This window comes from Chanos chanos, chromosome 8 (genome assembly GCF_902362185.1).
Source record: "Chanos chanos chromosome 8, fChaCha1.1, whole genome shotgun sequence".
In the NCBI taxonomy this organism is placed as follows: Eukaryota; Metazoa; Chordata; class Actinopteri; order Gonorynchiformes; family Chanidae; genus Chanos; species Chanos chanos.
Window position 1 is genome coordinate 31,044,948 of NC_044502.1, and position 64,078 is coordinate 31,109,025.

General features: G+C 38.9%; 11 protein-coding genes across 11 annotated transcripts; 4 read left to right on the forward strand and 7 right to left on the reverse strand.

Moving 5' to 3' along the window:
* Positions 1-847: 847 nt before the first annotated feature.
* nf2b (NF2, moesin-ezrin-radixin like (MERLIN) tumor suppressor b) lies at positions 848-9,815 on the reverse strand. The gene is made up of 17 exons (XM_030782425.1): positions 9,552-9,815; positions 7,438-7,546; positions 6,482-6,607; positions 5,955-6,077; positions 5,704-5,787; positions 5,483-5,551; positions 5,200-5,282; positions 4,699-4,774; positions 4,180-4,317; positions 3,711-3,785; positions 3,505-3,618; positions 3,121-3,243; positions 2,631-2,848; positions 2,200-2,302; positions 1,776-1,909; positions 1,267-1,417; positions 848-976 (listed from the first exon to the last, which is right to left on the reverse strand). The coding sequence occupies exons 2-17, from the start codon at positions 7,525-7,527 to the stop codon at positions 929-931; spliced, it is 1,755 nt and encodes a 584-aa protein (XP_030638285.1). The 5' UTR covers positions 7,528-7,546; positions 9,552-9,815; the 3' UTR covers positions 848-928.
* Positions 9,816-12,931: 3,116 nt separating this feature from the next.
* LOC115818018 (claudin-4-like) lies at positions 12,932-13,876 on the reverse strand. Its single transcript, XM_030781237.1, has one exon. It carries the CDS (start codon positions 13,874-13,876, stop codon positions 12,932-12,934), a length of 945 nt encoding a protein of 314 aa, XP_030637097.1.
* Positions 13,877-16,604: 2,728 nt separating this feature from the next.
* LOC115817868 (claudin-4-like) lies at positions 16,605-17,237 on the reverse strand. The gene has a single exon (XM_030781009.1). The coding sequence runs from the start codon at positions 17,235-17,237 to the stop codon at positions 16,605-16,607; it is 633 nt and encodes a 210-aa protein (XP_030636869.1).
* Positions 17,238-21,760: 4,523 nt separating this feature from the next.
* Positions 21,761-22,330, reverse strand: cldn28 (claudin 28). Its single transcript, XM_030781122.1, has one exon. The coding sequence runs from the start codon at positions 22,325-22,327 to the stop codon at positions 21,761-21,763; it is 567 nt and encodes a 188-aa protein (XP_030636982.1). The 5' UTR covers positions 22,328-22,330.
* A 1,532-nt stretch (positions 22,331-23,862) lies between these two features.
* Positions 23,863-24,495, reverse strand: LOC115817883 (claudin-like protein ZF-A89). The gene has a single exon (XM_030781032.1). It carries the CDS (start codon positions 24,493-24,495, stop codon positions 23,863-23,865), a length of 633 nt encoding a protein of 210 aa, XP_030636892.1.
* Positions 24,496-25,457: 962 nt separating this feature from the next.
* On the forward strand, positions 25,458-26,090 carry cldn29 (claudin 29). The gene has a single exon (XM_030781053.1). It carries the CDS (start codon positions 25,458-25,460, stop codon positions 26,088-26,090), a length of 633 nt encoding a protein of 210 aa, XP_030636913.1.
* Positions 26,091-27,095: 1,005 nt separating this feature from the next.
* On the reverse strand, positions 27,096-27,731 carry LOC115817891 (claudin-4-like). Its single transcript, XM_030781040.1, has one exon. The coding sequence runs from the start codon at positions 27,729-27,731 to the stop codon at positions 27,096-27,098; it is 636 nt and encodes a 211-aa protein (XP_030636900.1).
* A 2,863-nt stretch (positions 27,732-30,594) lies between these two features.
* Positions 30,595-31,242, reverse strand: LOC115817885 (claudin-4-like). Its single transcript, XM_030781034.1, has one exon. It carries the CDS (start codon positions 31,240-31,242, stop codon positions 30,595-30,597), a length of 648 nt encoding a protein of 215 aa, XP_030636894.1.
* A 10,403-nt stretch (positions 31,243-41,645) lies between these two features.
* On the forward strand, positions 41,646-42,305 carry LOC115817892 (claudin-4-like). The gene has a single exon (XM_030781041.1). The coding sequence runs from the start codon at positions 41,646-41,648 to the stop codon at positions 42,303-42,305; it is 660 nt and encodes a 219-aa protein (XP_030636901.1).
* Positions 42,306-46,057: 3,752 nt separating this feature from the next.
* LOC115817886 (claudin-4-like) lies at positions 46,058-46,705 on the forward strand. Its single transcript, XM_030781036.1, has one exon. The coding sequence runs from the start codon at positions 46,061-46,063 to the stop codon at positions 46,703-46,705; it is 645 nt and encodes a 214-aa protein (XP_030636896.1). The 5' UTR covers positions 46,058-46,060.
* An 11,054-nt stretch (positions 46,706-57,759) lies between these two features.
* abhd11 (abhydrolase domain containing 11) lies at positions 57,760-61,883 on the forward strand. Its single transcript, XM_030782199.1, has 6 exons — positions 57,760-57,933; positions 58,443-58,578; positions 58,929-59,102; positions 59,380-59,550; positions 59,963-60,144; positions 60,806-61,883. Exons 1-6 carry the CDS (start codon positions 57,791-57,793, stop codon positions 60,939-60,941), a joined length of 942 nt encoding a protein of 313 aa, XP_030638059.1. The 5' UTR covers positions 57,760-57,790; the 3' UTR covers positions 60,942-61,883.
* The last annotated feature ends 2,195 nt before the right edge of the window (positions 61,884-64,078 follow it).

The window sequence follows — 64,078 nt, forward strand, 5'->3', positions numbered from 1 at the left end:
TCCTTCTCTCAGCATAACCACAAGAAAAGCCAAAACTCTAACAATGTGTAACTGTCCCAGGAGTGTTTCTCATCCCTGCTACTAGGACCCAGGACTTCCCCATATTTCAGGTCTACCTGCTCTTAAATACTACAAAAACAGGCACTATACGAATGAACTGAAAGTGGCCTATGATGAGCTGTTCTGTTGGTGGTCAGGAGAATGGCTGAGAGATACTGGTCTAGGATATGTTAGGTCATGATTAATAAGCCACACATATCCTGAGTAAGTCACTGCTTTCAGGTGATGCTCTGGATATTAACATGGTGCTAAAGAGTGGTGTTACAGAGCGTCTCATGCATGATATAAAGAGATTCAGTATCATTTCCACTAGCGTAACCGCTATTTCTCTCCTTCTCTTTGTTCACTTCCCTGGATCACAACATTGTACTTCACCTTTTTTTTCTGCAGACTCATGTACTCTTTTCCTTTTGTTTCACATAACACGTGAGGTCCTATCCTAATTTGAAATAGGCTATATCCCTTTTGGCTAGCTTCTCTAACAAATCCATCTGCGCAGCGTAGCAGTGTTTTTGGTTTACAAATATAATGAACTGCCATGTACAACCATACAAGTATTCTGCACCCGATGGATATAGTCTCTTTTGTCTTATAGTGCGAAAAATATACATTTGACCTGTTAAATTTTTTTAGTGTGTGAATAAAAAAAGGCAAAAAAGAAAAGGAAAAAAAAAAAAAAAAAGCAAAACCTGATTTAATTTGTAAGCAGAGAACATATATGTCTCAGTGTGTTTGTTTTTGGGCTACATCCACTTCCAAGGTGTGTGTGTGTGTGTGTGTGGGTGGGTGAACACACACGTATGATCCATTTAGACTGTCTTGCTGTATAGATGTGTGCTCCTACTGTCACATCTCCCCAGTCATCCGCTCAGACTTCCTCAAAGAAGGCCATCTGAGTCATATATGCAGAGTTACGCTGGAAGACAAAAGAAAGAGACGTATCACTACAAGTCCAAGTCAGAACAAGTCTGACAACTGTTGCGTAATAGTTTCCGCTACCTTAACAGCAAAATCATCCAATCTGTTCTGATGAATAAGCATTACTAGATGTGAGAATTATGCTGACAAAAGAGAAGAGACAAGACTGACTGTAAAGCTTTGATGTATCTTAGTCTCTGAAAAGCAGCATGTCTCGTATGAGAGATGGAGAGGGCCAGAGATGGTGAGGGCCAGAGATGGAGAGGGCCAGAGATGGCTCCTTCTTACATTACTGTGTGAGACGTAGGGCGGTTCAGCGTAACCTCTTAGGCTGTACACTCCAGCCTGCTGCTGCTCCTCCAGCTTCAGTGACTCAATCTCAGATTTCAGCTCCTTCAGCTGGTCCTGCAGGTGCTTACTCTTCTCCATGTACTCCAGCCTGAAACAAACACAGCACAGTTAGACACACACACAGAGAAGTACAAAGAGGTAGGGGGAAAAACATCCAGACATGAAAATCATTGTATCATGACAAACATTTAAAAAAAAATTCAAAGTAATTAATTTCTGATGAAACAGAAACTATTACAAAATCAACACGAATATCGGTGCAGCAGCAACAGCCGAAGTCAGAAGAGGAATTTTAAACCTCCTCTCCTTGCAGTGAGTATGAGGTTGGCTAATTGGCTCATTAATGTTAGAGCAAATGAATCAATTCTGAGGGATCCACTGATATCACAGGCTGCTGTACAAGTCTTTGATACCTACAACAAACACAAACCACTGTTAATACGCACCGTTCTCTCTCGATCTCCATTGACAGTCTCTTCATGTCAGAGTCTTTGAAGTCCAGGCGGAAGGAGCCCCCAGTCTCCGGGGGCAACTCTCCACTGTCAGGTGGCAGAGGGGGACTGGAGTAAGCTGCAATGAGCTGGAAGCGCACACACACACACACACACACACACACACACACACACACAGACACACACACAGACCAACACACACGATTAATCCTCATTTATTTACTACGGAACAAATGCAAATTTTTGGAAGTATCTGAATTACAGTAATAAAAAAAATAAGAATTAGGATTAGAAAAGAAAAGGTAAGAAAAGAAGAATTTAGATTATGGCAGTGTTTTTTTTTTTTTTGTCATTACACTTTCACATTGCCAGGGTTTCCTGGCCAAAGACAGCTTTTTTTTTTTGGAGTTAGCCATACAGGGTATGTTGTTTTGGTGATCTCCAGCAGTTTCTGCTTGGCTCTTCTCTCTGCATCCTTAGCCTCATTCAGGTCCTGTTTCAGGTGATCTGCTTCCTTTGATCTGAAGTGCAAATCAATTGCGCATGTTCATCAGGAACAGCTTTGTGCGTTGCCCGACACTTTTGTGAAAGACAACACTTTATAGACTGCACATGATACCAAGTGACATGCAAAACCACAAGAGGTACAAAAGTCAGATAGGATATTAGGAGGGCATTTACTTTAGTTAGCTCATAACCAACAGGTGGTCATGAGGCTGACCTGAAAACCTAAAATGCAAACCCCCCACCCCAAAACCAGTCTTTTACTACATGCTGGGACAACTCCATATAGTGCTGTCTGTATGTGAGTGCTGTGAACTGTGGGACAAATAAGTGTCTATATTAGACCTTCTCTCTGACTGCTCAACCAATTTCACAGCCAGTTGCTCTGCCTCTCTCATCTTCTGCTCCATCAGTCTCTTCTCCTCTTTGGTCTTCATGGCCGTGGCCTCCAGGCGCTGCCTCTCCTGCTCCGCCTCGGCTGCTTTGTGAGCCAACAGCTTGGCCTCCTCCTCCGCGATCTGGGCCTTCTCCGCCAGCAAATCCGCAGTCTCCTCCGAACGCAGCTGGTGGATGGGTAAGAGCCAGAATGATACAAAGTAGGACAGGAACAACTTTGAAGATTATTAAGAACATCAAGACAGTTGATGTGTCTTTGTGACTGGGTAATTATCTACAGGTATATGATTGAAAAACTACTCATACCTTTTTGCCAGATGAGATAAATACATGTTGGATTACAAAATCGATTCAGGTTTTTCCACTAATACTGAAACTTATGAAGGGATTGCGCTCGTGTTGGTGGTGGTTACGTGAGATTTGACCGTGGCGCTCTCACCAGTGCTTCATTAGCCATGCGAGCTTCGTCCTGCAGTTGGAAAAGACGTCGCTCCATTTCCTCTTTAGCCCGCTCTGCATCTTCCCTCAACTGTTTCTCCCGTGCCAGAATCTGACGCTCCACCTGACAGACAGACAGACAGGCAAAGTAGCCAATCAGCTACTAGCATCAACCAGACAAACTAGAGAATAGAAGCAAGGATCCAAAAAGGTGTAAGTCAGTCAGCCAACAACGTGGAGTAAGCACAATATCCTGGAGCAGTTAGGAAAGAAAAATGTTACAGCAAAATAAACATAGATCTCGGTCATGTTTGCTTTTTACAGTCACTATGAGTTCAAATCAACATTTGTGCAGACTTTCAGAGAATGTTAAACATGATCATACCTTCTTTCTGGCTTTTTCCTCTTTGGCTTGAGCCTTCATCTGCTGTACCTCAATGGAGTCTACCTTCCTCCTCCTCATAAACAGATCATGGTTTCCAATGCACAGCTGGAGAATCTTAACACAGGCACAGAAAACTATACCTCAAAAAAAAAACAAATTAGAGATTTCTGTAATGTGATTTTTAACAAGATATGAAAACCACATACCAGTTTATTGACTCTGAGCTGTGAAGAGTAGAATTTGAAAACTTCCGTCTTCTTATCCAAAGGCTTAATTGTAAACTGAAATCAAAGAAAAGGAAAAGGAGCCCTCACTCAGAACAGACTGCAGCGTGATGACATAGATAAACTGTTTCTCTCCCATCCAACAGCAGTATGTTTGTCACAGGATTAGGATGATGGTATAGTATCAGTGCTCTCATGTTATATTACCCTTGAAACATACCAATTCATGTGATGGTGTTGAAAAAAAAAAAAGGAGCAAGAATACACTCGACTTATTAACTGTGAAGCGTTAGGAATTCCGGAACAGTTATAAAGCTAACCACGTGTCCTTGAATGGTCTCTGGTGATTTTTTTTTTTAACATTAACAGTTAGATTAAAAGTAAAACGAACAGTAACTTACGGTAAGTTTAATATTGACAAAGACCTCTGAACAGGTGTGGATTCCCGTACCTCTTTCTCGCTGTAGGAGATGTTGCGGATGCCACTCCAGGGAAAGGACTTGTTGGGGTTTAGTTTACTGTTGGGACTGTAGATGTGAAGGCCCTGTGCATCAACACCCAGCAGCAGCTCTGTGTCCCTCTTGTTTTGCTATCAAACATTCAACGAGTCATATATTTTTTTTTTTTTTCTATTTTACATGTGCCTCACGCACAAGAAGCACCGAGAACAGTGAGTGACGTCCGAGCCAGAAGGGGGCGGACTACTAAGCATATTCGTTATATTAATATGCATCACCTGTCAAATATCTGCATCTCCTCAGCTTGATCCTGCAAAGCTGCGCTCAATAATAATTAAGGTGGCAGGGAAATGGAAAGACTTTGACACAGTTAGCCTAGTCAGGCCTCAATCATAAGCCATATAGAGACTTAAGTGGGACGCTGAAAATGTAAATGAACGACATCAATTCAAGACATGGACGAGACTAATCGATGCAGACAAAATCCCAGCGAAAGCCCAGGAGGCACTTACTGTGATGGAAAAGTAGCTGACTCCATACATCTCAAGGTCCTGGGCTATTTTCAGATACTCCATCTCTGCTTCATCCCTATACACAAAAACATTAATGAAATTACACATAGATGGTAGTACCCATTATGTGAAAAAGTATACACTTAATGTGTCAGAGAATTAAAACACAAAGCTATTTATTTACATTCTGTCCCTTTAATAATTCATATAAAAGTGTGCATAATCCCATGTTTATATTCCATGAAGGTAAAAACAGACAGACAACCAAACTAAACATAAGTGTAGGTGCACTATAGAAATTGTTACATACGGTTGTAAACTGAAGCTGAGGGAGTCACAGGCAGATTAACGTACGACAGTTTAATCATTTATGCCGTCAGCAAGCACAAAAGACATATGCATCACTAACGTCTTCACTAGGCTCTTTGAGTTTGCTGGAAGTACCATGGGACAGATATGTTTGTTTTATGTAGAGACTTGGAGTCCGCGTGAACAGTTTACCTTGCGATGCCTCTGTGTTCAGCGTACCATGCCGTGATCTTTTCCTCCCACATGTCTGCTGTCATCTGGTACTGCATCAGGACCTGTGCATACCACACTCACATTTTAATCACACATCTTAATGTCAGATTGAATTAATACGGCAAAGTCCCTTTCAAAACTGCATACAGAGCAAAAGCTACAACGGTATAGTAATACGGACCTTGACGTCATTGTAAACCTGCATGCTTGGAGGACTGGTCAATGGAGATCACTTATCTACAGTATTCTGCATTAAACTTACTCTTTTGGGCAGAAGCTCATCTTGTGCTAAAAAGCCTGGTTTGTGAAAGTTTGGGTCATAGTCTCCATACTACAAGATAAAAAAAAGAAAGAAAACTTTGATAAGACATTGAACTATACACAAGATTATGGAGGTTTTCCAAAACACTCTCACGTCACAGACCACTTAAAGGAGAAATCTCTCTGAAGAACGATTTTTAATTTAATAACGAAAGGACTAACCTTGGCTTGTACTGCGTACGATGCCAAAAGCACAGAGGCTTCCGGAGAACAGAATATTTCCTCATCTAGAATCTGTTTCTTTACCTGAGTGAATGGAGAGCAATAAATTAGGGCATCATTCTGTTAGCTTGTATCTTACAGGGACAAATCACATGTGATAACAGATCAGCAGGACAGGTAAACTGTCTTGAACAAGTCATTTTTTTGTGTGTGATGCTGGTCACTTAACAAGTCACTCGATTCCCACTTACCTGTAAAAAGAAAAGGTGCTGTGTGATTTCCTGAACCAGCTCCTCCTCTACTTTCTCTGGGAAAAATTTGGCGAGGAAATGAAATGTTATTGGAGAGTCCTTTGGAACCTCCTGATCCAACACCTATGGGGAAGAGACAACAATTAACAACAATTGTCTTCTAACAGGAAAATTTAACATAAAGCACGTATCATTGATCAGCATGTGTTTTAAGACTGAAACTAAGTAGCGATAAGTTATTGGTTACTCACAGTTATATATCTGTGTTTAAAAGTACTGTTACATTGAGCAGACCATTGATATGGGACAACTGGCAAATCCAGTCCTCAAAGGCCTGCATTTTGACCTCACTACATAATCAGAGGCTGATTTTTACCTATGGAATGGGTATGCATAAACCTGCATCCATGCATGCACCTTAGTCAATAAGAGACAGGTAGCAGTTTGTACGAACAAAATAAAACAGGATTTATAGACTCCACAGCCTGAGGTGTGTCTCTGTCCCTCTGCTAGGAACCCACACTCACCCTTTTGTCTGGTTTAAGCCAAGCATACGTGTCCTTCACTGTGTATCGAAGACCAAAGAACCAGGTCTCCCTCAAACCGATTGTCCGACAGACTAGATCAAACAGGTCCTTGCCCTTCCATTTCACCTAGAAATGAAAAGGAGGTTTAACTGTTGGATCTGATCACACGGAACATTTTTAAATATCTTCACACTTAAACAATAAAACTTTAAATGCAGCTAGATGTAGCAGTAGTAGTAGTGATAGTAGTAGTGGTAGTAGTAGTAGTAGTAGCGATAGTAGTGATAGTAGTAGTAGTAGTAGTAGCAGCAGTAGTAGTGATAGCAGTAGTAGTAGCAGTAGTAGTAGTGATAGTAGTAGTGGTATTAGTAGTAGTAGTGGTAGTAGTAGTAGTAGTGATAGTAGTAGTGGTAGTAGTAGTAGTAGTAGCGATAGTAGTGATAGTAGTAGTAGTAGTAGTAGCAGCAGTAGTAGTGATAGTAGTAGTAGTGATAGTAGTAGTGGTATTAGTAGTAGTAGTAGTAGCAGCAGTAGTAGTGATAGTAGTAGTGGTAGCAGTAGTAGTAGTGATAGTAGTAGTGGTAGTAGTAGTAGTAGTAGTGATAGTAGTGATAGTAGTGGTAGTAGTAGTGGTAGTAGTAGTAGTAGTAGTGATAGTAGTGATAGTAGTGGTAGTAGTAGTGGTAGTAATAGTAGTAGTAGTAGTAGTAGTAGTGATAGTAGTGATAGTAGTAGTAGTAGTGGTACAGAACAGCACAAATGAGTGAAATCTGCTGTGATACTGTGTTGCTACACTGTGGCTACAAAAACACTCTTAAGCATAATCACATTCAAAACATAACACTATATTATTCCTGCATTGTACATTTGCAATTATTATCGCATGGGAAATTAATTTAAGCCTACCTCTATACAGCAAACCTTCACATGCAAATGAGCAAGAATAGTTTCCTTACCTCACAGCTAAATTCCATTTCGGCGTCCATGGTGATGACCTTGACTTTAAAAGTCTTAGGCTGTTTCTTCTTTAGTCCCAGGATCGACATGGTTTCAGCCTGTGATGGACTAAATATAAACAAAGAAAACAAGGATTTAGATTACATGAATTTGGCATTGAACCAGTCTACCACATGTCACAACACTCCTGTCCTTTACAATTCAGTCAGGGAGTGAAAAGAAAGCGAATGAAAAGCCAAACAACATGTGAAGGAGTCACCACATTTTGTCTTCAAAACACATCCAGTTCTTTCTGGTGTACTGGTATAATAGCTCTTTCTGGACCATTTTTAAGAAGGAGAACCTCCAGTTCTTTGAGGACTGGAAAGAATTCATTAACTCATTAAACAGCAACATGCAGTCTACTAAAAGGCAGCCCTACTACAAATAGCATCTTTGTGAACCCCATCGCATAAAGTTTTTGCTGAGCCACAAACTAATCTTAATTTTTGAGCCTGTTGCCTCTTCTATTTTCTTCTTCTGCTGTTTTTTTCTTTCTTTTTTTTTTTTTTTTAGTTTATCCTTGTTGGTGACCTTCAACTTGCTACAACGGTTCTTCTTCTCTGATGCAGTATTGCTTGTTTGGCATGTACTGCCACAATTAGTAACAAACCCTTTTGACAACTTAACCTGCAACAGTTAGCATCTGTGAAGGTACAGAGTTTATTTCCTTTTTTAAAGCTCAAATCTTTATTGTTTTTACTGACCTGCAGGTACATGTCAGCATATTGGATTTTTAAAATGAGCTTCTAATAGAAAATAGGTGTCAAAACATATTAAAACTGATTGGAACAGGATGAAATCTCGGTGAAAGTATGCATGCATGTTTTGCACAGCCTGACAAAACTAACGAGACTTAGGAGAGGTGAATACATCATCTCTGACACAGCTTTGTTAAGATAAAATAATCCTTTATTAGCCCCACTGACGGGGAAATCTGCAGTGTAACAGCAGCAAAGGGGGGGTAGCGCAAGTAAGCAGCATCAATAAGAAAGCAAGATATAATAAAAATAAATATCAAATAAAAATTAAAAAAATAATAAAAATGTTTCTGTAATGCTCTCCGATTCCTACAATAACCACAGAACAATGTCGTTACCTAATACGCACAGTTAATTGAATTTTGCCATTTCTGTGACTTACAGAGATTCGACTGTTTGACCTGATGTAAAATTTCTCACATCAAGTTTTACAGCAAAAACATTTTGACAAGAAGGCTAGCACTGACATTAATAATACGTGTGTAACACCTTATTTAGTTAGGTAATTTAGTCACTTCAACAGTTCTGATACATGCTACGTGTTTTACGTGTTCGAATTATCTCGACCTTCTGATCAGTAGAAATGCCATTCGTCCCTTACCACTGCTTTATGTTAATTTATAATATAGGCAATTATAATACCCCCATGCGTAAAATATCACTACTAAAGATACTGACTTAAAAGGGGATTGTAAAATAATCGAACAGATAACTATTCAACCGTGTAGGATTCTGCTGATGGAGAAAACATGCCTTAATTATGTTCGACACGTTGAATCACTAAGGCTTGTTCTTCACTGATCAACAAAATGAAACATTGAAAGGTCAACTGCCCTTTGCCAGTCTGTTGAATATTGGGGACTACTTTGATCACTCAACCATACAATTCAGATTAACTAACTTTTAACAAGGGAGCGACAAAACCAACTCGCTTAACCAAATTTCAGTCATGGTACCAACATTAAAACACAAAATAACATTGAAATGCACAACAAAATGTGTTGTAACCTGATTTTACACGTTTGTTAGTTAAACACTGTAAAGTAACTCAACAGCAATTGCTAGTTTAGCTATTTTGAAAACCAAAACAAATCCGAGTTAGCTCAAAAGATGAATTGTGTGTGTGTGCTAGTAGGCTAAACATAGCTAAATTGGCTAGGCGTCATACTAAGCTTGCTAGCGTAACGTTGAACTAACCCTCACAAACTTATTTGTAAAACCATGTCGCAACGAGGACTACAATATCTGTGCCCAAATGCATGAATTAACGTTTCAAAATGCGTCACATCACACAGAGCAATTCAGGTGGCTACCTCAGAAGAGTAAAGACTTGAAGGCCGAATCCACGAGGTAAACTTTGAAAGTTTTCTCCACTCCAAGAAAGCCAGAGGCGTCCCAAAGAGTGCTCGTCTGTTCCCAGATTTTAGGCTAACTTTTCAGCTAACCAGCCAGTTAAAGTGAACGTAACTTTGGGAAAAGAGAGAACTGTCTACTTTTACTCGGAATAAGCTGAATGAACGATATCGTCTAAAGCACGCATGGTTTTGATATGGTTTAACTAAAAATATGTGTAATTGTCGTGTGATTATGATGTTACATGCAGTGATGTAGGTCCAGCCATAGCTAGCGTGAATAAAACATCCTATTGGTGAATCTGTGAATTACAACCACAGAGGTCTAAAACATTCTGCGCTCCGGTGCCCTTATCTAATCAGTACAAAAATATACACAGTTACGAACGAATGTAACTGAAAACTGAAGTTCACATGTGTGCTGTACGGTTATGCGTAAATGTCCTATAATATCCAACGTCAGCACAACAAATTATTCAAACTTCCGTTCATCAGAGAAAAGTGACCGAACGTGATCTTTTTGATCAGACCTTTCAAGGTCTTTTCAGGTGAGCAACGTCATCCGCCTATCAACCCATTAATACAGGAGAGCAGTCGTTAAATTTTATTTCTGAGGCTCGGTAGTAATAAGATATGACTGAGTAATGGGCCCTGTTTCAATCAGCGAGATATTGTCTCTCTACAGTAATGAACACGGGGCCTCTGTCTGAAAATCATGTTGCACGTGCTGCCAGCTAGAAGTAGCAAGTACTTCTAGCTATTATCATTTGACCTGTTACACGGTCCAGGATCGACATGTCTTTTAAGGGCTCTTAGAATATCTTTTTACCGGACTACCCAAAACAGGGCACCACAGAAAGGTTATAGTAAATAAAGGGACATAGATTCACAGACTGTACACATACACACGCATGCACTCATTCATGTATGTGTATGCATATGTGTGTGCATAATACATATATGCAGTATCTGAGAAATATAGTGGTTGGTGTTGTTTGGAATTTTAAGGTGACTATAGGCAGAAATGCAATCTGACACAATACATACAAAGGAGTGAATGAGTCCTCTTTTCTCTTTACAGACTTCAGACTGGTGTTCTCTGTTTCTCTGCCTCAGGTGGAAAAACAGGGCGTTGCCCTCAGCGGCACTGTTTATTTCCCTTAGAACCTCTGATCTAGACGACGGATCCAGAGATTCACATCTAATCACTGAGAACAGGGCTGTGAAGGATATAACTGGTTGTTACTGACGTTCTTCAGAAAAATAGAACAGGGTAGATAACTTAAAGCTGCAGGACAAATTCTCACCACCAGAGGGGGTATTAGCATAACTTCACTAAATCGCCTCAGGGTGTCGGAGTTTTGTGAAGGGGGATTTTGACGTCCGGTTTTTGCTTATTGTTTTGTATCACTTCATAAATTATGCATTCTAAATTAAAATACATCAAAAATACACGCATTAACTTACATATACTGAATTCAGCTTTGTCATACAGTTAATTTCTTCAGCATTTTGTAATGTCTAAAGGTAAGAAAGCATGACCAGTTTTTATATTTGACATTAAATTTGTCCGAATACAACACTTTCTTCTATGTACACTAATGTAATGTCTTAATAAATGATTAAAGAAACAATGCTCATATATCCTGTCTCTCTTTTTTTTGTGATAAGGCTTATTTTAAAAGAAAGCGTTAAAGCAAGAGTATAACCTCTGACTTTGATTTGAATCTGCTCACACACACACGCACATACAGACATGCAGACACGCAAACAAACATAAACACACAGGTATGTGTGTGTGTGTGTTAGGGAGGGGGTGGGAGAGAGGCAAGTTTGGCTCTGATGACCTCCGACTTGTATGAGTTTGGAAGTTGCTCTGGATAAAAGTATCTGCTAAATGAATATAATGTAATGTGATGTAATGTGATGTAATGTGTAACATGACTTGAAACTCTATGAACATAAACACTGCCTCTGAGTCATCTTTTGAATACTTGTCATTGTTTTCCAAAAAAGAAACCAGTGACGTGTAGGGGCAGAAACAGACTACTTCTCAGGTAGACAAATTTGAAATGAGAGCATCCAAAGTTGAGTCCCAATTTCATTTTATTTGTTGTGTGTAAACATGTGACATACACATGATCTCTTTGTTCTATTTGTGTTGTAAGCGAACCATGAACACTCAGCTGAATGAAACCAGAGAGACACCTAAAAGCCCATGTCCAGAGGCCCCATTACACACTGAAACTCTATTTGAATCTTCAAACAAAAACATCCTCCCAGAATGCAAACCATCTTTATGAGATCATTTTCTGTCAAACCGGTTTGGTGTACAATTCTTTATCATTGTGAGGACCCAGGGCCTCATGAAAGGGTGAAACCAGTCAGAGGACAATGAAAGAAGTGTTTGTTTCACATGTCCATGCGATTTTGAGGCTTGGTCATTTTAACTTTGAAAAACAGCTTGTTTTGGCTTCTTATTTCATGAGAGAATATCCCTAATTTGGCTGATGAGCTACATTTTAGGTCAAAGGTTTAATGACTTGAGTGTTCATTTTAAATAATGAACATTTGTTTTTGAGTCAGTCAAACATAAAAACATTATGTATAACAACCTAATGTCTCAATGTTTGCATAACTGCTTTGTCCTAACATTTTTTTCATTCTTTTAGATAATTATCAAATACTAGAAGTGATAAAATGGTCAAATAAATAAATAAGCAAAAATTGGTTAGACTTTTAATTTTGATACTTTGCACATGTGAATGTTTTACATCTTTTTCAATTCCTGTGAAAAAAATAAATATTTAAGGTTGTAGATACATAGAGAAAAGACAGTTGCATACAATTCTACATATATACCATATATTGCTGGAAGAGTCAACAGTACTACCTACAAACTTAGCTGCTGTCTAGGTGTTAACTAAAATAGTTTTATCAATATGTCTTTATGCACATCTTTACACTTGACCTTCAAAAACAAAACAAAACAAAACAAAACTCTAAAACATAATTACACACAAAATGATTCGGTTTTACAGATGTAACAGAACTGAACACCTGTAAATGACAGTGCAAAGTAGGTAAGTGGATTTTTCAGAGTGTCTCAGTTGCTCAGCTGTAGGGAACACTAAGCAATGTTAGGCAACATTAACAATTTGTCCATTGCTTTCACTTCTAAAGTAAAAAAAACAACAACAAAACAAATACATTTCACAGTGCTCTATCAGAGGAATGAAGTTCAAGTGCAGATTTGCTCCACCATATATACAATCCCAAAAGATGTACATTTAAAAATAAACACATTCAAGTTCAGTATTTTTCTGTGGATTCCCTTCACGTCAAATGTAAGTCTTTGTAGCATTTGCTGAAGCTGTGTCACTGGCTTCAGAAGCATTCAAGCTCTTATTTGAGTCCATTCTCATCAGCTGGGACTTAGTGGACGCTCCCTCACTGTGCTCTGATTCTGTAACAGACTCTGTCTTGATGCTGAGCTGCGACTTTGTAGATGGTGCCTTGCTCTTTCTGGATCCTGCAGATGGGGGCCTGTCCTTCTTCAGATCCTCACTCTCCTGAGTCCTCACAGATGCAGGTCCATTTTGTGAGGGCCTGACTGAGCTCTCTCGGACCCTGTGGGAGCCTGCCATGCTGGACCCAGCTGCTGTGGAGCGTACGACATGGTACTTCACAGAGGGGCTCCCATCATCCTCATCCTTGGGGGGACAGGAAGAGCTGCAGAACATTCCACCGGCGAGGAAAAGAAGGAGGGAGGAACCCCAGCCAATGTAGATGGACGCTCCAATCTCCCGGCGTTGAGAGTCTACCATCTGCGGGTTGTAGAAATTCTTGACCACCATGTTGGCCGTCCAGCAAACGGGAATGATGCAAAAGAAGCCGGCAAGTATGATTACGGCTCCAGCCGCTATGGCAACCTTGGCTTTGGCTCTTTCTCCTCTGTCGTCAAGGAAACGAGTACACTTGCCCCCAACAAAGGCCAAGATGAGGCCTATGGCTCCTGTCAGGATGGCCAGCACCGAGAGGGCCCGGGCAGCCTTCAGGTCGGCGCTCAGTGCCAGCATAGAGTAGTAGGGTCTGCACTGAACCTGGCCTGTGCTCTGAGCCATGCATGTCATCCAGATGCCTTCCCAAGTAGTTTGTGACGTTACAATCGAGGTGCCCACGAATGCCGTCACACGCCACATGGGTAGGATGCAGGTTAGTATTGTGCCCACCCAGCCTAGCAATGCCAAGGCACTGGCCAGCATCTGTAAGTTCATGGAGGCCATGATCCAACAGAAGTCCCAGGCCGATTAACACAATGTATTTCTCTATCTCCCAGGCCTGTCCTCAGGTATTATCTTCTCTAACTTCGCTTTACCTTTGTCCCTCACTCAGTCTCTCTCTCCCGTCAGTTAAGGTGTCTCTTCTCAGAACTGCTGCTATATCACTTCCTGCTCTGCTGTCCTTTTGTATCTCTCTCTCTTTCTCTCTACTTTTGTCCCTATCAGTCTTTCCTCCTTCCTCTCGCCCTCTCTCTGACAAAGTATCCACCTGGCTGACAGCGGTGAACTGTTTACACTGAAAGAGGCGTGTGCTATAGCTAAGATTACACCCCATCAGCCACATTTTACACTCTACCAGACCAACCAGCTTCTCCCTCTGGCCAGGAGCAGTATGGGTGTGGTATGCAAACACGGGGAGATGGGCTCTATGAAAAAAAAAAAAAATTGGGGATGGCAGATCCGAGGTCAGATTTCAATTTCAGTTTGGACGTGCTAGATTATGTCTGAGGACCTAAACACTGATCTAGAAGCAGCATACAACATCTTCCATCTCCTGGGGGAATTTCATCTGCCTTCCTCATGGTAGATGAACCATGGTAACAGAGAGGTGTGACTTGGCTAAACCTGTTCCAGACAATAGCTGCCTCTCCTTTTTCCTCACACAAGAGGAAATATCCGTTTGATTCTTTAGTTTAATTTGCCAAAGCAAGCTGTAGTGAGGATACTTGTAGAAAATTCAAAGTGACACAGGATCCACACTGTAACCACATCAGAGCTGATAAACATCTGGCAACTGTTTGCTCAGCCCAGCTTTTGTTATTAGAGATTCACATGACTAACAGTGCCCTTCAAACAAACTTGCTGGTAGAAAAAACCTGTACACAATGGGCTATGAAAAAAAGATGGTTTAAAGTTTTCTCTTAGAATGGTTTTCACATCTGGAAGCTGGTGAATGTTAATACCACCTCAGTGACAGTTTCCATTTATATGTCTGGTAAATACCAAGTGGAAAATTTCCATCTTCTGTTTTAAAGAAAAAATAAATAGCTGCCACACAAGTTTGACTGGATATGCAAATATGCTCAGCACAGACCCTCCATCATACCAAGAGGTTTTCTAACATATCGTCACGATCGATACTTATTGCAGACACGGAAAATAGTGCTATGAATAGTATTGTTTGACAGTGTCTGACAAGAAATGACAGCTGGTGTTATTTAGCTGAATTTAGCTTTTCCTCAAAGCAAGGATTGGTAAGGATTCCATTCAATAGAGACAGCGTGAACATCTCTGTTTTTTTTTTTTTTAAATGGTACTTTCATGATTCTCCACCTGGAACATGGAAATTTACCATGTTAAGGTCACTCCTACAAAATTTCCACAAACCACAGAATTACTGAGAGCTGAAGTATAGGACTTAGGACTTTTGTATCTGTATATTATATCTTATGTATCTGCATGCGTTGATATAGATACTTTCATGACTGTAAAGTCTAAACATGCTTATCTGTCCTAAAATAAGGGAACATCCAGTCAACATATGTTTTCATCTCTGAGGTGTTGAAAGTTTGAGGCTTTTCTCCTGTAATGCTTATGTTCATGATTATTGTGGTGTATTAGTACTATACTTTTTCACAATAATGTACAGTACAGTACTTTTATTGGCAGTATGTGAGGTTCATTGTTATTTTTGAAACAAACAGAAAGTTAAAGCTGAAACAGAAGGTGGCCAACAAAAGACCATTAAAATACACAAAATGCTGCAACTAAAAACCAAACTATAATGGTTTTTAATTTATGAACAATCATGCTAATATTTCGGAGGGTGATTTGAAATATTTTCACAGTTCATAGGTTTTACTGTTCAGCAAAGACATAACAAATGAGCAGACAATAGCAATGGATGCAATTTTATAGTGTACTTTTATTTATAATATTCACTTTTGTTAAAAGGCGTAAAATGTTAGCGAGGGCATAAAAACCAAATCATATTGTTTTTTAATATAGTATAGACATCAAACAGAAAATACTAATTTACAGTGCTGTACCCCAGACATAAATAATGTCAAATAACTACTTTTTAAATCAGTTTAAAACAACACAAAAATTAAATCACTTACATTTAAACAGCAACATTCAAATATGACCATAATATTCTGAAAAATGCAAGATTGATTTATGAGCAAATATGACTTAATACACTGAGATAATCAAAACTCAGAACAAAAATTAGTGCAATAATGTAATGTTTTGATGACATTCACACAGTATTCAGATTTTTCCTTTAGGCATAAGATTAAGCAGTAGATGATATGATAAACAAGAGTTGCTCTGAAAAGGGCAACAAAAGAAGTACCATTAAACTATTTCTTTTCAGAGCAAAAGTTAAAACACATTTGAAGAATGTTACTCAAACAAATATTTTATTTGTTTGAGTAACTGCTTTTTGCTATCACTTCTATCTTTTACAGATCAGTTCAAATCTATTTACACAGTGAAGGACTTCTATATTCTGTAGCTAAGAGTTGGGTGAAACTTCACAATCTTTTGAGTAGTTTAAATAATATAAGTACCTTTTTAGAATAGTTCAGACTATTTAACACAGACATTTCACCCTCAGTCTGCACTCACAATCTCAGGATTGTCTTGGAAGTGTAGAGCATGGCTTTCCTACTCATAACAGATCCCTACAGATTCTTTTTTTCCAGTGCCTTTTTTTAAAACTTTCTTCTCATACATAAGCTTTGCTACCAGTCTCAGATCTGGGCTGGGAATACTTCACATTATACAGATCATCATCCTTTGGTGGACAGGAGCTGCAGAGAAGACCCCCACCCAGAAAGAGCAGGGCAGCTGTAGCCCAACCAATATAGAGAGCAGCACCCAGTTCCTTCTTCCTGCCATCGACCACCGCAGGGTTGTAGAAGTTCTGGATAACAGTATTCGCAGTCCAGCAGACAGGGATGAGAACAAGAACTCCTGCGATGATGAAGACAATCCCACCTGCGATAACCACCTTAGCCTTGGCAATCTCATTCTCCACAAAGTTGGTACATTTTCCACCGGCAACGCCAAGGATGATACCAAAGATCGAAACAATGATGGCGATGACCGTCAAGGCACGAGCTGCCTGCAGATCCTGAGAAAGAGCAAGGAGGGAATCATATACCTTACACTGCATCTGACCCGTACTTTGAGTCACACAGCTCATCCACAGACCCTCCCAGGTAATCTGGGCTGTTATAATCGTGGCACCAACAAAGGCTGTCACTCTCCACATGGGCAAGGCACAGGTAATGATGGCTCCAAGGAAGCCGATGATACCAAGGGCCATGCCCAGCAACTCTCGTCCCTTTGATACCATTTCCAAGTTCGCTCGCTTTGGATGGACGGACAGAAACAGTAATGTCCAGTTGCCTGGAGATTCTTGCTTATAAGCGTGTATAAACAAGGAGGAGTTTTTGTTTTAAACCCTCTGCATCACTGGGTGGAACCAGTTTTATGACATTTCCTGTCAGACTTGATTCCCATTCAGGTGACTGCAAAAGGCAGGTATTTTGGTTTCAACAGGACACGAGGAATAGGGTAAATATTATGTGTCTCCTTCAAAATTCTGATTGTATGTGTCATATGGGTTGAAAGCTTCTGTAAATCTGCATGATTCTTATATGGCAGATGTACAGTAAATACAAACAGACATTATTCCCTTCCAAAACGTTTTGTCAGTTGAACCACTTGTCCCAAACCCCATTGTTGTTTTTACAGCAATGAATTTTGTGTATCTGAAGTGATTAAGCAGGGACAGTGTTTGACATTTCATTAAGTAAACACTACTTCCCCTGTAACACCTGGAATTTAAATTAAGATGCCTTGTCATTGTTTGACAATTTCCATGTGACTGTTGCACCATAAATGAAAACTTCGGTATGTTATGTTAATCTGTTCAGTAGTGAATGTGCCATTCAGATTAAGGCAATGTGAATTTTTCTTACTAAAATTTTGACCTGCCAGCTTAGCATTGCTTTTTTAACAGGATTTTTCTATCTGGCATTACATATGGATCCCTCCCAATTTATGGTACATTATTCTCTCACACATTTTATAGAATGTTACAGTGAGAGAGATACCCTTGGAGACAAGATCTTGAACGTAGTCCTTTAGTGTTGAGCATAGTCCTTGGACCAGCCCCTTGAACCTTAAAACAAGCAAGTCCACAAAACCTCAGGCTTTCATATGTATAATTTTTCACTGAAAAAGAATAATTATATCCCACAGTTACCATATTGCTTTGAATGTCCAGTTGGAAATAATGTTGATGCTTGTGTGCAGAGCTTGAATTGAATACTACATTTCTCTCCATACTAAGCTTGTGTGGTAGCAAATTCATGTGCTGGACTTTCATGAGCTTTCATGAGTTATAGCCTTACCACATTTTTGCCCCATGACCAGGCTCCATCATAGCTGAAGCTGAAGCTCCCCTGGCCTCAGAACTGCCTACAACTAAATAAAAAAAAAGACAGATGTTCTTGTTACTGGAAATGAAGCAGGTATGTTGAAGGTATATTGGTATCCTGACTCTTTGTCGTTAAAAGCCAAAAACCACATCATGCACCTCAGAGTTATTTTTGACAGCAATCTTAGCTTGAAAACCCACACGAACAACATCTGCAAAACAGCATACTATCACCTCTGTAATATCTAAAAATCTGTGACAGGCTCACTAATGCCGAAGTGGAAAAACTCAAACATACATTTGTGACAATTAGATTGGATTAATATAATGCTCTTTCATCTCTTTATCCAAGACCATTGTTACAAATTTACAGCAAATTTAAAATGCTGCTCACTCCCCAAACCTGACTGAGAAGTGAAGAGTTGGCTTTTCATTATTATGGCCCAAAATTGTCAAATTCACTCTCAGAAAGCCCCAGAATTTAAAATTCACCTTCTGCTTTTAAAAATAACCTTAAAACACATTTATTTAACATTGCTTTTAACTCAGCACTCTTAAGCTATTTTATTTATTTATACTTATATGTTATTTTGCCTTGTCACGTCTAAAAAAGTGCTATACAAATAAAGTTTAATAAAGCATAAAGCTTACATGATGATGATGATGATGATAATGATGATGATTATTACTATTATTATTAAGCCACAGTTCTTTGTAAGGTAACCCCTGTACATGACAAGCCAGGCCTCTGTGTTCTCTTCATGTCAATGCACTGTTCTCCAGACCATGCAGTCATCTCCACAGGCATGTTTACCATTCACCAGCTGTGCACACTGAAGGACGGACATACTGCCCTGCCCATACCAGACTTTGTGCATGAGGACCCCGCAGAGTGTGTGTAATTAAGCATATTCCGGAGAACCTCCCACTTGCAGATGCAACAGAGAAGAGGTTCAGATACCAGATCCTTGTGGACTATCTGAAACTGTATGTATTATAAACTGATACAGCTACAGTAGGCTAACATTTGCTCACGCAGTGTTCACCCTAATACAGCAATGTGGGCAACTACAATGGCTGGCACTTCAGTTACGACAACAAGGCTGGGATGGACCCTCACAAAAGCAGCGGCACAACCTGGCCCTCTAGTATTACCTCTCCATGCCCCCCCCCTTGCAAATCCCTTTAAATAGAAAAAACAGATAGGTAGAGAAGCTGTCCAGGATGAATGTGCTCCTATATCATAAAGAAAAGCTATTCGTTCAGTCTCAACAGGACAAAGAAGCCGATTGGTGGAGAGAAGTGTTGGGGTTGTTGTAGTATGCATCCAAAACTATGTTACTCCACCACTTTGTAAGAACAACATGATCTATGAAAAGCAATTGCAATCTGTAAAAGGACACAGCCCTTAAAAAAGATGCAAATATGTCAAGAAAAAGGAAAGCAAAACCAAAGTGTGGCACACATTTAAAAGTGTTGTTTAACTTCAGTTTGATTAATTAAAACTGTCATAATTTCAAGTTTGTTTCTCATTTATTTATTTATTATCAGTTTTCATATTAAGACATTTCAAAATTCATTTCTTGTTTATTTTATTATTTAATTGTTTTTTTTTAATAATTAGTTTCTGTGCTTTTACACTGGTTAATCATTTACTGATTATTAATTTTTTATGTATCATTCCTCATGTTTCATATTTAGGCACTAAATGGTCAGTGTTGCTAACACTAACTGATACATTCAGCTAGCTAAATATCTAGCTAAATGCTAATCCACAAAGGCATTCCAACTGAATCATAGCATACTCCTTGCATTCTACTCAGATATGTTCCTTCACTAGGTTCAAGGAAGAGTTAATGTTCTTGCAGAGGAATAGATTGGACGTAAATCTGTGTGGGCAAGTAGTTGTCAGAAATGAGCTATGGTACAGCATGCACCTATGGCTTTGGTCGTTTGAAGCGGAGTGACTGAAATTTTCAACAGGAAAGAAAGACGCAAAAACTAGAAAGCTAAAAATAACATGCTCTTACCCTTACCCTTAACTGATTTCACATAGTAAAGACCATCTTTGCCCAATTTTGTCATGTGCAACATCACAGATCTGTTGCAAACATGGTTATGAAGCTCACGCTGTTTTGCTGAAACATAAAAGGTACCGTTTTATTTGCAATAAGCAAGAAGCAGGCGGGAAGAGCAATTAAGACTATTTTTAAGACCTAACCAAAATCAAGAGAAGAAACAAATGAATGTTAAAAAAGAGAAGTCTTTCAATGTACACTTTAAGCTTCTGATCTAATAGATTTCTTAACACTCTCATTTAAAATCTGCTGAAGACCTCAGAATCTTGTGTTCGATCGCCTGTTGGCACTGGAAGAGGTTGTTTTCATCCTACACTGTTTATGAAATATTATTTGCGTAGATTATTGTATACACCAAAGGTATGTTTCTGTTCCTGCTGTAGTTGATGTGTTCTTCGTCCCCTTAGTGTGTCCATGTCCAAAATCACTTGAGATATCCTGATGGTGTGTCCTGGTCACTCTGGATCTCTGACTTTGTCTACTCTGCCGTCTCTGGACTCAAGTGAGCCCCTAGAAGGTTTGTGTGTACAAGCTTCAAGAAGCTGATGAGTTTTCTTTATTACCAGTGATTCCATGTCTTCTTCACCTTATAATTATTAAGGGTAAGATTTTAAAAAGACTTTGAAAAATAATACTAGTGAAGAGTATGAGAACACCTAAGAAAGACATGAAGCAGCTCACAGAACGCAATGTTTTAGAATACAGCTGTATTCATTAAATTAACTATTCAAGACAATACAAGATTACATAATAATATGTATTTTGTAATATGTGCTGAACTGACTTAATATTTGTCGCTGTAAATACTTATAAGGAAGTATTACTAATGACAAAATGCCTGTCATGTTGTCATGTGTTGTCATGTCCTGAGTAACACATACACACATTCTCTGTAATTACAGTAAAGTGTAATTATTTTCACGTCATAATTACCAAAATTGTGCTACTAAGGCTGATTAATAGGAAGATATCAAACAGTGAGGGTTTTTGTAATCTCGTGCCTTTTAGCCAAACGTCCTCTCTGGCTTAAAATAAGACACTATAGAAGCTATAACCTGAGTCTGCATGAGGACACTGACCTTACACTACTTCATTTCAAAGCTCTGACCACCATGTCTCCCACATGACTGTCATCACAGATTGTCTGAACCTCTGAAATGCAGAGGTTGTGCTGTTTTACAGCACAACTGCTCCCTACTCTGCCACCTGGAGTCTGGAAACTCCCTCTCCAATCTGGAGTGTCTGGCTATGTCAAACTGGCAAAGCTAAGAGTAATACTCCTCAACAAGAGGAGTTGGGCCATCTAAACCCAATGTTCCATTCACTGTCTTTCTTGTGAATGTCATTCAGTCTTCATCAGCAGCATCTATAGGAATAGGTGCCACACAGCATCCCGCCGCCCAGAACTAGCAGGAAGCCAGCCACCCAGCCAACGTAGATGGAGGCTCCCAGCTCACCCCTTCGCTCTTCTGTCGGTAGAGGATTATAGAAGCCCACAATGATGACATACGCTGACCAACTAACAGCGATGAGACACAGCAGACCAGAAATGATGAAGACCACTCCTGCAGATATTCCAATATTTGACTTTGTGTAATCGTCCTCTCTGTAGAAATTGGTACACCTGGCCCCAACCACTGTTAGGCCAATGGCAACAACACTGACCGCTAAAGAGACGCAGATCAGGGCTCGAGCAGCCTGGAGGTCTTGCGGTAGTGCCAAAACGGAGTCATACGCTTTGCACTGCATATGCCCTGTGCTCTGAAGTACACAGTTCATCCAGAGGCCCTCCCAGAATACCTGCGATGTCACAATGTTGGCTCCTACAAAGGCTGTCACCTTCCACATTGGCAGAGCGCAGATCAGAATAGTGCCCATGAAACCAATGATAGCCAAAAAGACCGATAAGAGTTGTCTGCCCATTTCTGTCACAAATATCAGTAACAATGAGGAGAAAAAATGTGCAACTGCAGCAGGTGAAAGTAAACAACTCTTAGAGCTGAGAGTTTTTCACAGAGTAAATATACTTCCTTGTTTTTGTCATTTAGGTGCAAGATTTTTTTCCCCAAAGAGAGAGGAGAGGGAGGAGTTTGTCCAGGCTTAAGTTTGCCCAGGCTCAAGTTTCTTGTCTGACTTGATTCTCTTGTCCTTGCTCAGAGTGAAGAGAGAGAGAGAGAGTGAGAGAACACACAGGGAGAGGAGAGCAAAGAAGATAAAAGGATGAAAAGCTTTCATTGTTTACATCTGAATGCTCTGGACACAGAGCAGCCCTAAAAACATGTGCTTTCTGGATGATTTAAAGGAACGGCTTTGTCCTAAATTCTTTGCCATCAAGACCCTGGAATCACTCTGCCTGAGACAGAGGCACTCTGATAGTGCAGCGTTACATTTAACCAAGGAAACTGAATTTGCCCCTTTAAAAGTACCTACTCTGATGAGTGGAGAGGGAGCAAACAGACCAAAGACTTAGCTGAGTTTTTATGAACACAAGTAAGCTGACTGCTTCCCTTTTAAATGAATTTGGTCCATTAACGATTTCCAACAATGTCGCCTATCAGCAGCATGGAGACAAGAATCAAAAAGAGACAGAAGTTGAAGTGCATGTTGACCCCTTTTGAGATTTAGGCTTATAACTCTTGCTTTGGCCTTCGTCTTCTACTTAAGGGTCAATCTGTGGCATCATTCATCAATGGAGCTGCAAAGCCAGGGGCAAAAAAAGCCTTGCAGCACTTTTTTTACTCCCTCCTGTGTCGCAGCCAAGCAAGTGAAGGACTGTGATAACTCACATCAAGCACTACTTGTTGGCCTTAGTTCATTATATCCATGCTTGAACCAGTAATATCAGCTCTGTATTGAATCAGTGCCTCACGCATTTAACTGTTCTTGCATGACCTGCTCTGCTACAGCACTGTAGCCTGAGGGATTTCCTCTCTGATTATGTTGTCTACAATATTAACAGCTACATGTGTCACCAGGCAAGGAACCAGGGTTAACTTTTGTATTGTGTAAACTGTGACAGTCTAATTAAGAGCCCTACAGTTAAGTTCTCTGGGTAACTAAATAATGCAAGTTTCCTCTAGTATGAGCATCTACCCTTAGATGTTCAATTACTGTTAACACACAAAAAAGGCACAACAGTTGTGACAGTAACCCCCCCCCAAACAGTCGCTTTCTACTGAAAACGCTCGTCAAAAACTACATGCATTTGCCATTTCAGTAATAATGGCTAGAGTTCCCGGGCATTCCTAGGAGCGCCGGTTTAGCGAACATTACATATTCGTTGCCTTTGTTAAACGAGTAGCTTGAAAGAGAGAACAGACACCCTTAAGAGTTGCATAATTTATTAAAACAAGGTAAACACTAAAACCATTCGTTAAACAAATGTAGTGGTTCTCTTCCCAAACCAGTCCCAGGAGAGCGGGCACATTCAATTCAGTTCTTTGCGCAGTCCGAGCCCATCACACATAAGCACCGCCACTTGCAGTAGACCTGGGTGCGGAATACTTGGCAGAATAGCCACGGTCCTCGCCCTTTGGACATTGGCAGCAAAGCAGTGCTCCTCCAATTAGCAACAGGCCAGCAGATCCCCAGCCGATGAAAAGGGATGCACCAAGCTCCCGTCGCTGCGCGTCAGTGAGAACAGGGTTGTAGAAATCACGAATGACAGAGTGAGCCGACCAGCATACAGGGATCAAGCAGAGGACACCTCCGACGAGAAAAAATATACCAGCGACCACAGCAACTTTAGCTTTCGCTGCCCCATCCTCAATGCAGTTGGTACACTTGCCACCTGCAATGGACAGTAGAATGCCGAACAGAGCCACAAGAATGGAGATGACGACCAAAGCGCGGGCGGCCTGCAGATCCCGAGGAAGTGCCAACATGGAGTCGTACACCTTGCACTGCATCTGGCCAGTGCTTTGCTTCACACAGTTCATCCACAGACCTTCCCAAAAAATTTGAGCCGTTACTATATTGTTGCCGATGAAAGCAGTCACTTTCCACATGGGTAACGCGCAAATGATAATGTCGCCAAGCCAGCCAACAACACCCAGAGTGACGCCCAACATTTGAAGACCTGCGGATGGCATGATTTGAGCTCAGTGTTGTTTACAAAGATAGAACGAAAACTCTATAAAGCTACAAATGTTTCATTACTTATACTTTTCTCACCAGGGGTGGGGTCGGTAATTAGCGGGCAAGCACCCCCAGGTGTTTGTTGTTTGTTGATTGCCTTGGCTGCAGTTCCCTAGAAAGTATCAAACCTTTAGTTTCGGCAGACTTTCGCCGGCAACTGAAACCAGGCAGTTTAATTCGAGCATTTGTTCCACAGTCATCAATCACCATAAAGCTGCGGTTCACTCTCATCTCCGATTTACATTTATCTCTCAGATCTCACCCAATAGCCTACAATTCCCTACTAGTCACTGTTTCGAAAATTTCACACGTGAGGTGATTTTATACTATTTGTATGACCATCTATCAACGGTTATTCAGTACTTCTGTATCTCCAGGCTGAGGAGCCTCTGGGATGGCTGCCAAGAACGTCTCTTTTAAATACACCTGCTTTCTAAAGCGGAGAATAGCATACTCAGCGGTCTTAGCTTTTCATGATATCAGTAGGGCCTACTTACGACTAAAATACTAATTTGAATTACATTCTTCCAAATGTGATGTTAATTCTTGTTAAGAAGTTACTTTATTAGCGAAGCAGCAATACTAAATATTAAAACCATAACCTGAATTGGTGTTGATATTCCTATTATCTCGTTTAATCTAAGTTTGGTATAATTGTAAGTTTCCAGAAAAACGTGGAAATGTTGCGATAAATACACTTGTTGCACTGGATAACCAGAAAAAATCCCAAAACCCAAATACATCTGTAGGGGTCGTTCATTCCCTCGATATGCCCCAGTCTGAAACGAACAAAGCCAAATCCCACCCTTCGCAGGACAGTGGGGTTCTGCACATAAAATTATCTTGGGAAAGCACTTTCAAACACTGGCTTCGGGGAAGGCAACCAAGTGATAAAAGAAAGACGCGCGGTAATGTAATGGCATCTTTGGGGCTTCAAATTTTGGGCATCTCGCTTGCATTGATCGGATGGTTGGGGGATATAATTACGTGCATCCTTCCTATGTGGAGAGTGACAGCTTTTATTGGCAATAACATTGTAACAGCTCAAATCATATGGGAGGGTCTGTGGATGGCTTGTGTGGTACAGAGCACAGGACAGATGCAGTGTAAAACATACGACTCCATGCTGGCTTTGCCCCAGGACCTGCAGGCTGCACGCGCTTTAGTGGTCATCTCAATCTTGGTGTCTCTATTTGGCATCATCTTGGCGGTTGTTGGAGGAAAATGTACCACTTGTATTGAGAACGAGAGCGCAAAAGCCAAAGTGGCTATATCTGCAGGAGTTTTCTTTATTCTAGGTGGACTGCTCTGTCTCACTACCGTTTGCTGGTCCGCGCATACAGTTATCAGAGACTTTTACAATCCTCTGTTGTCCGACGCCCAGCGAAGAGAGCTCGGTGCGTCTTTGTACATTGGCTGGGGTGCAGCGGGTCTGATTCTCATCGGGGGAATAATTCTCTGCTGCCAGTGCCCACCGAAAGAAGACCGCCCGTATGTCGCCAACTATCCAGCTCCAAAGTCGACTGCCTCAGCAAAAGAATTTGTCTGAGCTGGACCTTTTTCGTCTCATGCTCTTAACATAAAGTTTTCTAAGCCCAAATTGTTTATGATACGGTGAATATTTTCACTGCCATGTAATCGTAGCCTATCTGCCTCGTATTACAAGTATTCCAGAAAACAGCTGTAGTATTGTTAAAACTGATGGAAATCCTGATCAGTATATTTGTATCAAAAATTCTGTGTGGAAAAATATAGTAAACTGGAATAATGTTCCAAGAACGATTTACTCACTTATTTTATCTTTTAACAGTTCCCTTGTCCTTTATTAGTGTTGTTTAAACGTCTTTATGTATTGCTAATCTGTTCAAATGCTAAACTATACTAATGGTATTTATAGTTCTTTGTGAATGGGAATAATGTATTTTTATTGACAAAATAAAACTTTCAGTTGAAGTTCAGTGGCTGACCTCCTTTATAGTCCAAGTCGCATTTTCTGTTGCAAGGATCGTTCCATAAAACTTTGAGCGCAGTGGAGAACACTCAGAAATTCTGTTGGTTCGTATAACAAGTTATCTAATGGCAGAACTGACAAACCCATAAGGAACTTTATGATTCAGGGACAGTTTCTCTGGAATATACATACACACGATAATCAAGAGAGTGCTCGAAAACTAATTGAAAATGGACGTGTGACTGTTCAAATATTTTTCAAAAAAACAGTCACACATTGTTTAACTGGTTGCTTATTTCATGCATCAAAACAAAAGAGAGTTAAATGTTCATGTTAATATAATTTCTCTCATGACTGCCAAAAACATTCATTTTCCAGATAGATTTTATTGTACATGGTGAGTTCAAACAAGGATAGATATTATAACAGGCCATCACATTTCAAAGTGTTTGCAAGTCTATGAGATAGTAGATAAAAGCTCATTTTAAAAATGACAGTTATAGGTACTTTAATGGCTCTAATATATACTGTAAATGGGTCCATTTATAAAGTCTTCAGTACTGGCCAAATCTTCACAAGAACATTCCTGAACTTCTTAGTGCCTCACACATAATCCATTGCTTGTGACACTGATCTGGCTGGGACGAATTTGGCTGCCGAATAAGGACGTTGCTCTTTGGGTGGACAGTTCCAGCACAGCAGCCCTCCTCCCAACAGCAAGAGTCCTGCAGATCCCCAGCCAATGTAGAGGGAGGCTCCCAGCTCCCGGCGTTGAGCCGCCGTCACCATGGGGTTGTAGAAATCACGGATGAGGGTATGAGCAGACCAGGAGACGGGGACAAGGATAAGGACTGCGGCAATGATGAAAATGACTCCAGAAATGATGCAGGCTTTGGCTTTGGCTCCTCCATCCTCCATGCAATTGGTACACTTCCCTCCAGCTACAGCCATTAATACACCAAAAATGCCTACGATGACGGAGATGATGACCATCGCTCGAGCAGCCTGGAGATCCTGGGGAAGAGCCAACATGGAATCATAGACCTTACATTGCATCTGCCCTGTGCTCTGAACCACACAGTTCATCCATAGACCCTCCCAGATAACCTGAGCTGTAACAATGTTTGCCCCCACAAAGGCTGTCACCCTCCACATAGGCAGGGCGCAGGTGATAATTGTTCCCAGCCAGCCGATCATTGCCAGCAGGATTCCCAGCATCTGGAGCCCTTGGGAGGCCATGTTTGGAGGGCAGTCCTGTGAAAGCTGATGCCTGAGTTTCACAGAGCTACTCCTGAGAAGTGTTGAAGTATTCATTGAGTTTGGTTTTATATTCTGTGCTGGGTGGGAGGGGTACTTTCATACCTCCAGACAAAGGGGTAAGCTGCTATTAGATATTGGAACACTCAAGCCTATCCATTGTTTGAGCTGTATGCAGGTGTACAACCCTAATGACACCCGGTGCTTCCCAGAAACTAAATGCAACCGTATACTACCAAGTTAAATGAAGAAACCCCAGTTGGTCAAATGCAGCTGTTAATCACAAAGTCTCTGTGCATGGAACGTTGTTATATTGTGTTATTTCCCATTTTAGGTGTACAATAAAATTTCCACAAACATCAGAGAATTAATCCTCTTTTTTAAATTTACAAACAGTTTTAATATACCAAGGAATATACATTTACACATTCAGTTTCCACAACATAATAAATGTCTCTTCAGTGATAGAGAAGGAAGACAAATTGTAAAGTTTCAGGTGATAGACCTAAAGATGGTTTAACTAATAATAGGAATTCAAAGTTTTGTTCTCTTAGGCCCTTACAAATAACAGTGAAAAGCAATAGAAAAAAAAATAGCATTGCAGTTTTGGATCTGTTTTAGGTGCACCAATCCATGATGTCAAATGACAGTTACTGCCAATGGAGAAGCTGACAACAGTGTAACCCTAGCATAACTATACAAGGTGTTGGTAAATCATAAAAATGGAGACATGGATAAAATCAGGAAAGAGAATGAAAAATTTGTACTGATTCAAACGAGTAAGAAGACTGTCTGCTCTGAATTAAAAGATATATAACAGCTGTGAGAGTGAAAGTAATGTAATCTGTAGGACTGAATAGGACATGACATTCATATATTTAACTGTTTTCAAGAGTTTCTGTCAATTATTTTCATAAGTTATCCTTTGTTACATCCACTGAGAATCCATTGATTCCCAGTTCATTGTTACTTGACTCCTGTGAGATGACATACTCTATACTAATACAGACAGGATTATGAATAAAATGACTGCATATATTAAAAAGCTTGCCTTGGGTCTTAATAACTACTGCTGGGCCTTGCCATAAACCTACCTCCCAGCTGGGTCAGAGGTGCCAGTACAATATCTCAACACATGGGATACTCAAACTTCAGTGCCGTGAAGCTGCCACATTGTAGCATGTTAATGACAGTCTCCTGTTAAAATCCATCACAGGAACAGAACAATTTGGAACATCCCCATTTGGTATCTTACTTTGACTTATAAATGGATAAAGTGTGGCAACCAAACACATGGGACACCCAGTCGAAGTGCTTTCTTACTATATGTGACATAATAATGTAGCTTTAGAAAAGATATTTTTGGGCAGAGTCTAGACACGTTTGCCCGATATGTAACAGTCATGTTTAGTAAGTGCTAAATTCTCTGGTCAAAGTAGAGGTGGCTGTCTAAAATGTTTCCTCCACGATTAAATCAACTGGAATCATTATGTCTCCGAAATAAATTTCCTTCTATTTGTTCAATTTGTACGATGTCTATCTAGGCAGTGAATTACATTATTATTATTATTATTATTATTATTATTATTATTTAATTGTGCGCAAGATTTCTTAGTTCGTGTTCACGGTTTAACAAAGAACAACAAAAAAAGAAGGAAAAAAAGAAAAAAAGGGCAAGGTAGACTTTCTTAAAAGCAGTGGCTAACGTGAGAGAAAGAGAGAAGACGAACAATTTGCAAGTAATATTTGCAGAAACATTTTATTTCCAAACTGATATGAAACATAAAGAAACCTTCGAGCTGCTTGTCTTTGAGGCATAGTAAAACACTATGGCACCCGGAAGATGACAACCGTTTTTACTGACTTTATTAAAAGATACAAATTTAATTGAATTAAACTTTTTAAACTTTAAACTTTTTTGAAACTTTTTTTTAATCAGTTAAAATAAGAACGATTCAGTAAAGCATGAGCACCATTTTGCAAACGCACGATTGAAAAAAAGAATGTCACCACCCGATCGCCGTTAAGCGTGGGCCAATTTGTGCAACCAAGTGTATATCGACATAGGACAGATTACTGTTAACGATAAAACGTACTAATAAGGCCAGGAAAATATATTTAAAAATATATCAAAACCTGACATACAGAACTGTTTTGTCAGTTATAGAGAACAATTTTAAATGGTCCTCTGTCCAGTTATGTTTACTTCCTAACGGCAATTTGCGTTTTGTCCTGAGAAAGGATAATCTTCTCACTGAGCCACACCTGGACCAGATTTGCAAGAAATTACAGTTACCTCTGAAAGCTTCCATGTAATTGGGTAAGGATTAGGAAACATGAAACCTGATCTCTTTTCTGACTAGTATCACTGAACGTTGAATCTTTAACCGTGGAAAATTTTTCCTGTATAGTCTTGAACCAGGTGTTGTTAAAACACTCTGATTTATGCATTTGAAATCATTCCAAGTAAATGCAGACAATGAGAAAAATAAAGAGGGTGTGCTGTACAAAAATATTTATTTACAGAATTATTACCACTGCAACTCTTAAAATGAACAGAACGTGTAATACCATATTGAAAATACATATGAGACGCTCAACAAGAACATAACAAAAAGATTATACTTAAAGGACACTTTAAAAAGCGTTTAATCTTTGAGTGTGGTTCTCTACTGATACCTCACTTCTACTCTTTTTCAGAAATCCCAAAACCTTAGTGCTTTGTCCATTCTCAAAGTCTTTGGAAGCTGATTGAGACTGAACAGCACCATAATCATTCAGATGATTCTTCTGTGATATGACTGTACACCTGAATCCATCCTAAATTCTTACATTTTCAGGCCCTTTACACATAGTCCTTGTTAGATGGTGGTGCAGAGGCCTCTGATCGAGGGGTGGTTGTGTACTTGGCTGTATACGATGATTCCTCTTTGGGTGGACAGGAGCTGCAGAGCAAACCTCCTCCGATGATCATCAAGGCAGAAGCTCCCCAACCAATATAGAGTGCAGCCCCCAGTTCCTTCTTCTGCCCCTGGGGCACCAGGGGGTTGTAGAAATCACGGATGATGGTGTGAGCTGTCCAGCACACAGGGATTAGGCACAGGACCCCAGCCACAATGAAGATCACACCTGCTGTTATGCCCACTTTGGCCTTTGTTGTCTCATCCTCCACGCAATTGGTGCACTTCCCGCCAGCCACAGATAGCAAGATGGCCACGATTCCCACCACAATAGAGACAACAGTGAGGGCTCGTGCCGCCTGGAGATCTGAACTCAGAGCCAACATGGACTCATAGACCTTGCATTGCATTTGTCCTGTACTCTGAATCACACAGCTCATCCAGATCCCCTCCCAGGTGGTCTGTGCCGTCACAATGGTGCTCCCAATGAAGGCAGTGACCCTCCACATGGGAAGGGCGCACACTACAATGGCTCCAATCCATCCAAGGATACCCAGAGCTATGCCTAGCATCTGTAATCCACCAGCGGCCATATTCTTTTTTTCTTTCTTGGTTTACTTCTGTGCTGTTGAAAATGTACTCTGTGAACGAAGTCTTCTCACTAAACATTGTCACTCTGTTACACACTTTTAATGGTATCTCAGTTGAGGGAGGGGCTTGTGACTCAGAAACTACCTCACAACCTGCTCGTCTGGTTTTGGTTTTTTTTCCCCAGATTACTTTGGCGAGGTGAGACATTCTCACAGAAAATGAAGTAAATGGGCGCGTCGCTTTTTTTTTTGTTGTTTGTGTACTTTTCCAACTGTGAACCATGGAAATGTGAAGGAAATGCCCTTCAGATCCAAAGTTGGTTATTTCTGTCTAAGACAGATTAGGTAAAGATGGTCAATACAGCCTATCTCAGTTCTTTCTCGGTATCTTCAAGCATTTCTTTGGTTCACCTAGAGCATTTCTTTGGTTCACCTAGAGTGTGTTGCAATCAAGTGATTTTCCGTTTTGAAAAGCAAACAATGCCCACAAAATGCAGAAAAGATTTAACAAACCAGATATGTAAAAGGACGGCTGAAGCACGTTGTTTGGTTAAATGTGTCAGCTACAGAATACTGTAATACTGTGATTTTTACACATCTGTTCATCTGTTTACTAACAACTGTGTCTGTGTTAGTGTGTGTGTGTGTGTGTGTGTGTGTGTGTGTGATATTATTTTATTCTCTGGCTGATACAAGTGACCTCAACATTTAATCCGGCAGAGAGATTATTTTTCTGCCTTGTAGGTAAAGATACCATGCCTTGATCTTTAAAAGAATGACTCTACAGATACCAATGGATATAAGACTAAATATTCTAACATTCATCTGTTCGTTACTTTATTGATTCATTCAGATAACTCTTAAGTTATTGATTTAAAAAGATACATTTAGATAAATAACCAAACATAACATATCCAAACAATCACCACCACAGTTATCTATGTATTACTGCATTTTTTTTTTCATCTTAACATATAGCATTTTAAAGAGTACAAGAATCAATGAATGAATGAATGTGAAATAATCTAGACTGTCAGACTGTATTCAGTCTTCACTGGTCATTAGTACCTGTACAGTACCAATTGTAAATGTTCACTATGGGATTGCACAAGGGTTGTAAAATCCTTGTACACTGGTTTACATCAATAGGGCAAATAGCTGAGGTGAGGGCCAAAATATTTAAGGCCTAACTTAAGGCTCATAAGTAAATGTTGCAGCAAATGTGATTATATGAATGATAACATGAACAGTTAAATGCATCACTGAATGATTTAAATGTTAAGGTGCATGACTGCATGTGTCACATTTAGCTGGTTATTTAGTTTTGGCACAGTTAGTCCTTCATGCAGATGGGTCAAATGAAAATTTCTCTGTTTTAAACTGTAATTACAGTACAGCATATTAAAAATGAATGAAGGTAAAGTGACCATAATAAGGACAGCTCTTTCCAGGGGATTTTTGTGATCACATATTATATTGAAAAAACTGGTTGGTTACAGTTTAAAAACATACCATCAACATGTTCAACACACTAAGTAGTACATCTGTGTTTGAAAATAAAGATTTCTGTGACCGCTGTTCTCAGAGTGCTGATAATAGGCCCTTGTTACTCTTTTGCCTGGTGAAATACAAGAGAAATAACCTGGGAATACTCTCAGGGGACACCCTAGTTTCCATAGAAACAGTTTCCCTAGCATGAGCACAGGGATGTTTGATTGGCTTAGTCATTACAGTCAGGGGGAGGTGCAGTAAGGTGCACCTATACCTACCTGGACCTGCTCTACCAGTTACTGCCCCTGAAACAGGTAAAAGTTAGCACCAGTGTTTGTTGAAACATGTTAAAGAGAACAAATAGAGAATTCAAGACAATGAATTATACCAACGAACGTATGATACATAGACAGACCTGATTAAGTCCATGTGCTGTGAGCCTTATTGTTACAGGAATCTATAGAAAGAAGAGGCATAAAAGTAAATATTTACATAGAAGTGACTACAAAGTAACATTTCAGTATTGAGAAGGACACCACGCATTCACTAAAACAACTTGGCAGCCAGGGGCCTGTACTTTCCTGGCTTCTTTTCAAGAGCCAATCCTTAGTCCTGTTGATATTTGAATAGACTTTTGGTGGCAGTGTTTAGCTGGCTGAGTACATACAGTACGTAATCTGAAGTGTTAAAGATATGCCAAAACTAATCTTGGTAGACTTTTCTTTAAATTCCGTCTGTGGTTCCTCACTGGTTCCAAGTATTATTTCTACTGTCTACATGATGAAACACTAGTCTATCTAGTAATCAATCTTTTTAACCCACTAGCCAATTGAGAGCCTTTTGTTAACTGGGAGGTGTTACAGAACAAAAGGCTAATATCATGTTTTTCTGTTGTAGGCAATTTTACAAAATGGCTCGACACTCAAAACATTATAGTTCTAGTCTACATGATCCTTTTTAGTTATAATTCAGTATACTTTAAGTGACTAAATAAACATAATTAGTTTGTAGAATTTATATAATAACTAATAACTATAAATAACTATAACAACGAATTTATAGAACTAATCCCTTCATAGCACACAACACAATACGCCCCTGAATATGATGTCATGGGCAAAATAGTTTTGTAAGGAATCACAATGTCATAATCAGGTACTTTTTCCTAAGAATCACCACACAGGAAGTCATGACAATAGCTATAGAATTTTCACAAGTACATCAGTTTTCACTTTACATATCAGATCATTTAATGTAATTCAAAGCCAGACTGAATACACCCTTCCCTCATCCCTGTGGTAAGATGTTATCATGTGGTGTTAACTGAGGACACACCTGTAGTTGTACCTGTTGCCATGTCTTTTTTTTTTTTTTGCTGCTAATGAATTAATAAATTGTTTCAGAGCAGATGACCAACCTCATGCTCTTGTAAAGATCAGCTTGCACATCCCTGATGAATCACCATTTTCTAGTTCCAGAATTTGGCAGTGTCCAGGGAGTTGCCACGTAGTGACAAACTAAAGGCCACAGAAAAAAATAGATTCAAATGCAATAACAGAAGACTGAAGTTTCTGAAAACATAACCAAGTAATATATAATCATTAAATATAGGTTGAACAACCAAACTGAACTCTTACAAACTGAGAGAGAAAAAAAACAACGCAACAGACAACAATGAAAGTCCTCCCACGGGCTGTTGAACATACACTAACACACATTGACTTCAAAAGCAGCAAACAATTAAGCCCTATCTTGTGTTCACACAGTCATCAAAATTGGTGTGAAACAAAAAACAGAAGTACCTCAAAAGAATGAGAGCAAAACAAAGTAGCCACACACATGAACACTGAATCTTCTTGGCTGTTCTCCAAACTCCACACCCACACATTCAGAGTATGCAGTTGGAGTGTTGCGGTCAATGAGTGTGGCTCTAAAGAAACTGGAGAGTGAAAAACTGACCAGAGTCCCCAGATTCCTGTCAAGCATGCATGGATGCATGAGAGGTATTATGCCATCATGTAATTTGATCTGAAATCTTGCCAAAAACACTTTGCAAAGGTGGTGCTAACAACATTTATAACTAGTGGTATCGTGGATACTGTGAAAAGTGAGTGTTAAATTTAGTTTGCCATAATATCACAATAGCTGTCATAATAGCATATGGTAACATTAATTTCTACATAAACAGACTGGGTAAATCAATAAATAAAAATAAATAGATTTAACACTAAATGGTTTCACAAATGAGTTCATGACAAAAAAAAATCTGATTTGAAAGCCTTTGTACACATACTGAGTGGATGTTTCTCCCTGAAAGTTACAGTTGTCTTCATGTTATGTAAAAATGAGCAAGTTTCATGTCCCATCTCCTGAGCTCCTACAATTTGCCAGAGATGGATACTGAAATTCCACTTCTGGGAATGTGATTATTCTTTTATATTTCTTGTCATTATTCTTCCTTATTTTTAGTTACCATACACAAATAACCATTATACATCTATGAAGGAGCTTTTCTGTAAATCCTTGTGTAACATTTTCAACACATTCTAAAGAGTTCTGTGTTGCGTTTGTTCCTTTCTTTCCTTTACAGGAAATCGGGCGTGTGTGTGCCATATAGGGTCACAACTGTGAAGCGAGATAAATAATGACAGACTAGATCAAGAGAGAACATGGCATGAGAAGCCTGAGTATCACAAAGAGTTCTTTGAGAATACCATCTCTCAGCTGACAACATACTTTTTACAAGCTTGTGCGCCCTCTCTTCATTCTCCAAAGAACTAAAATTCTCCAAAAAAAAGTTTCTAAAAACATAACCAAGTAATATATAATCATTAAATATAGGTTGAACAACCAAACTGAACTCTTACAAACTGAGAGAGAAAAAAAACAACGCAACAGACGACAATGAAACTCCCACGGACGACAATGAAAATACCATCTCTCAGCTGACAACATACTTTTTACAAGCTTGTGCGCCCTCTCTTCATTCTCCAAAGAACTAAAATTCTCCAAAAAAAAGTTTCTAAAAACATAACCAAGTAATATATAATCATTAAATATAGGTTGAACAACCAGAGAAGCCTGAGTATCACAAAGAGTTCTTTGAGAATACCATCTCTCAGCTGACAACATACTTTTTACAAGCTTGTGCGCCCTCTCTTCATTCTCCAAAGAACTAAAATTCTCCAAAAAAAAGTCACAAAATACAACACACTGGTGACATTATCTATGCATAGAAATCTAGGGTTGTCTACAGAAGCTTGGGCATCACTGATTTTCTATTTTGCCAAAGAGGCCAAAAAGATCCAAAAACTCATAGTCATTTGTGCTACTAAGAGAACTAAGAACAGAATCAAAACAAAACCAATTTTTAAAAATTCTTCAATGACTTTTCCCTCACTTTTTTCCTTTTTTTTTGTATGATATACAGATGTAACAACTTCAACTCCTCCCCCTTCAGGCTCCGCCACTCAGCATTCAGCGTCACTGGTCTACTAATCGGCAACTTAATTATCCTGCACCTATTTTCTGTTTATTTAGCCTTAGTTTGATTGTACATAAAAGTCCCTGCTTCTCCGGTTTTTATTTGCAAAGTCTTGTCATGCGTATATTTGAGCTAACTACCTGTTTAAGACCAAGTCTGTTCCACATTTGGTAAAAACCCTGCTCATGAGTCTGTGAAAAACTCGTCTTGTTCCTCTGTTCCTGTTCCTGTTTGTTGCCAATTTGTTGCACTCAGCCCTGTCTACCTGATGTTGTGTTCACCCTAATCCACCTTGAAAGCTTTTAGCTTAAAGCAGTATTACAAATTGCTCTAGATTTCTCTTTTTCATATTCACTGAAGATATTATAACTGATTGCCTTTTTTTGTGTGCATGGAGGTGTGCACATTTCCCTGTCGAGTTCATTTGCTATACAGGTTCTATGGGTTCTATGTAGAAACTTATCAGTTTATAAAACTACTTTTCAAATGTTTCAATTCTCGTTAAACCACTGGCTCTCAGAAGGTATTGGGCTTCACTTTGCCCATGTGTCAAGTCAACATTTTGACCTGTGTTGGAACTATGTGAAAGGCATGTCAAATTTAAATTTGCACTGCTCACCACAACTGATACTCACTCTCACACACACTCTCAGTCCTCCCCCCTCTCCCCCTCTCTCTCTTTCTCTTTCTCTCTCTCTCTCTCACGTATACACAAGCAGACAGATACACAAACATCTAGAACAGCCATGTTTAAAACATTCCACTTAGCCTTGAGTTGGTTCCGTGTAACCTCACTATGTATTTGCATGTGGCTTAAACGAGGACAAAGCAGCGCTCACGTGAAAGGAGGAAAACCAGGCTTAAATGCAGTGATGAGGAACATTCAACTCTGTGCTCTCTGCTGACCGAAACTTATTTATTGAAGCCATTATGCCACACAATCACATACCATAAAACTGAATCCTGACACTTGTAGAGGGAAGTATTATTTTATTTTTACAGATCTACTGTAAAAATCTTATATTACTATGAACACAGATGGGTTTTATATGCTAAAAGAATGTTTTTTCACATCTCAGTTAATAGATGATCATACCACATGCCTCCCAAAAAACAAACAAACAAACAAACAAACAAACAAAAGCCTTCAAAGATATGTAAAACCATTTATTCCTTAAAATTCCAGCTTTAATACATCTAATGAGGGTTTTCTGTCCTTGTTTATTCAAAAGTAGCTTTAGCATCATTACCTAATGCCTTTGAGCACCGTAAGGCCACTTTCTGTTGTTTTTGTTGTTGTTGTAAACGTCAATGATAAACTTCCACGTCTGAAATATTTGCACTGCACATGTTTTATATGCCATTGTTCATTCTCCATATTAAAAGTTAAATTTTGCAATTCAGCATTTGGATTTTTCAAACTTTTGAAATCAGTGTTTGAATATCAGTGTTCAAATGTAAACTAGAAACCATCCTATCTTTCTGCTGTACTATAGATTAGATGTTTCTTATATGCTTGTTTTGGGAGGAGCTGAATGTCTAAGATATATATAAGTTTACATTAGTGTATGCACAGTGCTGATAACAGTTTTAAGTTTTCTTAAATTGGCAGTGCAACAATAATTAATTTGATAACTACAGCAATGAAATGAGCAGACACAGTTATATTATCTACAAATTCAAAACAAATCCTTGTTCATATGAATGTTATCTTATCCCCTGTACATGATTAGTGCACATGAGTTGATTATGGTGATAATGTTAAAAGATTAAGAGGGCAAAAGCTGATCATTCTAGCAAAAGTCAGCATGACTGTCACAGTTATTCGGAGAAGTTGGATACATGCGCTGGGCTAAATTTATTTCAAACCGTAATCCAAATACAAAGTCAAAATAGCAGAGTTCAATACACACATAGCAGGCTGTTGTACGTTCAACACTAAATCAAAGAAAGGCAGAAAACAGGCTAAGGTTGAAAACACTAGACATGCTTGGCTAGGTAGGAGCAGCAAAGTTGATAAGGCAAACAAGGAATAGCATGGCTATATATTCCAAGTTTTCCCTCAGACAAATGAGAGACCTCACAAAGGACACAGGGAAAACTTGGAATATATCTATATATATATATATATATATATATATATGTAGATGAAAAAAGACAGTAAATAATGATGTGCTTGACTGATAATGAGATAAACCAGGCTCTGTTTAGCCAAACAAGAGGGAGGTAGAAACAGATGCATGACAAAGACACTGGTAAATGTAGCAAACTGGTTTTCACCCACCATTACAATGTGGGGGGTGACCTCTGATGTAAACGCATCCAGGTTTATTCTGATTCAGGTACAGACATGTATCTCTGATGTGTCAAAGCTAAGTTTGCGCCAGTCACTGTTACAGCATTAGATTCAAATTTAAAGAATGAGGACAATACACAACCAATGACTAATCCATACTACATAGCAGTTCAACCAGAGTTGGATGTTTTGATCCAAAGGTCCCTTAAATGCTTTAAAAAATAAAGAAGAACATAGCATAGAAGAATAGGATAAAGGAAACTTTACAACTTTTGTTGACAGTCCAGGGTAAACTTGTGCTGGGCCAATCTGTGATGTGATACAATGCACAAAAGGTAAGCAGGCTATTGCTAATGCATAGCCATAGGTCTTAAACTCTTGAGCCCTCTGTCTCAAGGGCTCAGTCTACTTCAATGTGAACTACAGGCAGGTTGCATTACACTCTTCTTTATCATAAATGTTCTGTAAAACTCTGTCAGCGAGAGAAAACTAAAAGAAAGATAAAAGCTGCATGTTCATAAATGTAAAGTTCATTTTCTGGAATACTGACTACTTAAACCATAAGGCATTAAATCAGTAAAAAAAAAAAAATAGTATGAAATCCTTCAGTCAAACAGAGATGGTTTATTTGTCAGTACTGCAGATTTTGTATAGCTTGTTCAGTTCTTAGCATCATAAGCACTGTTATCCTTGCCACATATCACACTGGATTATAGCCTTTGCTTGGTCTGGATCTGGTTTGATCTGGTGGCAAGACAAGAGCATGATATAGGCTTTAACAAAGCCACATTTCAGCCAATTTTCAGCCACAGTTTATCAGGAACCTGATACTCGCCAACTTCTCATTAAAGACAGCTTTCAACTAGCAATTTCCCAAATGTTGGCCAAAATTTGCCCAAATACTTGTGCCAGCAAAAAACAAACAGACAGACAGACCAACAAACAAACAAACAAAAAACTAATGTACCTAAAACTGGCTAGAATCACACTGACAGAAGACAGAATCAACAGAAGTGACCCACATCCATATTCTCTTTGGATTGTGATGCTGAAGTATTTTGTTTATGGTGTGGCTCTGTGGGTTTGCAGTATCTGTCAGGTTCACAGTTGCTTTGGTATTTTCATATTGTGCTATTATCGAGATGAAACTGACTGACGCTACTCTCTTGCTGATTTTGTGCTGGACATCACAGGACAGTTTCGATGGAACAAACGGATGAATAGCTTCTCCACCCACCAGAGGAAGTGACCTGTTCAAGTGAATGACAATGCCATCTCTCATGCAGTATCATTTCCTCAACTTTCCAAGGTTACAATAACTTACCTCTACAGATGACAATCTCTAAAGCCACATAAGGGTGTATGTGGTGCTAGTTATTTATTTCTCCAAACTGCACTATTCTCCTTTTTTTTTTTTTATCTTTGTCCCACACACTGTTTGCTATTTGCAAGTGCATACAAGATATGAGCAACGGGGTCAATAATACAGTACATATTAAATCTCACGTTTCATCGAGTCTGCTATGACAACTATGTGATGTCTGACCACTTGTTCATTTGAACCCATTTGAGTTCGTTTTAACTTGTCTATCAGAGTTTCCCATATCCTTACACACAGTATGTATTTTAAAAGGCAAACAACAGGAACTGCTAGACGAACACCCTTTCAGTCACCCACACATGAAAGACAAATACTGATATCATCTAACTGTCTTTGGTGTGTAGTTGTGGTGCTTTCTACATTACTACATTAACTTCTACATAAAATATTTTGCAGTCTATAATATAAAAACGCTTCTGTTCAGAACTTACAATCACAAGATGAAATATATAGCTTTTATGGGCATGCAGTATTTAAAGTATGTAAGTTATTAGAAAATATTTAACGATTATAAAGTGTTGATTTTTTTAAAATTGGTTTTCCATGTAATCTAAAATTATTTTTGTATACTTTTAACTTTAGAACCCACAACTGGGCAAGCTTTAAAATTACTGACTGTATATACAGAGTGGGAGAGATTGTCACTCTGTGAGTCTACTGTATCAAAGACAATAATAGGACCACTGTGTGTTAATTAATGATGGGGCTAATGTGTCTTTATGAGTGAGCAGATCGATAAATATAGTGTGGATTAGGTCACCTTTTGATCCTCAACGGTTTCATTCTTGTTGGTATCATCTTGTTGGCTCCATCTTGTTAGCTCATGTCAACTGATCATCACACAATGTCATATTGGTGGAATTTACAGTTGTGATTACATTGTGATACTTTTAATGTGCTTGGAATTCGGTCGACGTGTTTCTGGGAATCACAACTCTTTAAAACATTGACAAATTTAATCTAAGTAAATGTTCTCTTTCATTTACTTAGATTACATTAACTCATTAAAGGTAACAGAAACAAAAGTACCTTTAAAATATAACAGGGTGTGTGGATGTTACTCTAAATGGTGCAGCCAAGGCGGGTATTGGACTGTTTAGTGAATGTTTAACAGAACAGGAGCATTTTGAATTTGTTCAGCTCCACTCCTTGAGGAAAAAAGGAGTGCGGAGGAGGGAACCATTCCTATTATGAGAGATCAGTGAACTACCATAGGGCGTGGAAAGGCATCAGTCTGCTTCTGTCAGTTTTAGAAAGCTACCTCCTTTTTTTATTCTGCAGCTAAGCATTAACTAACACTTAAACACACACTCCTTCTCACATTCATTACACATCAGTCTTAACAAACAGAACACAACCTCATCCAGCTGGGGCTAAAGGGCAAAAGCAGTACCTTTTTTATGAGGATGCATAGCCTATGCCAGCTATAGACCTTATCACCTGACGTAAAAACTCAACTGCTGGTCAGTCCTCCTTTTCTTTCTTGCCATTAAGAAGAAATTTCTGGATAGCTCCACAGAAGTGTAACCGTTTCTCTTGCTATTGGCACACACACGCAGAGACACACAAACACTCCCCGTCATCCACATGAAAACTGCTTAAGTGATTTAGAGAGAGCTGACGTGAGTGGGTGAATTGCTGCTTAAGGACCAAAAAAAGTAAAAAAAAAAAAAAAAAGGAGAGAGGAGGGAAAACAGAGAGACAGACTGAGAGGAAGAGCGAAAGAAAAAAAAAGAAAGACTGAAAAGGAGGTCATGGCTGCATTTGGGTTGGAAATCCTTGGAGTGACTCTCTCGGTTCTTGGTTGGGCTCTAAGCATTGTGAGCTGTGCTCTACCCATGTGGAGGGTGACGGCGTTTATCGGGGCCAACATCGTCACGGCACAGGTCTACTGGGAGGGTCTGTGGATGAGTTGTGTGTTTCAGAGCACTGGTCAGATGCAATGTAAGGTCTACGACTCCATGTTGGCTCTGCCCCAGGACTTGCAGGTTGCTCGAGCCCTTACTGTTGTCTCCATCATCATGGGGTTGCTGGCGCTTCTGGTGTCTGTTGTCGGAGCCAAATGCACGAACTGCATTGAGGATGAGGCAACGAAGGCTCGCGTGATGATTGGTTCCGGCGCTGCTTTCATTGCAGCAGCCATCATGATGCTCATTCCTGTGTCCTGGTCAGCTCACACCATCGTCTTGGAATTTTTCAACCCCTTGGTGGTCGAATCACAGAAGATGGAGATCGGGGCTGCGCTGTACATTGGATGGGCTGCCTCTGCACTTTTGATGTTTGGAGGCTCCATTTTGTGCTGCAGCTGCCCACCGAAGGAAAAACACATGAGGTATGCACCCGCCAGTCGTATGGCTTACTCTGGCCCTCACTCAACAGCAACCACCACTTACCACAAGAGAGACTATGTGTAAGAGAAATAAATGTCTGAGAGGAACGCAGCAAACATCAGTGATTCCTCTCCTCTCTGTGACATCATGTCATAACAGAGAGCAGCAGGATGGTTAGATGTACGTGGAGTGAATGAGGCTTAGAACTGGTTTTACCTCTCCCCCATTTTATTAATGTTTTCTTTTTGTGTGTGTGTGTGTGTGTGTGTGTGTATGTGTGCATGTGTGAGGCTTTGCTCATCTGTACAGTAACGTGATGGTACGCACCAACTACATTAACACTGTCAGTTCGGGAGGTTTCTTTTCTACATTCAGACAAGTCTTTTTGTCAGTTCTGCTCTTTTGGTAACCATGATTAATCAGTTTGTGCAATATTTAAATTGCTTCTTCAGAACACACTGTGCCAATGACAGGTTTAGGTTGTGTAAATATACCAGAGTAAGTAGACAGTGCAAGCTCAGTTTTTCTGAACATTACCATTTATCCAAAGATGCGCTGAAATGAGCAAAACTACTGCAGTGTGAAAAATTTGTTGAGCTCATCTGTACATTCTCACAACAGTTGTTGCTTCAGACAGCCAATGACTTCTTGATGGACTTATCAGAAAATACTCAACAGATGGCCATATAATCAACAGAAAATTACTGTTTATAGCTTAATAACATTGAATTACTGCATATGATCATACTGCTTAATGTTTATGTGTATTGAGGTTTAAAGTGTGTAATACTGCTGAATCCCCAGAATGTTCTGATGAATTTTTATTATGATGTACAATTTTTGCTTTTTTGTTAGTTGTTTTTTATTGATATATGTGTAAAAGTATCATCTGGAAAAATAAAGACACCTGATTTAAGAGGAAGAGACATGTGACTGTGTTGTAAATTAAATTCGGCCTCAATTCTGTCTACACGTCTTTTGAACTTGTCACAAGTCACCCTTGCACCTTTGACTTCACACACTGATGACTGAAACAGGAACAGACCTTAGTTTGAACCTTGTTTTTCATATTTCTGTAATCCGAAACACAATCTCAGACAGAAATACATATGACCTTTTGAGATGTTTTCCCTGGGCGTATTCACGCAGAGGAGGAAGTGCATTATTGGATATGAATTGTATGGTTCAAGGCAATGCTAAACATACATGTCTCATATTTACCTCTGCATTAAATCACGTACTGAAGAAAACAGGATATTTGTGACTACAGGGGCTCCTTCACTTCTGGCTATTTAAGATTATTTACACTGCCTGAGCTACACTGTTTGGTTTCAATGCATATTATCAAATATATTTTTATTTTTCAAAATGCTGGGGCATGATACATTATGATTTGAAATATAGACATAGAGAAAAGTTACTAAAAAAGTGAACAAATTCATTGTCATTTCATTGGTTTAGAATTCTGGTGTTCAGTTGATTGCAAACTTTGGAAAATGTCAGTTAATAATGGAGGCTTTGCTTTATATTTTAGACATTTTTGTTCTGTGAAAGGCCTTCCATGCCACTGCATGACAACCAAATCAGTTTTACAGTTCAGACTGTCCTGTGTTTATATAACACATCACATCTCAAAAACAAGCAAGTCCACAACAACACTGGGTTTGTCGGTCTGATTAAAGACAACAGTGAGCACCTATAAAATCAAATACGCACATAGTTTCATATAAAAGTTATCTGTTGTCTTAGTAACATCAAAATTTGCTTTTTCAAAACCTTTGCTGATTCACAAGGTCTAGCATATATTATGAGACTTTCAAAGGGCTAAAGCTATTTATTGCCTCACATTTAAACACACAATCACTTATCCTGTCAGTAGCAGAAGTTTGTATATTCAGTGAATAGGGAAAGGAGGTTACCTTGCTTTGTCAGCCATCAGAGGATTTTGAGAAAATTCCTACAGACACTATTTATTGTTATTGCTATATTAAGCTAGAATGAAGAAGACTAAGCGTTAAGATCTGATTTTGAAGACTTTTGAAAACCTGTGACAGTAAAACTACAGCAAAAATCCATTAGCATACACTTGGCTTTACTCAGATTTGCAAATTAATTTGTTTTCTTTTGTTTTGTTTTTTTTCTATTATTTTTAAGGGTGAGTGGATGGCGGAACAAACAATTGTTATTTGCTGTCTGTCAATGTTCCAAAATAGTCATGACTACATAGAAGAACTGATAACTGTGTCCTATATTTAGTTGTGTTTGAACACAAACATCACATTTTCAGCCATGCTATTGGTGTGGTTGCACTGTTTTGTTTACCGCTATTAACTAACTTTTAACATTGTTTAACAGCAAACAATAACTTTTAACTTCTGCCTAGCTACTTCTATTTACCATTGTCTACTGAAACTCTTCAACACTTCGAAAGCTAAACAACTACTGACAAAATGTTTTAAATGTTTATGTGAAAACTCTAAGCCAGTACCTCAAGTCCACTATTAGTACTGTCCTTTTTTTTTCAGACAACTTAGCTTTAGCAGTTTTGATCAAACCTGAGTCAAAGGTCATCCTGAAAGTGAGTAGCAATAATGATCACACTAAAAAAGAAGGAACAGTCTTCGACAGACCATGTCTAAGGTTAACTGTGAACTTCCCTAATATTAAATGCCTTTCATCCTAGGCTATTTTGCAACATAATCGACACCTGTGTCACAAAACAAGTTAGTGACGTCCCTACAGCACCTACTACACATACAAACCTTCATTTATTTCCGAAATGATCAGATTTAAATAAAGAGATGATTGAGCTAAAGTGTGATGAAAACTGTGACTGTAACTCAATCACTTGTAATGAATAATCATTCCTTCGACCTTTTTTATGTTCAATAAAATTGTTTCCATGTTGTTATCTTTAGTATGTGGCACTCTTAAGTAAAACCAACTTTTGTTTTTGCTGTTTATCTGTTCATCAGTCAAAGCAAGATACAGGCTGGTGCTGGACAGACATCACTGCATATAGAGCATTTTTTGATGACAAATGTGCACATAAGGAGAGGGATTACAACGCCAAGAATGATTTAAATGAATAATTATTTAGTAGTTTTTGCTATTTTCATGGAAACGACCAAAAGTTATTACAATACACAATTAGCAGACACATATTATATGAGATATCTGCGTGTTATAAATAAAAATATGTGTATGTGTATGTGTATGTGTATATGTGTGTGGCTGGGAGGGGGTGGGGGGATTATATGTGTGAATATGAGTCTCATGAGTTTTCATGTTATGTCAGTTTAAGATGTCAGTAAAGTAGATAAACCAGAAAAGGATTAATCCATATGTGCTCCTGGCTCTGTGTTTGGTTAAGCACCTGTTTTTCTGCTGTTGGTTGGAGCAGCCCTGGAGTAGGTTTACAGGTGAAACCCAACACACTTCCTTTGTCCTGTTTCCCTGGTGTCCATCCCTGACAGGTGTCGTTTTTGTGAGGGTAACATGGAGCCTCTACGCCTCCTTCCTCATGATGTCACTGTGCAGAGAGCCTCCTCCTTCAGCTAGCTCCCCTGGGGATATAAATAGGGTGCTTGGTTGAAAAGCAGCAGCATCACCACACCACAAAGCCATACAGAGACAAAGAGATTTGAGTTGGTTCCTCTGCCTAGAACAGAGTTTAGATCTTTCAGACTTTCTCTGACGGAGAGCCTAATTTTCCTAACAAAAAGCGTGGCTTACTTTCGGCAGACTGTGCCACTGGACTGATATTGCATTTACTTTTGCTGTAGCATTTGCCTTGGCTTTTTTTGTTTCAGAAGGAACTGCACACTTAGAGAGAAGCTATGTCTATGGGGCTGGAGATTGGGGGCATTGCCCTGGGCATACTTGGCTGGATCCTTGCCATCGTCAGCTGTGCCTTGCCCATGTGGCGTGTCAGCGCCTTCGTTGGGGCCAACATCGTCACAGCCCAGACCATATGGGAGGGTTTGTGGATGAACTGTGTGGTCCAGAGCACTGGGCAGATGCAATGTAAAATCTATGACTCTATGTTAGCTCTGAGCTCTGACCTCCAGGCAGCTCGAGCCATGACCATCATCTCCATCATACTGGCCGTCCTGGGTGTGATGATATCCATCATGGGAGCCAAGTGTACCAACTGCATAGAGGAAGAGGGGCCCAAAGCCAAAGTGATGATTATATCCGGCATCATGTTCATCATTGCTGGTATCCTCCAACTAATCCCTGCATCTTGGTCAGCTAACCAGACCATTCGAAATTTCTACAACCCTCTCACTCCAACCGGACAGCGCCGTGAGATGGGGGTAGCACTCTATATTGGCTTTGCAGCAGCAGGTCTTCTCATTATTGGGGGTGCCCTGCTTTGTTGCAACTGTCCCCCTAAAGAGCAGAGGTACAAACCCCCCAAGATGGGGTATTCTGCCCCACGGTCCACCAGCGGAGGATACGACAAGAAGGATTACGTTTGAAAACGTTCCTCCACTTTTCAGGGAAGAGAGAGGAATTACATGATCTCATACAGAGTAGAAATGCTTCTGGTAAGACTCCGAGATGAAGGGCTAAGTTTCATTGTTTGCTTTTCCTTTAGAGCTGTGTGTTTAGTTGGCTTGGTGTTGTGGACTTCCCCGTCAAAAGGAGGATGTCGCACAGTCACCTTTCAAGTCGATAATAGGGAGTGGTGTTTCATTTGTATATTTTTTTGCTACACTTATGTTACATTACATTCACTTGAGTTTTTTTTTTATATAACACTTTAACTTCATCACAGTCTATTCTTTGGCTGCTTCTAGCTGACTGTGTCACTGTTTGCTTCTATGGCACCTTTGGCTTCATTCAAACATGAAATTCTGATGCGTAAGAGAAACATTTATAAGTCATATCCGACGCAAAAGACATGTAAATGTCTGATATTAACATCTAAACACAACTCTGTGTGAAGAAAGTAATGCTATCTAGTAGGTTAAAACTTCTTTGTTTCAGTTTAAGGGCTTTGCTGTGTGACTCAAGTGTATTAACATATATTTGCCATATATTTGCTTAGGAAAATTAGAGCTGAAACAGAAACTCACAATGAGACTGAGATATAACATGCATTAGGTTACTTCCTTCCTTATCTGTATTTTTCCATAGTCATCTTTCAATTTGTGCATTTCAGGGTATGACCACATTGTGTATTAATGCACATAAGTTTTTGCTGTTTGTAAATTTTGTTTTTATATATTTGTATAAACATTCCTGGTATTGTTTTCTTTGATTTTTTTTTTTTGTGATATTTCTGCATGTTTTGTGAGCTTGTAGATATTTGGGCATGTAATGGCACTAACTTTTTTTTTTTTTTTTAAGTTTTTAAATCAAATCATTCATTTGTTTATTTGCTTCAAAACAGTGAATTCACATTTACAATTCTGATCGTCATAGGTCAGAAAGTCTGTCAGTACTATATCATGACACAACTGATTCAAATGGTCATTTTACGATAGCCTATATTACAACCTGGAGCCTGATAGTCTGCTCTTGTAGCTCCTGTACATATGGTTCATATTACCTTTTAAGTAAAGCCTTGAGACAATAGGAATTGTTGTGTTTGGGATTCACTCTCTGACCTCCTCTGTTTGGCACACATACAGAGCTGAGATGTTTGCTTTAGGTGGTGCCAATAAGGAGAGTCCCAGACCTCTCCATTTGAATGGCCCAATGTGTGTTGTGGGAGACGGAAAGATCTGACTAACAATAACAAAGATGTTTAGTCATGTGCACCGAGGCTCAGTACCTTCAGGCAATGTCCCGCTGGAAATCTAACTGGCCACACTTTTTACAATCGTATGAAAACAGTGTGAGACAAGTCAGGGAGATCTGTTTCAGTTTGACCCAAATACCCTTCAATATCTAAGTTACTCAACTTCAAACTTCATTAGGGTAGATATCACTGTGTAATAACAATTCATCGGTCTACTATAAACATGAAATAAATGCTACATGCTGGACTGACGAATGTATGATTTTTGTACTGTTCAATAACAGTGTATATTGCTATATTTTTTGCTTCAATAAACTTGTTTATCCTGTTACAATCTGTTCTCATCAGCTCAAGTCTCTACAATATAGTTTTACAAGAACTGCAGCTGCAAGAATTTTAGAAATACAAAGAGCTATTTTTGGATGTGTAATATTGGTCTAAACAGTGACATCTTTCTTACAGACTGTAAATGTAGGTGAACATCTTATTTATGTCCTTTGGTTTGGCAAGATGGATATGTAGGTCTTTCTGTATAGAGTACTAAGGTCTGGATTTTATTAGATTTTTGAGACTGATAAAAGCAAATCAATGAAGGAAAACAAGCAGTAAGTCACCAAAGTCAACACACAGTATCCTATAATAGTTAACTGACAGCTAAATGTGGAATTGGAATTGATCATAAAGATAGCATCTCACAGCATTTGAGAGGGTCTAAATGAGTCAGAAGCCATGGGGGTGGCAGAAACTCTTGATTGTCCCATTTGAAACTCACTAAAGCTTGAACTTACCAAAGCTTCAAAGGCAAATACAGCTTGGGCAAATGGCATATTGAGATCTTTCATACAGCCCTTTTAGGGAAAAAAAAACAGTGTTCAAATGTGTTTAGAAATTAAATTAGGAACTTAACCTGTAGGAATATGTTATGCAACCTCTTGAGTCTCTATAAATTCTTCATAGGGTCTTTTTGTCAGAGACAGATTTAACAAGATTATATATATGCCTCCCTATATCCTTGTTTGTCACAAAGGTTTATGATTTTGGTTAGCACTACCTTTATCACTTTATACCTTTTTTTTTTTTGTACTTTTTAACTTATGGTGTTTGTTAGCATTTTGCCAAAAAGACATTAGCATGTCTCTTGCAACCTTTTCTACAACCCTATATGTTTAAAATTGAAAACAAACAAACAAACACACAACAACAACAACAACAACAAAGTGGGACTATAATGTGATTTTGGAAACTTAATCACTAATCTCAGTCTGCTTTGTTAACGGCTGACAGTGTTTAGCCTTCAAACGAAACACAGCTATCAACTATAGACAAACCCTAATCCCTAGTCCTCAAGGGAAACCAAACAGGCAGCAATCTAATTTCATCGCCACTGGAGATAAGATAGAAGAGCTGCTCTCAAGCACTCTCACCATAGCAACAGTGCCTCTGGGGGCAACGCCCTGTTTTTCCACCTGAGGCAGAGAAACAGAGAACACCAGTCTGAAGTCTGTAAAGAGAAAAGAGGACTCATTCACTCCTTTGTATGTATTGTGTCAGATTGCATTTCTGCCTAGAGTCACATTAAAATCCCAAACAACACCAACCACTGTATTTCTCAAATACTGCATATATGTATTATGCACCCACATATTCATACACATACACGCGTGTGTGTCTGCGTGCATGTGTGTGTGTGTGTGTGTGTGTGTGTGCGTGTGTGTGTGTGTGTGTGTGTCTGATCAGGTGTGAGAAGGGCTATGGTGCAGACAGAAAATTGATTGGAGACATAGGTAATTGTAGTATGACAGTGAAACACCTAAACACCAGAATGATTAGATATAGGCTGCTTTGATATAGAAGCTCAATATACATTCATAGGAAAATCCAGAAAAGAAAGTTTTCTGAATTTATACTGTACAGAGAAAAAAGTGACAAAGGATTGATGGAACCAATGAAATAAGAGAAGTACGGGTGAGGAATAGTATTAAATTCTCTGTAAATCAAAGAAACCAAAATGCCCAGAGAAAAGAATCTACAGTGAATCCACTAATTGACAGCATTATTGGACGACTGGTTTTTAAGCTTTGAGCCTGGTGTTTGCTAATAAAACAGCCATTGCTAGTTTGCAACTATAAAATAATATAAAATGGCTGGTGCCTTCTTACTAAGAGAAAAAAAATTCAAGATACTGATTCAATGAATCAGTCACTTAACAGTCACTCAACAGACTTTTGCAACACTGCTCCTGCTAAGGTCACTGCTGAGATCATGCAACATTTCATCCCAAACAAGTTAGTGCACAAAAATACAAAGTCCACAGTACAACTGATAGAGACCCTCTCCAATAATCTTAAGAGTGTAACACCCACAAGAGGTTATCTGAAGTGTTTTCCAGTGGTTGATTTTTGTGATGGAAGATATCAATAAATGCCTCACACAATGGCAGAGCTTCCAGGTCACTGGATGGAATGCAGGAGCACATCAGTAGCCCCATTTAAGACACATTAAAACATTAGACTAACTTCCATGAACGGTTAGACTGAACTGCTTGTTGGTCTTTTAAACACTTAGAACATGACATGGGTCAACATTCTTATCCAAAAAAAAAAAAAATCCATCGGCAACATGTTAGAGGTGTGTGTATTGTGTTTATAGGTTTTAACCTCTGAAAATGACCTGATACAGACCAGTGAGTCATATCTAGCAAAGACAGAGTTCAGTCCAATATGCAAGTCAGTAAATGCATGTACATATCAAGGGCATGTGAAAACCAGCAGTAGATAGAATAAACATCCCCAAGCACATTTGTCATTTCACAATGCCCTGTCAGCCAAGCTGTCTTGGTTTACACTAAAATAAAAAGATATTGTAACCACTTTGGTCTGATACTGGTAATCAAATGGAATAAAATAAATATTACCTTCTCTATAATTATTAAAACAAAAAGGCAATGATGATAATTTGTTAAAAACAGGTCACATCCTCTGTTAATGTTTAGAGGTTTTTATCAAGTAATAGGTAGTCAGTTTTGCTCATTTTCAGCACAACTCATTTTGTTGATGGCAAAGAATATTCTTCTCTCATCTTTATGAACCCTAAGAAATACATGACTTCTGTCTACTCACCTTATTATCAGGATTTCCTAAGACCTCTGGGAAATGTTTATGGCTTAATGACCTCAAAGGATTTTTTCCCCATATGTGTACACAAAGATTCTGTCCATTCTGCACTTGACTATCCATACATATAGCAAAAGTGTAGGTTAAAGTTAGTTACAATTTATTCTCTTTCAACCTTTTACATTGTGACAATGTATGGAACTGAGTGACTCACGTTTTGCACTCTTTACACTCTCGTTCTTTGACTTATATCTGTAAATCAGAAGTTGCCAAAATGTTTTAATTTATTTCATTTTTATGAGACAGCTGGGGTGAGATGCAAAGATTATGAATAAAGTCAGCAGATGAAGTAAAAATCATCAAGTTCTTTTAGCTCCTTCTGAGGACAAGACCAAATTTCAGAGAATCTGAGAGAACTGGATGGGTGCAGCATCAACAGGGACTGTGCATAAATAAAAACAATCTATTTATAGTCCGCTTCCAAAAAAAATAAAATAAAATAAAAAAAGACTCTCGGCACTGGACAGTGATTCAAACACCCAAATACTTCGAGCTACTTAGTTGTTTTCTTTGACTGTATGGATGGATAGGTTACACTAACCCATTCATGGTAAAAAAGTAATTTTGACAAGTAAATATGGAACGTTTGATTCAGAAAAGAGAGGGAGCGATGAAAGCCTTAGAGGCAAAGACGAACCTGTAAACCTAGTGCTAACTACCATCACACTTCTGTGTGCACTCTTGGGTGTCTTTCGCTTGAGGCAATGGCGTCAGAGGTCGAGGATTCCTCTTTCCAGTGGAAGGTTTAAAGCTGGACGTTATGAATAAGATCAACAGTACAAAGCATTTTTTCTTAAATATCGCAGAACTGATTAATTACTTAGCCTATTATTTGCCGCTAATTTGCGCTGCCGAATACTGCCCGTGTTTCATGGTGCATTCCAGAGGGGAAAAATTTACAATGATACACAACGGGGAGACACAGCCCATTTTGATATTTTTCACCATCAGATAGTCTAAGAGTTAAATGCACTTTGCTTCACTTGAAATACTACGCATAATTCATTTCACACCCTAGCAAGTAAACACAACTCGGAAATGGATGAGTCGCGCGGTTACATGTCTAGAGAGAAGAGTGAAACCTGAACTGTCATGTGACCGATACCGTGTGCATTATGTGTAATGTTAGCTGAAGCGCCGATTTCCCCATCTCCCGTCTGACGAAAAACCTCTGTAAACAAAAACTAGACCCCCGCGTAAGCAGCTGCCTAGGCTACTGGGCTGAATAAAAATGATTTCATGGATATCTTAATAAATTTAATTTCGACAAAGATTAGGAATCATTGTTTATACGTGATATAACCAGTTTCAGAGTATACACTGAAGTAGCCTATATTAAGTTTAAGTTTAAGTTTCAGTGATTGCACACACACACACTGTGCACGGTGAGCAGTGAATTTGTCCTCTGCATTTAACCCATCCGTTATTGTGAACTTCTAATCTTTGTCAAACTTAAAGTAAGAGAGCCATGAAATTATTTTTATTAAACGCAGGGGCCTTATTAATCATCACTTCAGTAAGTGTCACAGAACTAAACAGCACGAAGACTGGATATATGCATCATATGTTAAGGTGAAACTCTCTCATCTCCTCAGTGTTCGTCCGGAATTTGCATTAGATTGTTAGTGCGAAGTTCTACTCTTGACACATATTGCTGCTTTTAAGTAGCCTACCACGCGTAAAGCATTATGACCATGTGAAGCTAATTAAAACTTTTGGTTGTGATTGTTTAACAGTTATATAAAAACGACAATACCGTTAAAGAATACTGTTAAATTAATAGTAATAGGACTACGTTCAGTGTAGCTTACCATGGAGGCTATATTTTAAATAGGTATGGGCTATTTAAGGTTAAAGTATTTTATATTGTTTACGGCAAGGATATATTGTTAGTTACAGATGAAGTATAAAAACTTTGCACCAGCAAAATTCTTGTAATTTAAAACATAACCCTAAGTAATTCCGTTGTTTGCGTTAATGTAGGCTAGAGGATATAACCTATGTCAAGGACTGGTCCAAAGTGGTCTTATTATTTATTTATTTATAGCAGGTTTTACAGTCTAGCGAATGCAGGAAGGAATTGAGATTATTGCAAAATGCTTACGATATTACACTGCGAAACGTTAACTATGCATGTTTGATATTTGAGAAATAAAAGATTTACTGGTGTGTTTCAGCAAGGCTCCTGGGTGTTTGAGGAAAATGGACTTGTTTCTTCAAACCTCTACCAGAAAAGAATTGTCCGAAAGAGCAAGGTATATTAATGTTTAAAATGAAGCAAAATGTTGGCAATGTAACCTCGGGGATACAGGCTAGTGTAGGTTAACCCACAAACAAGCTTCAAAGATGAAGCTTGTACGGGTTCATCTTTGACCATGCTATACAGCCTGTTGTACTTACAATGACGTGAGCGGTGGAAATCAGGTGCGGTTAGCACTATGTGAAGTAGGCTACTTTGTAAAGAAGGATAGGCTAACAGTTCGTTACGAATATGAATGTGTTATAATTTTGTGCGCAATCGACTGATTTTCTTATTATCGCAGTCCTTTGAGGCCATATCAAACTTCCAGCAAAGTTATTGCCTTGCTGTTACTCTAGGCGCTGTCCGTTGCCATAGTTATTTCGTGCGGCGGCTGCTCCATCTCCACTGGGTTGTAGCCCATGGCAGCAAACTTGGAGAAGGAAAGGGCCTCTTGTTAAGTCATTGGTCTGCTGTTCTTTTCTCCCGACATGCATCAACGAATGGCAGTTGGGCTGACATAGCACACAAAAACTCAAGCATTAAATCAACTGTAACGGCTGCACTTTGCCAAGGGGCAGGGGAGAGCCGTTTACTCCAAAAGGCATTCTGTGAGAGCGCACAGACCATGACAGCCTCAGACCGTAGAGCACAGGAGACGTGATGTCGCCCTCTTCATGATTGCCCTCTTTTGGAGGACTTTTGCAGTGCAGAACAGATCAGCGGGTTGACCACTGCTATCTATTTTTACCTTAAAAAAACATACAAAAAAACTAAACGTAAAGTTTGAAAAACAACTAAATGAACTGAACCAAAGGTGAAAGCGCAGTCGGGCAGTCAAATACCCCATTGTGCTCAGCTACAAATTAATCTGCAGTAGCTTGCTGTTTCTAAAAAGTGGGGTATCCCGTTCAGTCGTAATTATTAAGACAACAACGTAGACGTAGACGTACAACGTAGTGTTTCTCAAAAGAAAAAATAGCGAAGTACTTAAATGTGACAAAAATCGAATGAAATTTAATTTTGTCCACCAAGAAATTCAAACATTTACTGAAAGAATCTGCGGTAAAAGTATGCTTCAAAAGTTGGTCAAGATGCAGTCCTTATAGTGATCAATTACATGAACGCTGTAAAGACAATGTTTTAAGAGCTCTATTGCCATCGTCTGGTGCATATGGGGAATGAATATAAAAGGCCTTCTCCCGATTTCACAATGCGCATTCTCTGGAAATCTTAAATCGCGCACGAGTCATTTACTGTGCACGAGAGCAGTTCCTTTCCTTGATGATACTGAACCTCCCCGGATGCATGCTCCAAAATGATTTTTCGAGCTTGTGTGAATGCATGATTCAGTATTGTTATTCCTTCATGTGCTTGAATCTGAAGATTTCAAAGGGGGAAATACTTGCAAGAGGTGAAGACAAAGACATTCACAACATCGGCTACAATTGATCTTGTGTGGTTACAAAAAATATTTGTTTGTTTGTTGCAGTGTTTGTTTCTTTAAGTGAATACATAAACAAAACAAAGCCCCACTGTTTAAACGTTCGCTTTGAGCACAGCAGTAAAGTGAAGTCACCAAATTCGTCAATGAAAAAAGAAGAAGCCAGTCTAACAAACACTGCATGATACCATACTTGACTTGTGCCTTCATAGTTTGTGTTTAACTGCAGATCATATTTGCTCAGACTTGCTCGGGATTTGTCTCGGAACTGTGGCACTCAGACCTCGAGAAGGGCAGGGTTTGCATCCAGTTTGAAGAAACCTAATGAATACAGCAGTTTTGGAGATTCTATAGGGCGCCGTTTGCAAAAAGTTGCATCCTCTGTTTTCCTGCTCAGATTTTGCACATTTGCACATGTAAAATATTGCAATACCTTTTCAAAGAGTAATGATCTGCATTAAAGCAAAATTATAAAATAATATAGGCTATTATATAAATATAAATGTTAATGTAAATTTAAATGTTAAATATAAATATAAATGTTAAAATATAAATGTAAACGTTAAATGTAAATGTTAAATCTAATCCGTTATAGCCTAACAGTATAAATTCTTTTGTTAAACCGTGAAAAGCATTTTTGTTATCACAACAAACTTTTCATGTTATAATGTGCTTCTGATTCGTTTTTCTTTTTCTGGCGTGGCAGCTGCTGTACCATTTTGAGACTTTCTGGTGTTCACAGCTTTGGCCGATGTGGCTGAGACCGCCCTTTTCCATGCAAAAAACTGAGGGGGCGTGACCAATTAGCATATTTGCTATATATTTAGTTTTCAAATCCTATATTTAGATTTAACATTTAACAACATATACATTTAACATTTTCATTTATATGTAACATTTAACATTTAGTTACATTTAACATTTAGGCTACATTTATATTTATATGATATATTATTTTATAATTTTGTTTTACTGCAGATCATTACTCTTTGAAAAGGTATTACAATATTTTACATGAAATTCTCTCTAAATGTTCAAAAAAGTGACAGTTGAAAGTTTTAGTGCTTTTTTTTTTATTTATTTTTTTTTTTACATTTAGCAGTGCTAAATGTGCAAAAACTGAGCAGGAAAACAGAAGATGCAACATTTTACTAACGGCGCCCCATAAGATTTATGGGGTTGCACTTACTCTATTGAACGTTTTTTTCTCGCAAGAGTTTCGGTCCGAAATGCACAATAGTTTTACACGTTTTTTCCGGGTGGAATTATGGACACAGAGAGTACTTTTGATCATAGATATTTTTGTATGTTTGTAGTTTCGAATTAAATTATTTGTTTCCGCTTTCAGTGACAATATCTACAAACATAGCAACATGGAAAGGTTGGTGGACAAAAGCGTCCGTTTACCTTTTGTTTGGCAATGCTTTTAGAATCCTGTTACAAACAATAATTCAGCAGTTATAAACAGTAGGCTACATCTGTGATGCATGATCACATTTTTCCCAAGTTTTATAATGTTCTTAAAAAGTCTTAGTAATAAGATGACTTGACATAATAAATGTATGATTATGAGCACTACTGAGTAGTGATTGTATGATAATGCCAAATAATATGCACATGAATATCACATAAATGTTATTACATTATTATTATTATTATTATTATTATTATTATCGTTATCATCATCATTATTATTGTTGCTGCTGTTGTTGTTGTAGTACTACTAGGCCTATGATTACCGTTGCTACTACCATAACTAGTACTACTACAAACAGCAGTCGCATAAAAACAGTTTTAAAATCAAAATGTAAAAAAACTTCGTAGACATTAAACAGTCTGCTCATATTCAATCCAAAGCCCTGGGTATTGGCCTAGTATGCTCAGCGAAGAAACGCCTGTCTTGGAATTGTCTGTCTGTCCAATCAGACAAAACAACACTGCTGAGCTTCATCGCGGCAGGTGACTGTTCCATGTTTATTCCTGGGCAGCGGAGAGCGCTCTAATGGCGAGCGTTTTTCACTGTTCGTAGGTCGTCTCAGGTCAGTAAGAGCAGCTGTGCTACATATTTATAGTTACGGGCTACGCTTATGACCACTTCTGTAGCTACACGTTCCGCAGCGACAAAGCGTCCTTAGTCTGGCTATGAGAAATCACAGTCATACAAATAGTTTAACAAGTGTAGTTGCAATCCTCTGCCTGTCTCCATCTGCAAACTTAGGGATAGTGTCTACTGTTAATTGCTTGACAAAGATAGGTGCTGTAACTTTCAAATAACTAGCTGACACAATTCACTGTAAATCTTCGACAACAACAACAATAATATAAACAATCTGATAAATTACCGTATTTTTGGACATTAATCAGGATGTGTTATCTTTTATGTCTTTTGTGAGGACAACCTTTCTAGAAATGTTTTCACTATTTTAACTAGACAAACACAGAGACTGTTCCAGACATGGTAAAGAGGGAGAAAGGGTAAACTATGGTGCTCTAGTGCTCCAGTATACTCTCTACATGCCTGTGAAGTATCTCTGCTTTAAGCCACCAGCTGCCTGTCAGATAAAATATAACTTTTTTGTATTGTGGTAGCGGGCTCTGACCGGAATACTGTTCTCACTGCTTGAATACATATATATGCAAACAAAATATATATTTATATGTATATATACGTTTGAGGTAATGACCCAGTGGGTTTTGTCATTGGCAGAACTGAATTTAGATTGCGCGCCAGTTTGGGCGGGGAATGAAATTTGTGCACAGACGTATTTGTGAGTTTCACAGCTGCGCAAAGTCGGAAGTTTGTTTGCCAGCATGTTAGTGCGCAGACGCAGATTTAATGAAAATACATGGCGGCCATTTTGGACGCTGTGTCTACAAGTCCATGCTCAAACCACCCACCACCTTAGACATCGCGACCCTTGAGATCTGGGACAATTCAGATGTGAGGTGTCCTATGCTGCTATGGGTGTACTGTGGCGAACCATTCACAGGGGATTTTATAACAGACAAACAACATGTTTGTCTATTATTGGATCACGGAATTTTTGTAGTGGAATGGGTCGTTCGGACCGTATACGCCGTGATAATGCTGCTGTCTCAACCAGGTGCTGATTGTTACGGACGCTATTTAAAAAGGGCTATTCTTTAATCGCAAAAGAAGTTAGAAAGCACAGTTTGTACTCAGGTTTTTCAGCTGGAATCTGTGTTCTATTCGAATGTTCGACTTATTTACAACGAAAACGCGAGTAACGGGCAAGGATAGGCAAATGAATGGATGAAATAAGAGAAAAAAATTCAATCAAAAATGAATTTATACTGGTAACGTCGCCTGTAGTGACAATTGTCTTAAGTAACCGACATAAGTCGTGGTAATTGATGTGTTGAAGGTTAAATACATCGCGATGTTGGTAGAGTGGTTTTCATTGCAGTAAAAATCAAGTCGTGTAAAGGCTTGTTTTGTAACCGAGGTTAAGGAGAGCAGGCCATGTCTGACAGATCCTAACCAGGAGATGCAACGTTAAGTTACAGCCTCACATTTTCACAGCTTAAGTGCTGCACATGGTGTTATCTTTTTGCGATTTAGTTGATTTCAGTCCATTTACTTCTCTTCTAGTCCCGTAAACCTGACGTACGATGTGTTTGACGGCAAACTGGAGAAGACCCCATTAGTCTTCCTTCACGGTTTATTCGGAAGCAAGTCAAACTTTCACTCTATTGCAAAATCTTTAGTACAACGGACTGGTCGAAAGGTGAGTCCTGCCAAACTATTTTGCAATTTTTTGAATGTTATAGATAATTCAGTTGGGCTTACATTGCTGAAGATTGACAATGACAAATAGAACATTTTATCCTGATAAACATTAGCTGGAATTATTGGCCCAGATACTGTTATATATGTTGAATAATGATATTTGTTAACTCTAGGAGCATAGAGATGTAAAGACACTGAGTGAATGTCAATATGAAGAGGAGCCTGTGTAATTTAGTTTACTTGTAGTAGTGGCTTTAAATTGGACAGTACTTTTATTCACTTTTGATTTACAAAGACACGTGCACACGTTGCCTCTGCAAGTGTCCTCACTGTTCTTTTTCTAGTCAGGTGCTGACCATAGATGCCCGTAACCATGGTAACAGTCCGCACAGCCCAGTTTTGAACTATGAGGCTATGACTAATGATCTGAAACATCTGCTCAGCCAGCTGCATATTGCAAAGTGCGTTCTGATCGGCCACAGCATGGGCGGCAAAGTCGCCATGACGACAGCTTTAACACAGGTATTGTAGCCGTAGAGTATCGGTCCTTACTGAATTCTGCTATTCAGCAGTCCTGCTGTAAATCCACAGCATGTTTTAGCCAAAGTGGTCACACAGAAGAGTACTTCTAGGATATTTGCAAAGATGAATGTGATTGGAAGATTGCATGTGTTTTTATACATCTTACTCCTTCAAAGATCCTGATAAGGTATTTTGGATGTGTTCCTCATACACTGTATTGATGCTTCGTCTATAATACCTACATATGTTCTGATTTCTGTTCTTCTCTCTGCTGTAGCCTAGTTTGGTGGAGCGTTTGGTGGTTGTGGACATCAGTCCGGCTCAAACGTCAGTGCGTACCAACTTCAGAGCCTATATCCAAGCTATGAAGGAGGTAAAAATAGCCAGCGACATCCCTCGCTCTACAGCTCGCAGAATGGCTGAGGACCAGCTGAGGAATTTGGTTAAAGTAGGTGCATTTCATATGTATGAAGGGAAAAACACGGTATCCATGAAATGATGAAAACATGAGAAAACTGAATTTGAATTACAGGAATTCAAGCTGAATCCCTTGATCCCCCTCCATAAGCAAGGGCCTCTTGTTAATATTTGTCCCATTTTTTGGTTGCTTCATTAAAAAAACAAAACAAAACAGAGGTGACGAGGACCAGTAATGCTTCCCCTGTAGAATGATGTTTCTATCACCCTAAGATAAAATAATCACCTCAAAGCTGAAACTTTAACAGTTACGATATTTTGTCCAGCATTCGTATTGCGATGTTCGAGTGTCTTGTCTGTGTCTTTTTCTAATATGAGTTGGATGTGTGACAGTTTTGCTTTATAGTTATGTTTCTTAGTATCTGTATTGGCTTGACACACAGGAACGCTCTGTTAGACAGTTCCTCCTAACTAACCTCGTTGAGCAGAATGGTCACTATGCCTGGAGAGTCAACTTGGAGGCCATCGCAAACCACTTGGAAGATGTCATGAGTTTCCCAGAATTCAACACCACTTATGAGGGCCCCACCCTTTTCCTCGGTGGCAGTAATTCAGCCTATATCAGGTAAAGCTCTGAACAACTGAAAAAGAAATTTGATCCCGGCAACTGGGCAAGGGTTGGCATAAGACGTGCAGATTTTTGCTCCGACCTATAACGAGTACTAATTAGCTAATCAAGGTGACGAATAGCTTCTACATATTAGATTTGGGTGTTTTTGTGATTCTGAATCTCGCCGGATCCTAGAAGTGGCTCTGCATGGAGTGGGCAGCTCAGTCTTGTACTAGAATTTCATAGAATTAATAAAAAAGACTGTTTAGGCCTAAGTAACGTGGAAGGAGCTCAGAGGAGATGGTTTGTGTTACCTTTGACATTGGTCTGTGGCCCAATCCAAAGTCTCTAATGACGCCTGAAGGAAGTGGGCGGAAAGTAGCTCAGCAGAACAAAAATAAGCACTCAAATTGCATGCTCATGTTATGCTCTTGTGTGTCAGTACCTCTTTACAGTTGTTGACCTCATCTCCTAAACTTTGTTCTAGTAAAAAACCATACTATTTTCGTATTAACTTTCTAAAAATAAGTCTGTACATGTAAATTGTAGATCAACTGTAGACAAACTTAGAAAGACTGGGGAAAAAAAAAGTTACATTTTTTTTAAATAGGATGGGATGACTGTCAGTACGCCTCCAGCTTTTTTTTGACTCACTGTTCGCTGTGTTTGGTTCCAGCTCTGAGGATTACCCAGAGATCCAGAGGCTCTTTCCCTGTGCTGATATCCAGTACATCCCAGATGCTAGTCACTGGATTCACGCTGACAAGCCTCTGGATTTCATCAGCTGCATCATCAGCTTCCTGCAGTCTTAATCCTGCTCTAAACACAGCACATAACCAAGTGGACCCGTAATCTCACGAGCTGTGTGTAAAGATATAGAGCAACCCAGGGAGGTAACCTAAGAAACGTAATCTTTAAATGTTTTAACGCACAAAAATGACTTTGCTGATATAAACAGTACTGTATGTGATAGAGGTGATAGAGTAATCGATAACTGGATTCTACGTTCTGGAGAGTCTTAGTCTTTCTTGAATGGTCACTTCACAATTTTAATATTAAAGTACACATGCAAAAACACATAAAACAGAGCAAAACCAATTGGCTTTCGGCCTGTTAGTTCAGTAAGGACAGTGTAAACGAAGGACTGATGTCATCTATGAGTTGAGGCACTCTTTCTTGTGTGACAATCACAAGGATTGATACTTTAATAAATGTAAGTTTGCACTGATGAAAGCACTGATTTATAGTGTGATTAAAAAAAAAAAACATCCACATGGTTTCCAGTATTCCTTAATAAACGACCAAACCAAAGTCACTGATAAAAAGTCAAAGCAACATGTTAAGCGGGTAGGTGTATGACAGTTCCTGTTGTTGCTCTTACAATACATATACAAACACTCATTAGAATATTTAGTGGTCATAAAAATGATTTGTATGCCGCTATTTGTCAAGGTCGCAAAAATGGACACAGTGAGAGATTTTATGAAAAAAAAAAAGCAATGTTCCAGAGACCAGTCATTCTGAGGTGAGACTAATTTTAAAGGAACATATCATTATGTTGGGTCCATTAGATGTTAAGTTATTTTCAGCACACTATATTGAATATTTTCAACATTTAATTATTTGTTAGACTTGGGAACATCCCAAACATGCTACTGTTTATAGCATTTTGTGTGTTGACCACATAAACATACTAATTCAACTATTCAGAATTAGCACTTTATCTCAAAACTGAAGTATCTAAACCGGTCATACTGAAAAATGCAGGAATCTTTACATAGATATAACAAGTATAAACTTAGTTATGCTGTATAAAAAAGTTTTTTTGAGAGGCTAATAACTAAGGAACCATGTTGATATTGTTATTATATATTTTAAACAGTTTCCCTCGTTCAGATGTTTAACTGTTAGTGGTCATGTAGTCACTTTACATGGAGCTGTTGCTTTGTCTTTCATTCTACTACTGGAAGCTGTTATGTTTTAATAATTATAATATGCACTGCCTCAAACAGCAGTTACGCTTTTAGACTCAACCTCATTTACGAAAATCTCTGTTCACACAGTAGAGACACAAAAAGTTATGTTTGCCGCTATATATAAAACATGTTAGTTCAGCACCGTTTCAGTATGTTGTGTGTCATGTCTGATAGTTCTGTCATTATTGTGATCGTTTATGTTTGCTCGTGTGTTTCTGTGGTATTTTGTTTGAATTTTTGTGACGATTATACACATGTATACTCTTAAGAGAACATTGATTATTATATTTCACAACATACAGTATAAAGCACTTGTCTGGTTATGCTATATAAACTATATATGTTAATTTCCTGATTATATTACAAATTACCTTATAATATTTTATATATATATATATATGTACATGAATATGCTGCATAAGAATATACAGGTAAATGTATCATCGTAATTATCTTATTCTATCAGGTGTATCCACAAGATATTTATGAGATATTTATGAGAAAAGTCTGTGGTGGAACAGTAATACAATATCTATGATGTTTGTAATTGTGATTTTGAGTGTGGAAAGTGGTGTGTGTGTGTGTGTGTGTGTGTGTGTGTGTGTGTGTGTTTGAGTGTGAGTGTGTGTGTGTCTCTGTGTATGTAACACTCTGTCGGTTAACAAGACTGAAGTTTACTACGATTCATCATCAGTAACGCTGAGACATTATGTACTGCCAGCAACTTTTGTCCTGTCATTGTGACTGAATGTCCTAGTTATCTCAAACCTATCAACATAAGGGCCATGTTAAGTTAAGATGGTGTAAGAGGGGAGATGAGGGTGAGAGTGCTTTGCCTTGTGGTATCTGCAGTGCAGATCTGTGAACTTTGCCTTGTTGGACAAGAATCTGTGGATGATGGGAACCCGCTTTGGATTTATGTTTTGTGAATTGTCAACCCAGAATGTGACTACAGTGAGCATGCCTTTTAACGCTGTGTAAACGTATAACTTTGGGTCTGTATAACTTATAACCGTGTTTAAAGAGTAAGACAAGTGATGAATGAATATAGTATGTTCAAAAAGGGTTGGACGTGTGAGTATTTTGCACTGATAGGTGCTTTATTTGTAGTAAACTGACAGAAATGCTTTATTTGTACAAGATGTATTGCTTATATCTAGTATAAAATACAGAAAAATATACACTCATAACACTACATTGTTTCCTTTTGTGTGTAATTTGTTTATGTTGTAGATAAAATGGTAAAACCTACCTTATGTCTTGTAGGCAGATCTCACATTTCTCTCTGACTTAACCAGGGCTCATTTAATGTTTTTGGTATATCTGTAAAACACTGCACTACACTGTCTTTGCAGAAGCCAACAGAACCACAGAATATGCATGTATTTTGACTTAGGTTGTCGAGCTGTTGCTTCATATAAAAATTCTGAGCAGTGAGTGAACAACCAGAGTTGACTGTCAAGACAGTGAGTTTTCAAAATACCTGAAAATACTCCTCCTCACCTATTTCAGCCCGAAGGCACTCTAATAAAAGTTATAATGACATATTACTGAGAGTATGCCATATAAATTCCCTCAGGGAATGCTGCTACACAGTATTTAACAAATCAGAGCACATGCATCCCACTGACTGGTGTGAGCCCATGATGGGCGTGTTTTGAGTACGCTTGGGGGGGGGGGGGGGGGGTGGAGACGGTATTTTGTAGAACCTTGTGTTGGTTGGTCTCATGTTCATTGGTTTCAATGTGGAGAGAGGGTATGATAATTACAGCTGTAGGTATAAATGCCATTTCCCTATTCATCTACCCTGAATGATACTACAGGTGTGTAGTGCAAGAGATCTTTCTGAAGAAAATGTGATTTTTTAGCAATACAGTCCAGTGGCTGAACACTCTGACATTTTTTATTGTACATACATTAAAATATCATTTACATAATGATCTCATTTACATATCAATTACGTAACATGATAA

What these genes read in the sequence shown, in the direction of transcription:
- nf2b (XM_030782425.1), bottom strand. Translation starts at nt 7,527, where the DNA reads ATGTCGATCCTGGGACTAAAGAAGAAACAGCCTAAGACTTTTAAAGTC. An exon ending in AAATGGAATTTAGCTGTGAG is followed by an intron (nt 6,608 to 7,437) that starts GTAAGGAAACTA and finishes TTTCATTTCTAG; the next exon opens with GTGAAATGGAAGGGCAAGGA. An exon ending in TCTCCTACAGCGAGAAAGAG is followed by an intron (nt 3,786 to 4,179) that starts GTACGGGAATCC and finishes CTTTGATTTCAG; the next exon opens with TTTACAATTAAGCCTTTGGA.
- LOC115818018 (XM_030781237.1), bottom strand. Translation starts at nt 13,876, where the DNA reads ATGGCCTCCATGAACTTACAGATGCTGGCCAGTGCCTTGGCATTGCTA.
- LOC115817868 (XM_030781009.1), bottom strand. Translation starts at nt 17,237, where the DNA reads ATGGTATCAAAGGGACGAGAGTTGCTGGGCATGGCCCTTGGTATCATC.
- cldn28 (XM_030781122.1), bottom strand. Translation starts at nt 22,327, where the DNA reads ATGGGCAGACAACTCTTATCGGTCTTTTTGGCTATCATTGGTTTCATG.
- LOC115817883 (XM_030781032.1), bottom strand. Translation starts at nt 24,495, where the DNA reads ATGCCATCCGCAGGTCTTCAAATGTTGGGCGTCACTCTGGGTGTTGTT.
- cldn29 (XM_030781053.1), top strand. Translation starts at nt 25,458, where the DNA reads ATGGCATCTTTGGGGCTTCAAATTTTGGGCATCTCGCTTGCATTGATC.
- LOC115817891 (XM_030781040.1), bottom strand. Translation starts at nt 27,731, where the DNA reads ATGGCCTCCCAAGGGCTCCAGATGCTGGGAATCCTGCTGGCAATGATC.
- LOC115817885 (XM_030781034.1), bottom strand. Translation starts at nt 31,242, where the DNA reads ATGGCCGCTGGTGGATTACAGATGCTAGGCATAGCTCTGGGTATCCTT.
- LOC115817892 (XM_030781041.1), top strand. Translation starts at nt 41,646, where the DNA reads ATGGCTGCATTTGGGTTGGAAATCCTTGGAGTGACTCTCTCGGTTCTT.
- LOC115817886 (XM_030781036.1), top strand. Translation starts at nt 46,061, where the DNA reads ATGTCTATGGGGCTGGAGATTGGGGGCATTGCCCTGGGCATACTTGGC.
- abhd11 (XM_030782199.1), top strand. Translation starts at nt 57,791, where the DNA reads ATGGGTGTACTGTGGCGAACCATTCACAGGGGATTTTATAACAGACAA. An exon ending in TGACGACAGCTTTAACACAG is followed by an intron (nt 59,103 to 59,379) that starts GTATTGTAGCCG and finishes TCTCTGCTGTAG; the next exon opens with CCTAGTTTGGTGGAGCGTTT. An exon ending in AGCTGAGGAATTTGGTTAAA is followed by an intron (nt 59,551 to 59,962) that starts GTAGGTGCATTT and finishes CTTGACACACAG; the next exon opens with GAACGCTCTGTTAGACAGTT.